The 72089-nt window shown below is 38.6% G+C and overlaps 2 long non-coding RNA genes and 1 other non-coding gene across 5 annotated transcripts; 2 read left to right on the forward strand and 1 right to left on the reverse strand.

The window, feature by feature from the left end:
- Positions 1-7470: 7470 nt before the first annotated feature.
- Positions 7471-7577, forward strand: LOC143678474 (U6 spliceosomal RNA). Its single transcript, XR_013173281.1, has one exon. It is a non-coding gene; the product is annotated as a U6 spliceosomal RNA (small nuclear RNA).
- A 1065-nt stretch (positions 7578-8642) lies between these two features.
- LOC143676572 (uncharacterized) lies at positions 8643-52381 on the reverse strand. Of its 3 annotated transcripts, XR_013172189.1 has the most exons (5): positions 52285-52381; positions 46709-46753; positions 41749-41798; positions 34184-34535; positions 8643-8814 (listed from the first exon to the last, which is right to left on the reverse strand). It is a non-coding gene; the product is annotated as an uncharacterized LOC143676572 (long non-coding RNA). The 3 variants fall into 3 exon arrangements; XR_013172190.1 differs by lacking the exon at positions 34184-34535; XR_013172191.1 differs by lacking the exons at positions 8643-8814; positions 34184-34535; positions 41749-41798 and adding an exon at positions 46155-46438.
- On the forward strand, positions 28408-40204 carry LOC143676573 (uncharacterized). Its single transcript, XR_013172192.1, has 3 exons — positions 28408-28556; positions 29768-29813; positions 39887-40204. It is a non-coding gene; the product is annotated as an uncharacterized LOC143676573 (long non-coding RNA).
- Positions 52382-72089: the final 19708 nt, after the last annotated feature.

Here is a 72089-nt window from a genome sequence, read left to right on the forward strand (position 1 = left end):
TGTTTGTTTGTTTTACTTTACCTTTCCCTTTCAGTTTGTAGAGGATAAACAGATGTCTTTGGTACATATGTATGATATTAGCATTTATAAAACAGGCCTTGTAAATAAACTCTTTGAAACATCTTTGACAAACAGCAATGCTTTGCTCTGATTCTTGAGTCTAAATCGTAGAATAAGATGATTTGCAACTTATCCCAGTTTAAAGCCACTGTAATTTTGTTGGTTCTTCCTTTCAAAAATTCTGTAAAGCTCATATTCATATTCAGAATTGAATAGCAAAGCTTGTTAAGATCCTTACATGTATATGGCCATGAAGGTTGAGCTAAATAACCTATTTAAGTCACAGCCATATTTATTGCACCACTGAAAGCCTGGCATTTGTAAATATTTCTTATTTTTATGGGGTGATTATAGGGTGCTATTCCTTACACAAAATTCTCTTACAAGATTTTTCTATTCATTGGCTGGTACGTAAGCTATTTGGCATCCTTATTTTTTTTCAAAATTCAAAAGATCAAAAATAAAATTAAAAAGGAACACAAAGACATTTCCAGACTAGTAATATTCTTGAAATAAAAATTGCTGTGCTATTTTAATACCAAAGTTGACTAAGTTCTCTTAAAACCAGTGGAATCTTTAATTTCTCTGAATTGAAAAAGTAAACTCACCAAACACATTAACTCAAGGAACGCAAGTTAAAAATCAGTTAAAACATAAAATACATAAGTATGTATTATATTATATATTTTTGCAATATATTGCAAAATGCAGCTGGGGATTACAACCTTATTTCAAACACTGCTTCTATGAGTAAGGTCTTGAAACTGAAAGAGGAACCCTCAATAACCAGCACTAACAATATCTCTGACAATATAAGATGCTCTGTGATATTGGCCAAACCCTAATGAGGCCAAACTTTAGCAATATTACTGGACATTTCTTTCTTTAAACATCTTTTTTCCTTAAATTAATATCAATACATTTTCTCTTTATACTTCACAATTCTTTATTAATTTTTCATTTATTCAAAGCATATTTATTGGTTATGTGCTATATGCTAGACATGTTTAAGACTCAGCATGGAGAGAAAGTGTCCAATTCAGATTTGATGTGAGATCAACGAGGGCTGACTAGAACTAGCCTACAGATAGGAAGCAAATGCCTAAGGAAACTAAAATCAAACATATTAAGGTTAATATCTGAGTGCATTTACACTAAACATTTTCTTGTTTGTCTTCCCCTCACCTTCAGTTTCCCTCACTGTCTTCTTTGGAGAAATGATGTTTCTCAAGTCCTTATATACTTAATATGACTTCTCAATGGTCAAATACAAGAACTAAATGGAAAATGCCAATAGTGAATCAAATTAGTATGCCAGTCAGGATTCAGAAGGAAACAGATGGCACACACAAATGGGGCAATAGAATGCTTAATGAAGGAACTATTTATGAAGGGGTAGGCAGGCTTCAAAGAAACCAAAAGGGAAGGTGAAACTAATGGCAGGAAACAACTCCCACAGAGTGGATGTCTGAGGGACAAAGGAGAGAGTGGTTCCTGGCTTCAGGAGGGACCTGGAGCTCAGCTGGAGGAAAGACACCGACCAGAAGCTGTGGTCTTTGAGAAAGGAAAACAGCCATTGCCATGGCTGGTCCCAAAGCTAGGCAGGGAAGGAGGTGAGCAAATAAATACCACTCCTGTCCTCTGCTGTCTGGGCAGTGCCTGTGACTGTCCAAAGGCAGCCCCAGGAGCCAGACAACTGGCTATTGTAGTCCATGGACTTGTCCCCCAAGGCCTGGAGCAAGGCATGATTAGGAATCAATAATAATGGCAGTAGCACAAAAATGGTGAGATCCCCCCACTTTGGCCGTAAGAGAAAATTGTACTCAATGTATTTTCTTGAAAGTTGAAAATTAGGCTGGTTTACAGTAAGCCAAATAGGTGGATCCATCTACTAAAGCATTGATTAAACTGGTACAAACTCAACAACAGTCCTGTTGATCTGGTTAAAAACACTCACAAAACTGTGTGAACTTACCAAAAGTTTATGGATACATTTCAAGTTTAGAAGTTTACCTTAAGAAGATAGCTATTCTACGTAACATACCTTTTCTCTATGAATTTTCTCTGACTGCAGACTAGTCATATCACTGAAGTTTCTTTACAGAATTCAGTAGCTGGTCCCACTGTAGGAATAGAGATTAAAACTATTTAAGAACTAAGCTCCAATTTACATGAACTCAATTGTGGCTTAAAGCAATTATATAAAAGTACCGAAATCTAAGACTTTTCATGGCTCACATCAGGAAACTATTCCAAACCAGTTTTCTTTAACAAGAAATTCCTTCAGTGTATTTTGGAAACAATTCCATAAATGTCAGGATGTTTTATGCTAATTCGTCATATACAATGCATTAATTTTATAGGGATTTAAATCACTAGGTTTTATTATTCTTTTTTGCATCCTCTGCTTCTTTGAGAAGAAACATGACTCCTTGATGTATCTTTATACAGCACTTTAATTGGTGAATCATATAGGATTTTTAACAATGGGTCAGGTTCCCTTGGAACTGATTTTGCTGATAACTTTTGCATAGGTGCCACAACTCAGACCCCATCTGAGTCCGTATATATTGGTTAGATTAATAGTGTTGTCTTGTTAGAGGAATTATTTTAAATGGCCTTTTAAGATCCTTTCTAGGGATCACATTCTCTTACTGAGTTATATCTTTGCATTTTTAAATGCTTAAGTAACACACACATGCACACATGCAAATCTCATTGAATCCTTACTAAAATCCTATGATAGGGCAAGTATATTCCTTGTCTTGTAAAATGAGGAAACTAAGCCTTAGAAAGTTTACATTACTTACTAGAGACCAAGCCAGGATTCAAGGCTAGATCTTCTAAATCTAAAACTATCCACCATCAAATGTGGAGTTGTAGCCTGTCGAAACGGATAAACTTTCTCCACGTGAATTCCAGTGGAGATAAGCCTGCCATATCTTGAAGTTTCTTGTAAGTTTTGGATTTTGGATCAAAAGATTAGTTTCATATAATTTATTGCAGCAAATTAAAGGAAACTAAGAAGTGTTGAGTTTAGTTTTGCCAGCTATTGTATCTTACAGATTAGTAAAGATTGACTTAAGTGAATTACAAAAGCCAATATCTTCTAACACTATTTATACTAAAATGATTTGCTGTTTGATTAATAATTGCAGCAAGTGAAAATTCAACCACTATTTAGATTTTATTGTAGATCCTTTGAATACTATATCATTTTCCTTTTTACAAAATGTGCATCCTGTTTTCACATAGAAATATATTGTGAAAAATTTCCTTTGATAATGAATATTCCAATGATTTGTATTTTATAATCAAATTTGTCATTTAAAAAATGTGCTGAAGGTCAAGATGGTGACATAAGATGCTCTAGGGTGCTGGATCACCACAGAGTCTTTGAACAACTAGCAAAAACTGACAAGATCACATTCCCCCAAAACCCCAGAAAACTGCTGAAGGGTTGCAGTAACGTGGTGAGTGCCAAATCAAGAAAAACAGTAGGCAAAGCTCTTGGTATCTTTGCCGGCCCTTTCTCCCCTCCTCCCCTGGGTGGGATGAGGCCAGCCTGTGCTCCCATTGTGGTCGCAGGCCCTTTTCCATAGGGACAGAGTAACCACCATGCACATACTATGGGGCTTTATGATAGTGCCAGGCTACCAGATGGCAGCCTAACAGATTGAACCAGGACGCTCCTCTCAAGCTCACCCTCCCAGAACTTGCCCTGCAGATTGAAGTGGCTTGCAGAGATCTAAATCAGAGTAAGGTGCAATTAAGTTAAAATGGCCTGGGGCAAAGGGCTATCTGCTAAAATGTACGCCATACAATAGAGCACCCAGGAGGGGGAGAAAGACTATTTCATAGGGAATAAAGGGGGGCATTTGTATTCCTGAAACACGAGAATTTCTAAGACCATAAGCTAGCCACAAGCCCAGGATAAAACTCAGACCTACGAACAATGCAGAGGACACTGAAGTTCACATTCTCCTTATCTTAAATTCTTGACAGAAGAACTAAACTCTGAAGAGAGTGCCATCCATGTCAGAACCAATTTGCAGACTGTGGAAGGTGATTTTTGCTTTGGGCAGTTTCTTTCTGTTAGTTCTTGCTGTTCAAGGAATTCTCTGTCATATCACTAGCTGAATATAAGCTTAAAGAACAGACAACTCAAGAACTAAATGCCAGACTTAGCACATTAAAGTCCTAAAATGTACAGTGTGCAGCAGAAGATTACAAGACTAAAAAAGAAACAGGAAATCGGAGAAATATGAATGCTCATTAATTGTTAGTAGGAATGTAAAACAGTGAAGCTGATGTAGAAAACAGTTTGGTGGTTCCCCAGAAAATTCTGTTGAATTACCACATTATCTTCAAGGCATATATACCCAAAGGGATTAAGGGACTTGAAAAGCTATCTGCACATAGATGTTCACAGTGACAACATTCTCGATTACCAGTAGATGCAAGTAACACGAGTGTCCATCTATAGATAACTTAATAAGGAAAATGTGGTATACACATGCAATGGAATAATATTCAACTGTAAAAAGAAATGAAGTTTTAATATTTGTGACAACGTGGGTGACTCTTGAAGACTCTTGAGTGAAATAAGCCATATATTTTAAGGACAAATCCTGTATGATCTCACAGATATGGAATAATTAGAAAAAGAAAATTCATTGAATCAGAAACTAGAATATAGGTTACCAGGGCTGGGGTGAGGGTAGGGAATGGGGAGTTATTAATTAATTGTTACAGAGTTTCTGTTTGGGATGACGGAAAAATTTGCTAATGTATAGTGGTGATGGGAGCACAACATTGTGAATGTAATTAACACCATTGAATTATATAGTTGAATGTTGTGAAAAGGAGAAATTTTAGGTTATAAATATGTTACTAGAATAAAAGTTTTAAAGAAACACATAGGACTCTACAACACAGTGAATCCTAATATAAACTATGGATTATGGTTAGTGGTATAATTATAATAATATTTCATCAATTGTAACAAATGTACCACTAACACAAAATGTTTTAATTGGGAAAATTGTTTGTGTGAGGAAGTGGTATATGGGAACTCTGTATTTTCTGCATGACTTTTCTGTAAACCTACAATTTCTCTAATAAAAAATTTCCAAATTAAAAAAATAGTAATTCTTTAACTTCCTTAGCCAATTTCTTTTATGAGTTCTTTCAGCTGTTTTCTTTTCCTTTTTTTTTTTCTTTTCCAAATCTGTTACTATTGTCTATGCAGTTTAGATAACTTACTTAGGCTATCAGCCTGCAAAGAGAATTACTGGTAAAAGACTTTGTACATTTTCCAACTTTTGAAAAACTACTGTCAAACTTTTCCTGGATATTCTATAACGGTTTATACTCTGAACACTAGTGCTTGAGGTAACTGATTCACAATCCCTCTGCTAATATTTTCAATACATTAAATAATTGCCAATTTGATTGTTGAAATGGCATCTTATTTTTATTGGTATGGTTTTGAGTAACTTTGACTGTGAACGTTTTTCCTGTGCTTACATTTTCCCTGGTTTTGTATGTATTTATTGCTCATGTTTGTTTGGGAGACATACATGTATTCACCATGTACTGTGTGGGTAGATTTGCTTTTATGTTTAGAAAGGTCTTGCCCATTCCAATACTGTATAAATATTTATCCACATTTTCTCCTAGTTCTTCTATGACTTTTTGAGGTATATATAATTTTTAATTTATATGAAATACATTTTGGTGTACAACATTAATATATTTCTCATCTTTCTTTCCTTCTTTTTAAATGTTTTCTAGATTGCAATACCACCATAATTTATTTTTCTAAATTCCCTATGGATTTAAAAGGACATGTTTACCATGTATAACAGACTTATATATAAATGATCTTGTTTATTGGGTAACTAACTATTCTTTATCATTAATCTCTTTGTTAATTCTGGTTCTACCTCTACTTCACTTAAAGGATGATTATCTGATAATCATTTTATCATCTAATGGTAAAAAAAAGTCATTTCATATAATTTTTCTTCTTAAAATATTTTCTTGGTGATTTTGGGATATTTATTTTTTCTGATAGAACTCAAAACCACTTTGTTGAATTTCAAGAAGGCAACTCTGGGATATTAATTGAATGATCATAAAAGTTAAAAATTAATTTCATAAAAAATGTTTTTGCATGAGAAAGAACAAAGGAATATCAATATTACAGAGTGTTGAAAATAGATGGTAATCCATATTTTAAAACTTTAACTTATGTGTGAGATTAGAGCAAACAATGTTTATTTGGTACAAAATTTACATTTTGACTACTGCATCTCCTAATATAACTTATATGGACAATTTAATTGAGTACTATAAGGACATGGATCCTTGAGTAGGGCAAAAGATTTTGTAGGTTTGTCCAGAGTGATGCCCCAATAAATCCCAGAGTGATTTGAAGAGTGAATGAAAAAGTATTTGCAAAGCACCCTTGGGGGAATGGTGAGAAAGGGGGAAAGTTCAACCTCCCCATCAGGAGAAGGCCTGATATTCTTGTAAACAGTGAGGACAACAAAATCAGTAGGCCGGACCCTCAATCTTGGGGTTTGTTCATATGAAACTTATTCCCGCAAAGGATAAGCTAAGCCTACTTAAAATTAGGCCTAAGAGTCACTCTGAGAACCTCTTTCTTTGCTCAGATGTAGTCTATCTCTCAGCCAACATGGTAAGCAAACTCACTGCCCTCCCCCTCTCTACATGCAGCATGATTCCCAGGGGTGTAAACTTCCCTGGCAACATGGGACAGAAATCCTAGAATGAGCTGGGACTCAGCATCAAGGGATTGAGAAAGTCTTCTTGACTGAAAGGGGGAAGAGAGAAATGAGATAAAATAAAGTGTCATTGGCTGAGAGATTCAAATAGAGTCGAGAGGTTATCCTGGAGGTTATTTTTGCGCATTATATAGATATTCCCTTTTTAGTTTAAAGTGTTTTAGAGAGGCTAAAGGGAAGTGTCTGGAACTGTGGAGCTGTGTTCCATTAGCTATGTTTCTTTAGGAAGATTGTGTAATGATACAGCTTTTGCAAATTGACTGTGTGATTGTGAAAACCTTGCTCTAATGCTCCTTTTGTCAATGGTATGGACATGAGATGAGCAAAAAACATGGATTAAAAAGAAATAAATAATAGGGGGAACAAATGTTACAATATATTGGTTAAAGGAAAATACTAGTGATCAATGAGAGGGTGGGGTAAGGGGTATGGCATGTAGTATGCATGAGTTGTTTCTTTTTTTTATTTCTTTTTCTGGAGTGATGTAAATGTTCTGAGAAATAATCATTACGATGGATATACAACTATGTGATGATACAGTGAGCCACTGATTGCACGCCAAGTATGGACTGTTCATATGTTAAGAATGTTCATGTTTGTGCTTACGTCGGTGACACATAAACTAAAATTGGAACGATACAGAGAGAATTCGCATGGCCCCCGTGCAAGGATGACATGCAAATTCATGAAACGTTCCATATTTTAAAAAAAAGTTCATGTTTGTATATTGATTGGTTTTATTAATGAAAATTTTTTAAAAAAATAATTTGTGCAAAAAATATTTAGTTTAAATTTTACGATGTTCAGTTTTTGATGTTAATAGAAATAGAATGGGGTATTTTTCTTATTATATTTTCAAAATGGGTTTTGTTGGCATACAGGAAAACCTCTTATTTGCATGTGCGTAACAGGGCACCTTACCTAACTCACTAGCAATATAACTCAGAGACCTTGGAGAAGCTCGACAACTCTTCTGGCAAAACAGGTTAATTAGCCAAACAATTAAGGGATAGTTCTTAACTTAAATCAGTAGTCCTCAAATTCCAGTGGGCTTCAGGCCCTCTTGGAAAATTTGTTAAACATTCCAAAACCCAGGCCCTATCTACTCCGGTGAGCCTGGATCTGTTGTTTCTATTAAGTTTCCAGGTGATTGTGACCCGCACTTATTTTTAGATAAAGTTTTATATGATTAGCAAAAGTGGAAAAACCCCATGATTTTTCAAAAATAGAAAGTACTTGTAAAATGAAATACACATGAAGTGATCTCTCTTGATGCTAAGGGATACTGTCATCCGAGTTGTGTGCCCAGAGACTCCTCTTTATTTTTAAAAGAGATTAACATGTGTTAGAAAAAAGTTTCAAACACAATCTTAAGACCTTCTCCTTGATTTAATTGCGAGGCTTAAAACAAAATGGAAAGAGGATAACTGTATTCCTATATTTGTCAATAAAATTTAACCATGTAGCTGTATTTTCTGAAATTATATTTAGCTGTGTTATCTGACCCACACTTTGGTTAACAAGCAATCAAACAATTAACTTAAATATGCCAGAAATGAAATAAGGAACATAGTGAATATTTGCCAAATGTTAGGTTAAGCAGGAATCCTGTATACATGAAAGGAATAAAAGAAATCAAGGGAAAACTGTCAATTGATTTGTTTACAAAATGCTTCAAGTAGTGTTTACAAAAAGAAATAAAGTAAATTAACCAAGCAGGCAAGAAAATAAGAAGATGTTTGCAAAATATAAAACAGACAAGATGTTGGTATCTTTTAATGGAATGCACTCATACAAATAATCTTAGAAGTACCAAATAGATGGAGAATTAAGCAAGTCATAATGCCGACAGTGATTTTTCTATGGATCATGGGTGATTTTTTATTTGGAGGCGGTGTCACTTCTATATTTTCCAGCTTACTTGCCACAGCATGTATTGTGTCTATATTCAGAAAAAAAAAAAAAAAAAAGGAACGTCGTTAGTAAACATTATTTTTAAATGTGACTAGAAATCTGAACAAGTTTGCAATAGAGACCTACAGAAGCAAGCTTTATCAGGCAAGGTACTCAGACAGGGATAGAACTCATTCATCATTCGTCTAACTGGAGAAATATGAATCACATTAAATCCTTCAAGTATGGCTTTACACATCCATTCATTAAATTTTGTTGTACATGAAAAATAAAGCAAATGCACAGAAAGGAGATGACATCTAAATGATAACTCTTTTTCTCTTTCTCTTCTTCCCCCACCCCCCACACACTACAGTACCTTTGCAGTGTATCATTTAGTTCGTTAAAGGGATTTAACAGACATGAAAAGCCTAACATTGAAAGAGAACAAAACACACACATGGGTCTCATTTATGTTCCTTAAAATTCCTGAGAAGTTGGTTAGGCTATAATCAATAAAACCCCACTGCGCTGATGAGGATACAGGCTCAGCAACTTGAACTTTTAATGCAATGTTTCTCAAACTGGCTTAGAATTTCGAATCACCTCCTAAGGGTGCTTTCACAAACAGGAACCCACAGAGGATCAATTAATTTAGCATCTCTTGGGATGGGAACCAGGTAATTGGGATGTCTTAAAGGAGCCTCAGATGATGTGAACAGGCAGCCAGGATCAGCAGGAGAGGAGCCACATTTTCAACCACGATTTTCTGACTTAAATTCCTAGGCTAATTTTACTGCACCTGCTCTCAAGGGATTTATCATTTAAACATGCAGGTCTTAGAACTTACAGTTTCCCGGACCATGCACCTCCCCCTGAAAAAAAAATTATAGTGTTTCATCGGTGCCTGAGATTTGGTACCTTTCTTTTAAGCTATCTTACCATTTCTCTAGTGGGTAAAGAGTTAGGATCATATGTTTTCTTGTTATTACAAAATCCTGAAGAAATGATTTCTTTATTTATAAGGCTGGTAAAGGAAGGAATATATTATCTATACTTTATGCATCATATTAAAAAAAGTTCTTGGAATTTTCATTGTAGTCTTTCCATCCAGATTTGGGTAATCAACAATTTTGCCAAAGTTAGCAGTTAAAAGGGATGAAGTTGAACTATTTGCCAAAGTTGATTTAAATATATTGCTTTAATATACTTGATGTCTTTCATATTCAGTTTGATGACGGTTATTATTTCAAAGCAAAAATATCTGATGTGATTGTTTGCCCTCTTGCCTTAGTATTAAATATTTAAAATTTTTTACAGATATCAGATATTAATTTTTAATAATCATATTAATAATGAGTAAATGACCTAAACATGTTTAATAATTAATAAACTAAATTATACATTCAGGAAAGTTTCTTCTTTATATAGTTATTGGGCAAGTAATAGTCACATTATTTAAACATATGTCTTGCCTAGCTAAATTCACGAAGTCCCTTTTTAACTCATTTGGAATCTTCTGTGGAAGAGTAGATGTTGGCTAATGGAATTTCATTTCCGTAAATGATCTGCAGTGCCAATTAATTTGTTTCAAATGGTAGAGACCGTAGAATTTATCAGAGATGCTTGAGAGCTTGTTAGCCAAATATGAAAGATGCAACCAATATCTTATTTATGGTGTGAAAAATGTTTGGTATGGACTCGCAAGTACCACACAGAGTTTTATATAAGAAAATACAAAAACTGAACTGAAAAATCTATGTAAAAATAATTGAACAAAAGAGTAACCTCAGTTCAAAAAGTTTACCAATATTAAATTGATATATTTCTAAATAGATTTTAAATTTTATTTTAGTTTTAATGTTAAAAAAGATAATATATCAAAATTTCACAATGAATCGCCATAATATAGAGAAAGGATTACTATAAGGGGGAGATAATTTTACCTAATGGGAAATACCTGAATTCTGAGATTAGTAAGAACTGAATTTGAATCTTGGGTTGCATGTTCAGAAGCTGAGTGAACCTTCAACAAGTTTCATAATAGCATTTGCCTCTAATTCCTTTGTTGCTAAATGGGGACAAAAATACATATCTTGCTTAATTGTTGAGTATTACAACAAAAGATGGAAAGTGCTGAACAACTTACAAGGTGCTCAAAACATGTTTTCTTTTTCTTTGTGTAACAAAATCTTGTAGAACTTAGCCTGAATCTGATTATAGTCATGTATCACCTTGTTTTATAGGTGACTTATTTTCCTTTTTTTCTAAACATGTTGAGAACAGAAATCATATATTAATATTTTTTAGCCTATGACACCAGAAGATGATAAATCGACCATATTGAATGAATAAAGAAACAATATTGAATGAATAAGAGATGAAAATAGTTAGGTATTCATTAAAAGAATTCTTTTTGAGTGCTGTTATTAAGGACAATGCAGAGAAAATTTTTTAACTAAAAAGCTGAGCTTATAAGGGAACTATAATATTAATTCTGACTTCAAAAGGAGAGACTTTTTTGCACCTCTACAGTCTTAGATGTGTAGCCCCAAATGGGGAATCACTCTGACTCAATTAACCAAGAGTAGACTGTAGGAGTCATGTGGTTCGGATGTGGCTGTCAGAGACGCACTCTGTACTGTTGGGATAGATTGCAATGCTGCCCCCTATCTCCCTGTCCTCCCACCATACCCATGCCTTTGCCATGTAATTTGCAGTGCTTCTCCTTATGGGCTGGATTATGCACCACCCTTTTTCACTGGAGTCATCCATGCAATTTGCTTTGACCAATGTTAATAGACAGAATGCAAGCAGAGGTTCAAAATATACTTGCATGCAGGCTGCTTTTCTTGAATCTCTGACATTACTACAAAAATATGCCAGTCCTAGCTAGCTGGAGGAGAAGAGACAGAGATCAGAGTTGTTCCAGTTGTTCCAACTGACAGCCAACCACACCCAGACATGTGGACAAGCCAAGATCAGCAGAGCCACCTAGTAGTTAACCCTTAGAGTTCCCCAGACATACAAGAACAAATGAATTGCTCTACGCCATTAATCTTTTGTGACTGTTATATAGCATTGTTGGGGCAATAGGTAACTGTTACAGCTAGTCTGTAAAAAAGTGGGTTGTTGAGCTGGGCAAGCATTCCAGAGTGACCCATTATATGTTTGCTGTTTTCATAAAGTCATATAGAACAAGTAGAATAATGCCAGATTTTAATTTATAGCTGTTTCAATTAAGGCAAAGAAGGGTAACACTTGGGATGAACACTGATCAGAAATGCAAAGTAAATTATCTATACCTGTGAAGTGAGTAAGCTTATCCCCAGTGCCTAAAGAATCTCCTACTAGTAAGCTGAGCTTTTGTGTGAAAGCTAAATAAATATTTTCAAAGGATTAAGTAACATACAGTTAAGCTCATGGACATGAAATTCATGCACAGATACTGATGCCAAAGGCATTTTTCTTTCACACAGCTTTTATAGCTTTAGGTGTCCTTTGCTAAAAGTAGCAACATATCAATTCATTAATGTTCATATTCTCTCATTATTTCAAATCCCTTCAGCCCTCACAAACTCCAAGTCCTGACCACTTGCCTGAGCTCCAGACAAAAATACTTAATTACCAGTTAGACATTTCCAGCTGAAGGTCCTTCAGGCACCTCTAGCTCAACGTATCCAAAGATAAAACCACTATTTTTCACTGAAAAGTGACATTTGGACTTCCTGTCTGTACGAAGGGCTCCACCAACCATCAAGTTAAGGACTTAAGAGTAATCGTTTACCCTTTCTTTTCCCCCAATTCCCCTCCCCCAAGCCTTGCAATGGCAAACCCCACATTCCCAAAGTGCAGTCATCGCTCTTCGTTAGGCCTGCAGGAGCTATGCTTTCTTTTTATTTTTATTCTTCTTTTTTTAAGTAATCCATAGCTACTACTAAAAAAAAAAAAAAAAAAAGTGATTTATTTTACACAGTAACCTGTTTGGAAATTTAGCATAGGAACCGAATGGGCAGGCAAGAACTCTGCCTGCTGAGCCATCATGGCCCGTCCTTTTTTTTTTTGAGGCTCTATTTTTGAATAATCATGTCAAAGCCATTTCTTGCTTTAATTTTCCTGTGATATCCATGAAGAGTTTTGAGAGAAGCCTTGCAGCAAATCCCAAGAAAGAAGGATTTTCCATCTTCTCCAATAGCTGATCGATGCCTTCAGAAATCAAAATGTTCAATATAAGGGTTAAGGGAAAGAAAAGCAGTTTAAAAGTTAAAATAAACAAACAGTTATCTGCTTGAGTCTCCTGGAGAAATTGCTAATGCCTAAATGGTCCATGCTTTTCAGTGGCCCGGTGCCTGAACTTAAACAAAACTTCAATAAAAGTCATACTGAAAAAATAAATGGGATGGAATCTTAGGAGCTCAGCAATTATGTTAGAAATGTTTATCTAAGGAGGAAAGCCTAAACATCAATTTTAAAATTCTTTTTTATTATAAAATACAAAAGGACTGAAAGTTTATCTCTAGGTTGCCCTGGGAAAATGAAATGCATGTGTGTTGAATTTACACTGATTTTTCCCAAATAATTAATCTGCCATGTGGCTTATTCAACTATTCCTGGTGTGAACTCCTGAGCACACCATTTCCACAGCCTTGAAGAATCCAGGCAGCTGGCTTAGGCCCAATATTCCTTCTTTGAAACAGGTGCATCTCTGCACATATGAAAGACTTGAACCGCCAGCACAAGTGATTAAGGAAGACTCCATGAAATGATAGCAACATGGCTTGCACCCCCTTTCCACTGAAGAGTTACTAAAGAACACACGTCCTGTCCTTTCCTGGGAGTTATCCAGATCACAGATAGCAAAGCAAGTTCCACGGAGGCTGCTCCAACAAGACTAAATTACCCAAACACAGAATGGGTTGACTTGGAAAGCCAGAAAAAATGCCACAATGATATTTAATCAGAGCCTGGACATTACTTGGTCTTTTATAGAGGGGAGTTCTGCCATGGGTAGGAGTTTGGATCCATTTCTTTCAATATTTCTTTTTCACAAACCTCAGTTTTTTTCCAGAATATTGTTCTAATGGAACTAACAAACTGAGTTTGACTGATTCCATTTAAGTTTATTGTGAACATCAAACAATTAAGCATGAACACCTGATCTGTTACAATTGGTGTGGATGTGTGTGTATAGTTGGGGGGGGGGCTTACTTAATGGTGTATTTTAATGCCTATAATTGCAATGTATAAGGGAATTCAATCTTGGTCTGCACACCAAACAAGAAGATGAAGTTAGCACATGCCTACTTCTGCTGCTCCATCATAAACCACATAGGATTAAGAATTGAAATAGACAAACCATTGAAGAATCATATAAACTGTAAAAGAAACTTGTTCTCCAATAATAAGGGATTTGCAGCATCAGGTATTTGTGCAGCAGATACTACAAAAAGTAAACTCTAGATTCTACATGTAAAGTAGAATATGCACTCATAAAAACAGATATGGATCATTTTCTTAATGTGATAATAGTCCTTATCAATAAGAAAGATAAATCTCAGAGCATGGGATCAGAACAATGTGGGAGCACACAGAAGGCTTCAGCAAGTTTAATTGACACAGGGCATCCTAGATGAGATCTGAATAAAGACATATCCAGCAAGGGCTCAAACAATTGACTGGTGAGATAATTAGAAATCAGCATCAGAATACCACTATTAAATATCTATAAATTGCTGAACACAATTGCGCCTAACTAAAAATGGCCTCACAAATTTATTAGGATGAAGTATTAACAATGAGCATTAAATATGGAAAGGTCCCAGCACTATGCTTGGCATATGTGAATACTCAGTTAGTAGTAAATATTAAATACATTCTCCAAAGTGGGAATTTAGTGACTTTCAACACATCCCTTGATGTGATAACTCTGGATATATATATATATATATATATATATATATATATATATATATACCTCCCAACACCCATAATATATAATCTTCAGCAATTTGCAAACTCTGTGTCTTACTCTTTTGATCTGTAAAATTAAAAAAATATTGAAACCTACCTCATCGGGTGGTTGTAAAAGTTAAATAACAAAACATATGTAAAGTATTTAGTACAAGTATAGGTACAAGTTGTTCAATACCATTAATTAATTCCTCCTCTCATGTGGGCTATACAATAGAACATCCAATAGCACCCAGAGGGGCAGAGTAAACCAAAAGAATCTGTATTTGTTAGCTTCTGCTGTGTAACAAGTTAAGTGCAAATTTAGTGACTAAAATCGGCATTATTTCTTATCTGACAGCTTCTGTGAGCCTGAGATCTGGGCACAGTTAGCTGGGCCCCCTGGTTTAGCCCCTTTCAAGATGTCTGGGAATGGCTGTGATCTCAAGGCCTGAGTGGGGAAAGACCTACCTCCAGTACCCACTCACATGATCACTGGCAGAATGCAGTTCCTTGCACATTTTTGGACTGAAGGCCTCACTTCTTTCTATTAGTCAAAAGCTGTCCTCAGTTCCTTGCCACAAAAGCCTCTCCATTGGGCAGCTCACAAGAGAGTTGCAGTCTTTTATTTTTGAATCTGGGAAGTGACATCCCATCATTTATGCTATTCTGTATTCACTTGTGAGGCGGAGATTGCAGAGAGACGTGAATACCAACATTTGTGGATTACTGGGAACCATCTTAAAAGCTGCTGCTCCCTCAGAGGGTTGACGAAACACTCTACCTATGGACTGAAGACTTGGTCTTCACTTAAGACCTACCACAACCGAGCTGTTTGATTAAGCAAGTCACTTTACAGAGCTATAGGTTTGTGCTCCAGGGTGTGGGCTCTGGAGTAGACCAGATCAGATTTCACACTGTGTGGCCTTGGAAAATTACTTAATTGACCTGACCCACAGCAGTTTTCCTATCTGTAAAAATATGAATAATAATAATGCATTTTTGTGAGAATTAAGTGAACTGATAGCACATAATTCACATAGAAGACTTCCAGGGGATAATGGTTATAATAATACTTAGGTTACATGGTTGTTCAAAGGATTAAATGAAATAATGGATGAACGTCCTTAGCATGGGGACTGGCTAGGAAACATCCACTACACAGTGTCTATTATCAGCATTATTTTCATCCCTGTCACTAGGGATGTAGGGAGCATTAACAGATTTGAGGAGGTTCAGCACAAAGACCCAAGGGGTTCCCAGTGTTCACGGCAGTCTGTCAGTCTCAAACGGCTACCTGCCACCAGTGTTTCCGTGCCACCTGGCGCACGTTCTAATGAAGGAGCAGGGAAGCAGGAGAAAGTCAGACACACATATGCAGCTTCACGCAGTGGATAAAAGAGAGGAGTCTAGGATTCTTCAAGAAGATTGGAAAGATCTCTGACCACAGGCATGCACACAACACCAGCCAGGGAGCTTTGTCAGACTCAGGGTTCTTCAAGGAGTGGCGGCTCTTAGGGCTAACTCCTGTAGAGGTCCCAATGGAAAATACTGTTTTGAACAGTCTGGATGGAAAGGAAACTGGTATTTTGAGAGAGGAAAAATAAACTTGCTCTGTCATTTAAACCCAAATAACAGAATGAATACTAGAATCTGGGGCCCTGTTAAAGTTGTTTCAAAGCTTCAGAAAGAAGCACAATAAACGTAGAATAAGAATTTATGTCACAGAGTCATCCGCACACGCAAGAGACTGATAGGTAAATGAGGTATATTGTGATTATTATACTATAGGTCATAGACAGTCCAAATGTAAGGAATTTCCTGAATTAGTGAACTAATCCTCTTATTTTAAGTGAAGCAACACTGAACATTTATTTGCTGTTTACAGCCAAAACAAAGGTTTGTAAATGAAAGGTCCTGAAATGATAGTAAAAGTTCCAACTTGCATTGAATTCCAGGGGGAAACATATGTTTTATGGTTTCTTTTAAGTAACACTAACTCCTCTTACTCTCATCTACCCCAATTTCAACCTAACCAATGAACTTACCAGCAATCTATAGTTTTAGTGACCTGACATTGTACATGACAAAGACACACGTGCGCTGAATGACAGTGAACCATAAGAAACCTTCTAAATGTATCCTGTTAAATAATCAGACTTGGATGAAGTACAAAATTTCCTTAAAGGGAAATCTTTTGGGGGAAAAAGAATACACACTCACCACAAAAAGATATATGACATAGATTCTGAAAGAACACAGAAACGCATGTATATTTTAAACTTGAGATTAAAGCTCATTGGGTTTATCGCTGTAACAGAGTAAACAATGAGAGTCTGCAATTACATTTTAGAATAATAACAGACAATGACACCCTTTGACTGTCTGAGTACCCAAAATTCAGAAATTTAGGTTTTAACAGTTGAGTGGAAAATGTTATCAGGTAATGAGAATAGGAGTTTCCAAAGAAGAATTATCTCTCAAAATGCATAACCAATCATCCTTAGCATTTTTAAAGGATCATGATGATTCCTGTACAGAGAGCAGGGATGATCTGCATGAACACATTGAGAGGATCCCTGTGAAATGTTTCACTAATGGAGAGTACACCTGGCCCCTGTATGTCCACCTGCATGATGTCATTCGCTTAGCAATGCTCCTGAGAAAACACCTGGCCCTAGAGCCCCATCTAGGATCTTGGAAGTAGCCATAGCTGGATGGGGCCATCAGTTCAATGGCAGGGTTGGGGGAGTACAGACCAGTTAGGAGTTTGACCTCAAGAAGGAAATCAGAAGGACATGGATTGTAATTTCAGTCTGTGCCTTTAAGTAGCTGGGGAACCTTGAAGCTTAACAAACTTTAATATACCTTATCTCCTTCATTCTTAAAAAGGGATGACAGAGTGGTGTGATGGTGGCTTGGTGGCAGAATCCTCGCCTGCCATGCCAGAGACCAGGGTTCTATTCCTAGAGCCTGCCCATGCCAAAAAAAAAAAAAAAGGAAGAGGGGATGACAGGACCTAGAAGGTCTCTTTTATGAGGATTAAAGGAGATAACAGGAAGCCCTCAACATAGTTTGCAGGACACTTGAAGACCACTATGAAGAATATCTACTATTATCATTACCCTTGCATTTTAGATCTGGAACTATTTTCTATAATTTGAAACCACTCCCTTATCTGCAGGCTTCTAACAATACCCAAAGATATTTTTAAAAAAGAAACATCGAAGAGATTAACTTCATAATTAGATGAATATATTAAGTATCACTTTAAGTAAAGCAGAGCAGTTAAGGTCTTGGGCTGAAGATGGAGATGTCCAGGTGTAAGGGCCAGTTATGAAAAATAGTTGCCATACTGCAAAATACCAGAACTTGAACAGTCCTTCAAAAGGGGAATTCAATAAGTTACAAGTTTACAGTTCTAAGCCTATAAAAATGTCCAAACAAAGGCATCCAGGGACAGATACTTTAATTCAAAGAAAGTCAATGGCTCAGGAACACCTCTTTCAACTGGGAAGGCACATGGCTGGAATCTGCTAGTCCCTTGCTCCTGGGCTCCATTGCTTTCAACCATTGTTCCTGTGGGGGTTCCTCTCTTGGCTTCCCTTGGTTCTGTCCAGGTTTTTTCTTGCTTAACATCTCATGTGATACTTTCTGGGCTCCAAGCACCTCCTAACATCCATGTCTCTATTCTCTAAGTAAAAGCATCTGTGTCAGATCTGCTCTGAAGTTTCTGTCTGCTCTGTCATTTCTGTTGTTTCTGGTTCTCTCCATAATGTTTCCTCTTTTAAAGGATTCCTGTAAACTAATCAATGCCCAACTGGAATGTGTGGAGTCACACCTCCTTCTAATCAAAGGTCAAACCCACAATTAAGTATGTCACATTGAGGAAATAATCTAATCAAGTTTCCAACCTTTAGTACTGAATCAGGATTAAAAGAAATGGCTGCCCCCATAAGAAGATTGGATCAGGATTAAAACATGGCTTTTCTGAGGTACATAATATTTTCAAATTGGCACAACAGTTATATGGCCTTTAACAGTTTTTTAACTTCTCTAAGTCTCCTTTCTTTTATCTATGAAATGGGTTCCCTCCTTATGGGATAGCTGGGTGGAATAAATTACTATAAAGTGCTTGGCACAGTGACTGGTATATAGCAAGTCCTCAATACATGTGAGTTGTGAATAAAATTCATGAAAAGTAATTGCATAGAAAAAGAAATAAAACATGCCTAATTTTTTAAATAATAGTCACAATTTTTAGTGGTTGTCATAACAAATACATAAAGCAATGGAATTTTTTTTTAAAACCAGAAGTAAAAACAATATCCTATTGTATTACCTGAAGCCAAAAGGAAATAAAATTATAGAAAAGAGAAAGAATGGGCATAGTTATACAAAAGACTCTGGTGAAATATAGAGAAGGATTCTTAGATGAAAAAATATAATTTATATTTATTTTATTCCCAAATGCCCATGTTTACTATGCATGATGTGGGCTTAGTTGGAATCATTCCTTCAAAAAACAGTCATTCATTTATTAAGTATTCTTTTGGCATTGTCTAGTGATGAGTAGGACTGAGATGTTCTCTGTTTATATGAAGAATGATGCCTAATAGATGTGATAGGCAGTGAAAAAAAAGGAATCTGCAAATTCTTTTATATGGAGAATCATGGTGAGTGCTACGAGGAAGTAAAGGGTTCCTTGAGTGCCCTTAGCAATAAAATCTAATTCAGACAAGGGGATTAAGGAATCCTTCCATGAGAAACTAATACTTTAGCTGGGACCTGAAAGGTGACCAGAAGTCAGCTATGCAAAGAACTGGAAAATGAACATTCAAGGCAGAAGAAGCAACTGTCAGCATGAATTCCCTGATGTGGGAAGGATGGGAGGGGGAACCATCCAGGTGGCAGGAAGAGGCCAGCAGGGATGCAGCACTGTGAACATCAGGAAGAGCAGCCAGAGGTTGCTGTAAAGTAGAGAAGATGTTGACCATGTTGAGCATCTCAGGCTCATTGATCCTGAGTAAGGGATGTGTTTCAAGCTGGGGGAAGATGTAAACAGTTTTGCAGTTTAAGTAATTCTGGCTTTTACGTGGAGAATGGCTTGCAGGGGAATTGGTGTAGATTTAGGGAGATTAGTACAAAGGCTTCTACAGTGTTCATTTAAGAGACAATGGAAATTTGGGAGCTGGTGGTAGATGTGGAACTAAATTATTGGATCAAGAAATATTTGGAGCAGAACCATAGGAGTTGGTAATTGATGACCTCTAGGGCAAGAGAGTAGGGGAGTGGGAGAGAGAAAGATGTCAAAGAAAGTCCTAGAGTGAGTGGTTCCATAGATGATGATGCTCTTTGCTGAGATGCAGAACATGAAGGAAGTACAGGTATAGATTATATTTTTATAGAAAAGCCTGATAATGCTCGCTGTGGCTGTGTAAAATCAAAAGCTGTTTTAGTTTGCTAATGCTGCTGGAATGCAATATACCAGAAATGGAATGGCTTTTATAAAGGGATTTATTACCTTATAAATTTACAGTTCTAAGGCCTTAAAAATGTCCAAACTAAGGCATTCAGGAAAAGATACCTTGACTTTGAAGAAAGGCCAAATGGCGTCCAGGATTTCTCTGTTAGCCGGGAAGGCATATAGCTGGCATCTGAGGTCCTTCAACCCCCAGTTCATTGCTTTGTGCTTCTGATTCCAGTGACTTCCTCTCCAAGCATCTGTGGCCCCTCACTTAGCTTCTACAGGGCAAAAGTCTGAGTTCTGGCTTGCTTGACATTTCATGAGAAGGCACATGGCAATGTCTGCTGGACTCCTCTCCTGGCTTCTGGTTTTAAACAGCTCTCACAGATCCTATGAGTCCTTCCAGCATTTTCCTCTGCATCTCCAAACCTCAGAGCCATATGAAGTCAGGACACAGATGCTTGAAGAGAAGAAATCTCTGGCCCTGAGAGAAGCTAAGCTAAGAGATGAAACTCAATTTTGCCCCAGAGCAGCTAAATGACAGCCAATAGATGCTTAGAGAGGAAGCCACTGGAATCAGAAGCTAGAAGCAATGGAACCAGAAATGAGGAGCAACAGACACCAGCCATGTGCCTTCCCAGTTGACAAAGAAATCCTGAATGCCATTCGGACTTTCTTCAGAGTTAAGGCATTTTTATCTGGATGCCTTAGTTTGGACATTTTTAAAGCTTTAGAACTCTAAACTTGTAACTTAACAAATAAAAGCCAATTCATTTATTGTATATTGCATTCTAGCTACTTTAGTAAACTAAAACAGATTTTGGTGGGTCTTAATCCTGTACTGAAGTTCTTTAAGAGGGCTCACAGAGAGAGAGAGAGAGAGAGAGAGAGAGAGAGAGAGAGCTCAAAAAGAAAACACCCCAAAAAGACAGCTCAGAAAGAAAATGCCCCAGAAGAAACCAGAAAGAGCCGCAGGAGCTGAGAGAACCATTTTGAAACCAACCCAGGAAAGAAGGGACAGTAGATGTCACCATGTTCCTTCCCATGTGATAGAGGAACCCCAGAAGCCATCAGCTTTCCTTCAGTAAAGGTATCCTCTTGCTGATGCCTTGTTTAAACAGTTTTATAACCTTAGAACTGTACATTTTTAACCTAATAAATCCCCTTTGAAAAAGCCAAACCATTTCGAGTATATTGCATTCTAACAGCCTTAGCAAACTGAAATATTCTCCTTGAGCTGGGCAGTTTATACTGATGAACCTTTGGGAAACTGGAGCAAAAAATAATCTCTGCAATAAAAATACTTCTGAGTGCAAAGAAGGGGGGAATTAATGGAAGAATGTGTAAACACAGAGGAATAAATTATATTATAACATCATAAGATTGTACTATATTTTTAATCTGATACACATAACAGATGGACAATTTATTTATGCAACTCAACTCATAATTATATGAACAGTCTAAATCAGAAGAGAAAAATAAATAATTTATTCTTTAGAACCCCAAAATTGATACAAGTTAAAATTGTTTTTATTTTTTCCAGTAAAAATTTGCATTTAATATAATATATAAATGTGCTAAGAAAAAATGCTTTGTGTTTTTTTAAGTTGTGCCTTTCAAACGTTTTGTATCGCCCGCTCTGGTTTATAGTCGTATCTCCACTTTCATTTTCTCAAATATGGGAATTAAGCCATATTTTTATTTTTAGTATATATGCAGCATATGCCATCTGAAGTCCTTTATGTTGTTGCTAAGTTTCTCACTGGTAAATACTTCCCATTTCTTGTTTGTTATTTTGAAACATTTTTAACAAGCATTATAGTAGTCATTGTAAATAAACTGTCTCTGAAATATCTATACGACTTTCTTTGGTACAATATCCTCATGTTACAGACAAGAAAATTAAGCCCTAAGTAGTTGAGTTGGTTAAGACTACACAGTTAAACATAAACAGTTTTCTCATTCCACATTTGAACTCATTCCACAACACGTGAATTTTTAAACTCCTTTCCTGAACACTTTCCCCTCTTTTACAAAATGCTCAGATTACATATAAAAATGTAGCTGGTTTATCATATTAAGATATAATAGCAATATTTTTTACCCATAGTTCTTTTGCCCAGGTACACGATTAGCTGTCCTGATCAAACTGAATGAAAATTATCCATGATAGGGTGAAGATAATCACACTGGTTATTTGCAAACCCTTCTCATTTCCATTCTAAGTTTTGAGTCATGCCAAATAAATTTGGATATGAATACATTTATTACTTCAGTTTGCAATTATTTGAAATTATAAAAGCAGATATTGAAATAAAAGACCTCTTGGGTGACTTTGATACAGTGTATTAATTTTAATTACGCCATTCCTGATCATAATGTGGTTTTATCATTTGCTTCTGAAATTTCTTACACAGAAATCTTTTTGTCCAAGAATTTCTATAAAGCATATAACCAGAATACTTAGGAACTTTGAAAGGAGGGTGAGATTAGCTTTCTTCTTTTCATAGACTATTTTAATGCAGTTAATGTATCAGAACTCAAATTATACGGCAGGGTTATGTGTTTGTTTTTTAGTTTGAGCTTCAGGTACACTGGTTTCTATGTAAAATCTTTAAAGCCTTAAAACATTAAGCATGACCAAATTATTGAAAAGATATCCTACATTCCTTATAAAGTCCTGCACTAGGGCCATTTCTTTCCATGTTTAAATTTAAACTATTTTTATTTATTTTTAATTACTCTTTTAACACTTCCAGTGATACTTTAAAAATATTTCTTAAGTTTTGTGTTCACCTTTTATATTAAATCAATCAGAAATCAAATTCCTATTCACAGAAAATATGTGTATGAAGGCTTTTAAAATCTTTCAGATTTTTTAATAGTTATTATTTAGATTCATTGTTTTTACTGCACAAGGACAAATATGAAAACAATTGTACAAAAATCTCTCTTTCCTATTTTGTGACATTTCAAATTCAAAGTGGTTAAGAACATTATTAGATGAGGCCTTTGGTATAATTTTTGACAGATGGAGATGAATAAGGGGAAGCCAGCTTTGGAACTCTTCCACTAACCAGTCGTAAAAGAAATGTCATCCCCTTATTCTTCATTTTAATTCCATTCTTTAAAAGTTAGCACTAGCTTGGATTAGATGGTTAAATTCCCCAGTTAATTCTTATTCTGGTTCTTATTACTTCAATCTGTGTTCTTTAATCATCTAACTTGTGCAGGAAATTCTTTTTTTAGTGTTGCTGTTATGACTTTATGAGAAAAGAATATGTGAATGCAAAGAAGAAATATTAGTTTCTTAATGAAGTCCGCAGATTCCCCTACTATAAAAAAATGGTGGGAGGATTAATAAGCATTTTGGGAATTAGCAAAATGTTTTCTGTCTGGCTGGTATGTTGGGGAGTAATGACAGCCAGTGTTCTCGTCCAAACATTTATTGATTAGTGATGGATCCTCAGTCTAAAAGGTAAAGCCAAATCCATATACTTCTTCCTCTTCAGAGGATGAATAAAGAATGATGTTTAATAAGTTACCTAGGGTAGATTGCAAATAGTTTTTATATCCTCTTCCTTTTCATCCATTCCCTACTTGCCTCATTCTATGATGATTTGTAGAAACACATAAATATATAAATTATGGTGTAAAATTCGCATAAAATGCATTTTCTCTTTGACACATTTTCCTTTTGAAGTCCGAATTTCCCAAATCCTGTGTTGTAGAGATGGATATAGAATAGGGGTAAACAGATAAGAGGTGGGGGTAGAGTTGGGGGCTGCCAATCACTGCTTCATTCACATAGATTATAGTTTTACCAATTAGTGTTCCTTACATTAATTTGTTTAAACAAATTATTCCAATCCTTAAAGTAAAACACACACACACACACATACAATTTGGAAGCTACTGGTGTATAGGGATAAAGACAGTGGTCAAAGTACTTAGAACCAGATTCAAGTTTCAGCTCTAGTGCTGATTAGATCTGTGACCTTGGGTACATCACTCGACTCTCCTAACTCTTCAGTGCATTCACCCACAAAGCAAGGATGCTAATGCAATTATCTCTCAGCTCCCTCTAGTTCTAGCACTATGCAATCATATGGGAAGTTCAAGAGTTTGACCTTTCAATGTACTCATTTTATCAGAGTGCTATTACCTGAAAGTATCTTGATTAAGGTGCTTCTCCAATCTAGAATTAAGTGTCCTCATTTGTAGAACTGTTTTCTACATTTAATAATTTAAAAAATCCTTCTCAGCTCCAAAATTCTAGGATGCTATGGTCTTTCCACATATTATTGGTTGGGGATTAAATCATGTCCCTGCAAAAGGTATGTCCCAAACCTTGGTCCTGTGGATGTGAGTCCATTTGTAATTAAGACTTTTGGAGATGTTACTAGTTAAGGTGCAGCCAAACTGAATGAGGATGGGCCTTAGTCCAATATGGCTGAAGTCCTCATAAGCTAAATAAATTGGACCCAAGAGGAGAAGCCATGGGGAGCAGCCAGATGTCAGAAGCTAATGGAACCTGGAAGAGAAAGTAGAAGATACAACCACGTGCATTACCATATGAGAGAAAATAGCCAAGGACCAAGGATTGCCAGGAGCCAGCCCCAAAATGCCACAGTCTTTGGAGAGAAAGATGGTCTTGCTGACACCTTTAATTTGTACTTTTCCTAGTCTCAAACTATAAGCCAATAAATGTCTGTTGTTTAAACCAACCCATTTTATGATATGTGTTTTAGCGGTGAGGAAACTAAAACACTACTATAGGTCTGCAAGGTTGAAAATTTTTAAAAATAGTGTATTCACAGATATTATATTTCCTGGCTTACTACTGCAGATTTTACCTAAACTTTCTCTCACTCGTGCTCTCTCTTGTCCTTCTAGAAGTTTCTTGAATTCATAATTTAAAAACATATGGTGCGGGACCTAAAGAGGCTGTAAGGGAAAGACAAAGGAAGTTTTTCTGGAAGTGGGTGATCGGAGAAAGTCATGGGAGCCTTTGAGGAGTGTGGGAGCACTAGAGAGAGGAACAACAAAGAAACCATTCCGGGAAAGTGTTTAGTTGTTTTGAAAGTTTTTCACTGACTGAGTGGTGTTCTTTACACTGAGAAACACTTCCATGGTTAGACTACAAGGATCAGAGCTTTAAAAATGTTCCAGAAGATAATATTCACTAATATTTAATGAGATAAATATTAGACCAGAGTCTGACATGTAAAACCTCCTGGGATTTCCAGAGCTCACAACAGTATTCCTTCTGCTGCTCTGTGAACTGCTTCCACCAACCCATGGAGATGGTTGAGCTAGTGGGAACTTGCTCTGTGTCTTTCAGGAACTAAAGTTTTTACTCTTGGTCTCAGCTTCCCTGTCTCCCATCTCTCCTGCTCTTGCTTTCTTCCACACCCTCCTCCCCCATTCTCCTTCTCTGCTACTCTCTGCATCTCTAATTCACTCCTCCAAATAGCCAAGCAGATTTCACAGGGGCCATCTGTTTACTACTTTCTCATAGCTCTTATTTTGGTTTGCTAATACTGCCAGAGTGCAATGTATCAGAAATGGATTGGCTTTCATAAAGGGGATTTATTAAAGTGCAAGTTACAATTCCAAGGCCATGAAAATGCTCAAATTAAGGATACCTTCTTGGAGAAAAGGTAGCATCTGTGTTCTTCTACATATGGGAAAACACATGGCAATAGCTGCTGGCCCTAATCTCCTGGGTTGGTTTTGAAATTACTCTCTTAGCTACTATAGGTCCTTCTGACTTCTGCCAGGGGACTTTCCTACTGCATCTCCAAATGTCCATCTCTAGTCATCTGCTCTCTGAATCAGCTCTGAGCTCTTCCTCTCTCTATGAACCCCTTTAAGGACTTCGATAAACTAATTAAGGCCTTCTCTGGGACAGTCCACAGTGGCTCAGTGGCAGAATTCTTGCCTGCCATGTCAGAGATCAAGGTTCGATTCCCAAAGCCTGTCCCTGCAAAAAAAAAAAAAAAAAAAAAAGACCCTCTCTGAATGAGTGGCGTTACAACTCCAGAGAAGTAATCTAATCAGAAGGTCCCATCCAATACCTCCACAGAAACAAGCTAACCAAAAGATCCTGCCCACAATAAGCCTGTACCCACAAGACTGGATGGATCAGGATTGAAAGAACACGTATTTTCTGGGGACCATAGCAGTTGCCAACTAGCCCATTCCACCCTCTGGACCCCAAAAATACATGGTCTTTCCATATACAAAATACATTCATTCCATCACAATATCACAAAAACCTTAATCCATTTCAGTACAATATATACACAATGCAAATTCAGAAACATTACCAAAGCTCATGAAAGTCAGTTACTGGCATGGTCTATTCTAAGACAAAATTCTCTTCTGTCTGGGGACCTGTGAAACTTAAAAGTTATCCACTGCCAGTATACAAAGGAAGGACTAGAACTGTCATAGGGTAAACATTCCCATTTATATTGGGTGAGATTGGAAGGATAACAGCGTTAAAGGTCCCAAAGAGTTCCTAAAACCTGTAGGCAAACTCTATTAGATTTTAAAGTCTGAGAGTCATTTATCTTTGGGCCTTGAGAGAGCGGTAGTCCCAACATTTCCAAAGGCTTACACAGTGGTCCTGTTCTCTCCAAATACTGGGATGAGTGTGCAACATTGGAGAAATTGAGGAGATCACCTTTTTCTCAGTTCCACCCTCTTCAAGTATCAGGGCAGCACCCAGACTTTCTGTCACTTCTGGGCACATGCTTACCCCCTTCAAGACAATGGGTTGGTCACCAGGCTCCCCCTAGTCCTCAGGGAATGTGTCCCACCCTCTCTGAGGCCTGAGGAGGCAATACTCTTCCCAAACAATGTAGTAGAAGGCCAACCCCCTGCTTCTTGGGCAAATGCACCCATCCCACATGCATAAATGGATCCATTCTCCTGGCCCAAGATTTCTTGGCTCCAGACTTTAGATTTCATCATTCTGCCTCTGAAGTCATTTTCCTTTAATCTGTCCCTTTTATATCCCTTTTAGTCCAGATCAGCAGTGGTTCCATTTATACAAATCTCATTTAAAAATTATTGGTTTAGCATGCAGAATACAGAGATCAAGGCCATCAGACAATAAGACCTTACACAGATCCTTTCTGGAAAACTCAATCTCCAATCCTGGCTTTTTCTGAAATGGCTGACTGCTTCAATGTTTGGTTTAATCCAAACATCGGCAATATTTTCTGGGGTCTAATTTTCCAAATTATTACATTTCTGATTTCTTTGTACCCAAGAGTTCAGGTCTGAGAGTATCCCTTTCTTGTTGCATTTACCTGGCAAGAAGAAGACAGACTACATTTAATTTGAAAATTTCCTTAGCCAGTTATCTAAGCTCATCACCTTCAAATTCTGTCTTCCGTTCAACACCAAGGCTCAATTTTGCCAAATTCTCTGCCACTTGAAAGCAAAGATTGCCTTTCTTCCAGTTTTCTATTTCCAGCTAAGCCCTCATGAGAAGAATCATTAGTGTCTATATTTCTCTTTAAACCAATTCAGGCCTTTTCTATCAAGCATATCACAATTCTTCAAGAACCTTCTCCTTATCCATTTATAAAGCTGCTCCAGCATTTTTGGTATTTGCAAATCACAGCACCTTGCTTTTCTGGTACCAAAATCTATTTTGGTTTGCTAATGATGCCAGAATGCAATATGCCAGAAATGGATTGGCTTCATAAAAGGGATTTATTAAGGTACAAGTTACAATTCTAAGGCCATGGAAATGTCCAAATTAAGGAAGGCACCAAAAAGAAGACATTCTCTTGGAGGAAAGGTACCATCTGGTTTCCTCTCCACCTGGTAAGGCATATGGTGACATATACTGGCCCTCCTGGGTTGGCTTAAAAATAGCTTTCTCAGCTTCTGTGGGTCTTTCTGACATCTGGGGCATTTTCTTTCTGCATCTCCAAATGTCTGTGTCTGTGTCTGCTCTCTGTATCAGCTTCAACTTTTTTCTCTTCGAGTTCCTTTAAGGACTCCAGTAAACCAATTAAGATGAAGCTTGAATGGGTGGGGCCACAACTCCATGGAAATAATCTAATCAAAAATCTTGCTCACAGTTGGGTGGATCACAGTTCCACAGAAGCAACCTAATCAAAAGATGCCATGCATAACGAGCCTGAGCCCACAGGACTATAGGATTGAAAGAGCATGACTATTCTGGGGGTACATAACAGTTTCAAACCAGCACTCATCCTGAATTTATATATCTTCAGTTCCAGATATCAGCAAAGATGAACCAGTTCTTTCAGTTCTAATTCAAAACTTGTGGAAGAGTGACTTTGACCAGCCCAGCTGTGGTCAGGAGTTCATACTTGGCCTAAGCAGTAAGTACATAGAAGTGCCTTCTCAACTATGAAGCTCCAAACAAATATAGTAAGCAATTAATATTCCTAAATTCTGAAAGTCCACAATTTTTAAATTCTATAATCCCATGATCTTTCTTCAGACAGACTGAGAATGTCCTGTGCTTGCACAATCATCCAATTTGCCACATCATTAAGAATTATACATAGGTCATTATCCCAGGAACAAACAAATGCACACACTGCAATAGGAAACATCTGGGCACCAAACCATGCATTCCATCATTGCTGCAGCCCAACTCTGCACGTATAGATTACAAGATATTTTTTACCGTGGGCTTCTATTTCTGAAAGTCAGAATTCTTTAGTAGCCACGATATTCACCACTGCCCATCCTTCCCCTCAGGTGTCCTGGCATCCTTTAGTTTATTTGTTGCAACATTTCAATAAAACAGAGATAATGTGTGAACAGCCTATGAATGTTAACTAATAATCCCTCCCAAAGATAGCAGACACCTGTTTTCACTGGCGCAGAAGTAAATACGGTATATTATCTAAAAACAATGGGGTTGTCACTTTATTTTCACAAGAAACTTTCAGCAGACCTTGTCTTATTTAGTTAGTGATTTCTGTTGACACATGCTTGAAAACAAAACAACAAAAATGGATGTTCAAGTGTGGCCCAGCACTCCTTCCCTCACCCCTGGAGGAGATGATTAACCCTTTCCCTCCCAGCCAAGATCAATTCCTCCAGTGGCATTAACAACTGATTTCCACTAAATTGATCTGATCAGCTCTGCACTGATCTGACCTGGTCACAAAGGCAAGCTGGAACCCCCCTGAATCGACTCTGCCACTGTCTGCTGTTTTCCAGTTGTCTAGACACAGTCATAAATAGCTGGATGACTGCCCACTGTAAATTTTTAATGAGAGATTTTGAAATTAGAAAAGGAGGGAAGCAATTGCAATTTATGACCTGGAATTACTCAAAGTGCAGGAACCCACCTGAAAAGCCAGGGCTGGCTGCCCATCTGCTCCTTGCATTGGCTGCTCTTGGTAATATGGATCCAGAGTCTCAGGCCCATTTTTACTCCCCTCCCCTCTTCTCATAACAATCCCATGATATCTCCTCCCAATTCTCAGCTTATAGAAAGAGAATTTTTTAATTATCCAGAAAATATTGCATTAAACCAAATGAAAATGAGATTTGGTTTTCCTTTTGTCCTGGTTAGGTTGTTCTCAAGGAGAGTGCACCAAAGACTCTTTTGGAAATGTGAGGTAGGTGTAGCCCTTGTCCCAAAAGACTAGCCATGGATTGTAAAAAACTTAGGGGATGCACAGGTATCTGGAAGCCTATCCATTTACCTGTAGATGCCAAGTTAATATCCCTTTAAGATTACCTGGGCCCCGGTTCCTTTCTCTGTCACAGACTCCACCTTGAATGGTGGAGAAACATCTCCATGAAAACACCTAATTAAAAGTCACCCAGCAATACTGAACCAGTGTTAAAGAACGTGGCTTTTCTGGGGTACCTACAGTTTCAAACCAGCACACGAGATGTGATAGGTTCAGCTGTCAACTTGGCCAGGTGATGGTGCCCAGTTGTTCTGTTGCTGTGGACTCAAATCATCATTATGTGTACTTCATCTATGGCCAATGACATCCATGTTTGTCTAAGGGGAATGCCTTCTGCAATGATTAACGTTTTAATTTAATCAGAAGATGTTTTAAAGGACCTGGTCAGCCTCTCCTGGGGAATTCTTCAAAGATCTTCATTGCAGTTGCTGACTCACAGTCTCCCCTGAGGAGTTTGGACTCATGTTGCATGAGACTTTTATAGAGACTCATATTTATAGATATCTCCTGTTAATTCTGTTTCCCTAGGGAACCCTGACTGCTGTACCAGGTGTACCACTGAGCTTCTTCTAGAGGCAATAAAAATTATATGACTCAACATACTTACCTTTCTGTCTTGGTTCCAAAAACGTTAGAACCAAATGTTATTGCCAACAGCAATAACCATTTTTTTCTGATCCATGGTAGTTTAAATTTTTTATTTGATTATCTTAACTAATTTAAGCCACTTCAAAAGTTTTTCAACATAGATGAGACATAAATGATAAAAACAGAAAAAGTTAGCAAGCTAGCACAATGATTGCCCTCAGCAACAAGATAAATGACAGTGCTTAGTAGAAAATGAAGATGCTTATGTAAGTTCCAAAATTGACTCAATATAGATAACAATATTCTCCTCTCAATACAAGGATGATACCAGATGTTTCAGCATCAATAGGATATTCTCTTATTCTTCCAGCTAACATGTTCTGAGAATGTAACCAGGTGCCAAAGACTCTACTAGATGGACATGGTGGATTTATAAATCAAGCAAGTTAAAGGCCCTGCACTCAAGGAGATGGACTATTTATGACTTGAGAGGCAGGCAAATAAATAGCCTTATAATCATAAGGCAATGTGGAAAATGCTATGCTGGAAGTAAACACAAGATGCAACTTCTATAAGTGATAATTTTTCAGTAGCTTAATAGATATGCAATCCTAATCTCCAACTCTCAATGACTCAATCAATCCTTCATTTTGTCATGTAGTCAATCCTCTTAAAATATTTGCCATTTAACTTCCTTGATCAGGAAGTATAGTTTCAACCTTACAATCCATAAGAGGAAATACAAGTGGCAAAAAAAAAAAAAGACTAAAAGGTTCAACTTCACTAACATGAAAGAACGTCAAATAGAAACAAGGACCATTTTTGTTACTGATTTTACAAAAAATAAAGAAGCACATTGAACATTGGTGAAATGTTTAATGAGGAGAAAAAAGCCATCATATGCTGTTAATAGGAGACAAATTGTAAATATGTCTCCGAAGCCTTAATCATGTGAATAACTTCAGATTCGACATTTTTACATCTATAAATGTACTTTAAAAAATAATCACTTATATATGATATATATGTATGCATAAATATACGCACATATATGAACAGTTTGAATAGCAGTGAAAATTATCTAACAAACTATGCCACATGAAATGCTATAGCCATTGAAAAGGTACTGTAGAAGTGTGTTCATTATCATAGAAAACTTTCATGAAATTACTGAGGAAATAAAACAAATTATTTGTACAAATTGTGTTGTGTGTGTGTGCATATAGGTGGGTAAGTAGGTACATTAATAGATAGAATTTAATTAAGAAATAAGCCTGCAGGTTAGTGTGATGCCCCAATAAATCCCAGAGAGATTTGGGCAGTGAATAAAGAAGTATTTGCAAAGTTCCCTAGGGTGAAAGGGGAAAAACAGCATAATATTCAACTTCCCCATTTGGAGAATTCCTGATATTCTTGCAAGCAGTGGGGACAACAAAATCAATAGGCCAAGCCCTCAATCTTGGGGTTCACCCCTGTGGAATTTATTTCTTCAAAGGATAGGCTAAGCCTACTTAAAATTAGGCCTAAGAGTTACACTTAGAGAACCTGTTTTATTGCTCAGATGTGGTCTCTCTAAGCTAACTCAGCAGGTGAACTCACTGCCCCCGCCCCCATGTAGGACATGACTCCCAGTGGTATAACTCTCCCTGGCAAAGTGGGACAGAAATCCCAGGATGAGCCAGGAGCTGGCATCAAAAGATTGAGAAAAGCTTCTCCACCAAAAAGGGGAGAGAGAAATGAGAAAAAATAAAACACCATTGGCTGAGGAGATATCAAGAAGAGTTGAGAGGTTATCCTGGGAGTTATTCTTATATATTGTATAGATACCTCCTTTTTAGTGTACTGGAGTGTCTAAAGGGAAGTACCCGAAACTGTAGAGCTGTGTTTCAGTGGTCTTGTTTCTTAAAAATGATTGTATAATGATATAGCTTTTGCAATGTGACTGTGTGATTGTGAAAACCCTATGTCTGATGCTCCTTCTATCTAGGTTTGGACAAATGAGTAAAAAATATGGATAAAAAATAAACAAATAATAGGGGTTAAAAGGTTAAAAAAAAAGCTGAGTAGATTGAAATATTAGCAGTCAATGAGAGGGAGGGATAAGGTATATGGTATGTGTGATTTTTTTTTCTTTCTTTTTCTAGAGTGATGCAAATGTTAAAAAAAAATCATGGTGATGAATACACAACTATGTGATGATATTGCAAGCCATTGATTGTACACCATGTACGGAATGTTTGTATTTTAAGAATGTTTGTATGTTTGTATGTTAAGTTTCATCAATAAAAAATATTATTAAAAAATAGAAAGAAAAAGAAATATGCCTACAAAAGGCAGGAGGAATATACACGAAACACTGTCTCTAAGATAAGGTGTTTCATAAAACGTAGTTCAGGCCCATAAGCATTACAGTCAGTTAAAGATTTTGTTAAAATGCGGATTATATGCTCCAAATCCAGACTCACTGAAATCAGAACACTGTAGATTGGAACGAGAACCATATTTTTAAAAATTCCTCAAGTGTTTATTATGCTGTAGAAAACTGTACTCTTTAATTAAAAAGTGATACTATTAATGCCAATTTTCAGGTAAAAATTGCTTCCCAATGCAGGCACTAACCCAGAGGAGATCCTTATGGCCGAAGGGGAACGATTAGAATAATATCATGGTGACGTTGGATTTTAACCCACAGAATGAAATATGAATATCTGCAAGTTCATGTTGATAGAGTTAAAGAATTGAGTAAATTCTTCCTTACAAAAAAAAAAGAACCCAAATAATAAATGTAGATGAAAATAGAATATCACCATTAGGCAAATACCAGAGTAATTGCTAGAGATAAGAGGCAACATTGAATACTAAAACTTGTGGATAAAATTTTGAGGTCAAAAGGGCTATGTGCATACTCACACCTTATCTCCTCCAAGATAATTACAAAGGGAAAGTCCATGACTTTATGAAGATGCCTGGCAGACATCGCTCTAACCAAGTAATCAAGATTAACATCACCAGGAACAAGACAAGTCGACATCATCAACTCCTTGATGTGATGCACAGAACATCATTTCAATACTTTTCTTGCCAAAAATGTATAGCCTTGTTGTAACATGAGGACATATCAGACAGACTCAAATTAGAAGATATTCTAAAATAAATTATCGGTTCTCTGAAATAGTGTCAAGGTCATGAAAGGCAAGGAAGGAGACTATGGACACCAGAGAAGAAAAGATCCATTAGGAGAAAACTGATGACATGCAAATGAGTTGCAGTTTTGTTACAGTATTGTCCCAAAGGTTAAATTCCTGGTTTTGATCATTGTACTATGGTTACATAAGATGCTAATGTTAGTGGAACCTGGGTGATGGCACATAGGAAACTCTGTTCTATTTTTTTTTCAACTTTGCTGAAACCTAAAATTCAGTTAAAATAAAAAATTGTTCTTCTTCAAGCACTCCCTTAATTCCACATTCTTTGATTCTCGGTAACATATTTATAAATCACAGACAGAGACATTCATAAGGCCATCAAAAACTGACTCTCCTTTTCATGCCAGATTCCTAGAAGAATTCCCTCTAAACTGGTTGTTGACACTAAATTAAGAAATGTGGTCCTATAAATGTTTAGCCACTGAAACAAGAGTAATTATAGGTGTTGGACTAAAAGAAAGTAGGAAGACCTCATTTCATTTTTCCCCTCATCTACACCTGGCTCAGAAACTCAAACTCTGTTTGAATCAGATAACTGGACAGCCATATCTTCACTTGGGTGCTGCTTTCTGAGGCTATAGGAGCTTTTCTTGGTTTGGGCAGGTGCCTCTTTGGTTTGCCGCTATCTGCCTGAAACACAGTGAGACTTTGGCACAGAGGGCTCCAAAGACCATGCAGCTACTTGGCTCCTTCACAGCCCCAGAGCTGTGGCTGTACTTGCAGTGGTGGCATGTCTAGCACATCAGAGTTTCAGGTCTAGGGGCCAGCCGTGATGGGAAGGTGCCTTCATAACGTTATAAGCAGCTGATGCTCTGCAGAGGACTTTAGCAGCCAATAACACTGAAGGGGTCTGAAACAGGAGAAAGGAAACTTGTCAAAGCCACAAACTTGTTTGTGAGAAAATCTGGGACTTCTAGGAGTACTTTCAGAAGTTTTTGGAAAGTTTTGGAAAGTGTTAATAGTTTCAAATGGCACATATGAGAGATAGCCACTGAGATGTAATTTATTTCCGTGTGCCTTGCATATGACAAAGTCCCTATAAATATTGGTTATTACTTTTCTTGTTTGCATCCTCTGGCTGGGTGACAACACTGAACAGAAGTGTTCTAGATTAATAAGCACTTCTGTCCAGGTGTTGCTGGCATTGAAGGCAGAGGCTGGGCCAAACAATAATAAGGAGACCGAATCAGGTATTGGTGCTGGATCTGCATTAACTTGGACCCTTCATTGATCTTCTCTGCACCTCCTACCTCTTCAGTAAAACATGGTGATGAGCGTAAATCACCAAGACTCCTTTTAGCTCTACAGTGCTTTCATTTTTCTAATTCTTTAATATTAGAGGCTCTTGGCCCTGTGCTAAATAGCAATAGAACATGGAAAGAAAGTGGATTACTTAGGCCTATGGTCCACAAAATGTGGTCCCCAGACTGTGGTATCAACCTCGGCATCACCTCCAGGGAACTTGTAAGAAATGCATATTCTCGGGCCTCAGCCTAGACCTGCTGAACCAGGAAAGCCCTATGATTCTGAAGTTTGAGAACCACTGCTTCAGTCTCTCCCTTCAGTTTTCAGGAAAGTAAGCTGAGATCCTAAAATAGAGATTTAACTTTCCTCAACATCTATAAAACATTACTCTTGGGGCAAGACCTGAATCCAGGTCCACTTACCACCCCTAAAAGCAACAATACTATGAAACAGTGCTATGTTGAACACAGATACCACATCTGATAAGCTTCATGAGAATAATATTGGGATTCCTCTATTCAGATCAGTAAACTAAGGGTTTATGGAGGTTCAGCAATTCTCCGTTAGCCGGATCTGATAGTTGTGGAGCTGGATTTGAACTTTAGTCACAGAGTCTGGAGCTCTTATATCAAACCATTTTGTAATTAAGGCTCCAAATCACCCACATTGGGGTTTGCTTTTGTTTTTTGCTTTTTTGTTTTACTGTAGCTGTGATTTTTATAGTGGCTGAACACATTCCTAGAGAAACACTTAACCAGAGGACAAGAATGGCCCATCTTTGGGCATGAATGTTTCTTCACAATGGAAAGGAAACTATTTTTTTTCTATTTAAATAGACATTATATATTAGCAAGTAAAATTTGCGTAATATTTAAAATCAAAATGCAACACCTCCAGTAATTTCTAGTATGAGGGTGGCTGCTTCAAGTCTCCAATCTCCTCTGCAGAGGAAATGGCAGTCCTACACAGAAAAAGTTTGAAAACTATCTCCAGTAATACCAACATGTTATCTGTAGAATCAAGAAAAGGATGCTTGGTGAGGCCTAGAATATATTTAATAAGCTCCTGCTCTTTCAAATTAAAATTGCTGGCAGAGCATACCACAATGCTTGACATATAGAGTAGGGTCTGAATAAATATCTGTTGCCTTTTTTCATAGAAAGCTCTCACTTCTTAGTTTACCTATGATGATCTTACCCTCCAGTTACTAACCAGCCACACAAAGTGTGGTCTGGAGACTAGCAACATCAACTTCATGGGAACTTATTATAAATGCAGAATCTCAGGGCCCATCACCTTCCTACAAAATCAAAACCTGCTTTCTAACAAATCCCTGATGGTTCATACGTGCATTAAAATTTAGGAAGCATTGCTCATCTCATCCATCTACTCCCAGAGTTAATACTCTGGTCTAGCACAGTAGTTCTCAAAGTGTGGCGCCTGGCGAGGAACATCTATGATCACCTGGGACCTAGTTAGAGATGCAGAGTCATGGACCTTACCCAAGACCTACTGAAGCTCTAGTACCGGGGCCAGAGGGCCGTGTTTCAACAAGACCTCCAGGTGATTTTCACATATTGGTTTATAAAAAAATCACTTAAAGAAGAGATTTTTAAATTCTTAATGTTCAATGTTGCCCCATACCAATTGAAGAATAATTCCCTAAAGCAGTGGTTCTCAGCACTGGGTATGTATAAGAATCATGTTCAAAGCTGGGAAAACATACCAGTACCTGAGCCCCACACCTCTAAGAGTCCAATTCAATTATCAGGGGTGATGTCCAGGGAGGACAGTTTTTAAAATCTCCCCAATACTAATTTGTTGTTACCTGTGGGTACACCGCTTTCAAAATCTCAAGCTATCCAACCCTCTGACCACTTCTTCCTAATTTTCCAGCTTGCTCCTTCTAATATCCTCAACTCCAGAAATTCTTTGGCCTCACTGGGACCTTGACTCCATGGTTACCTCTCACTATTTTCTGTTAAGTAGCCCCATCCTCACTTTCCTCCCTGCCGTTAGGTTCCATAGACCATTATCATAAATACTCCATGTGGTCATCAATTCCATGGCCCCTCTCTCCTTCTTCAGCCCCTGTTTATTCCAGCCTCTCTCACATTCTACAACTAAATTAGAATAACCAAATTTCACTGGAAGGAAACACCAGCTGTGCTGACTGGGACTTAGTCTCACTTAGTTTTTATGATAGCAAATCTCAAGTGGGCACTCAGCACTGCCAGGAAACCCTGCCACACTCTGCAGTGGCTTCATACACCTGCCTCTGGGCTCCCCTATAGCCAGTTAACACTTTTTCGCCACCCTCAAACCTCAACTACTCTTCTCCACTCTGTATTTGCAGCTAATGACCTGGCTTCTCATTTCACTGAGAAAACAGAAGCGAACAAAAGAGAATGTTCTTTCCTACTCACTACCTACCTTCCAGATGGACTGTATCTTTACCATTACGCTCTAACCTTTCTTCCTAATATGCAGGATGGATCATTTGGGCTCCAGTCTAAGACCAACACTTCCACTCGTTCTCTGGATCCCTTCCTATCCTGCTATTTGCTCTTGTAGTTGTCTCTCTTCTCTGCTGCATCATCAATTTTTCCTCCCCTACTGGACAGTAACAATCAGCATACCATCATGCTCCAATATTTTCATTTAAAAATCCTCTTTGATTCCACATCCCTCTATATCCCACAACATCTCATCTCTATGAAACAAAACTTGGAAGGATTTTCTCCCATTCTCTCTCAAAATTAGGCACAATGAGCTTTGTCCCAACACCTTCCCTGCCTTCTACTCCACTGAAACTGTTTGTTAAGGTAACTGATGTCCCTTATGTTGGCAAATCCCATTGTCAATTTTTAGCCTTCATCTTTCTTGACTTTTGAACAACATTTGATAAAGCTGACCATTCTCTCCTTAAAACATTTTCTTCTCTTAGCTTCTGGGAAGCCATACCCCTCTTATTTTGTTTGTACTTGACTGCCTTCTTCTAACTTTTATTCTTGTCTTCCAAACTCTAAATTTTGAGAGGCCCCAGGCTTCAGGACTCTTCTTGTATCTTTTCTGGCTGTACTTACCCTGTATGTATTTCATCTCACATTGTTGTGTTAAATATCATGAAAATTTTGATGATTCTCACATCTGTTTCTATCGCCCTGGCCTCTTTTCTGAACTCCAGACCCCATCTCTAACCACCTTGCTTCCTCTCTTGTCTACCCCCGCCACCATATTCTGTTCTCCACAAGCAACCTGAGTGATCCTATTAGAACATAAGTCAGATCATGCCATGTCTCATCTCATGTGTGTGCAGATACTTCCCATCACCCCTGAAATAGCAAAGTCCCCATGATGGTCTGCAGAGCCCTCTGTAATTTTGGCCCTGCCCATCTTTCCTCCTTACTCACTCTTTTCCAGATACACTGGCCTCCTCAGACCTTTGCAGCTGTTAGTCTGTCTGAAGTACTCTTTCTGGAGTACTCTTCTTTCATGGATCCTTATTGCTTACACTCTCTTATAATTCAGGTCTCCAGTTTCATCTCAAATCTCACTTCCTCAAAAAAGTTTTCCTTGTCCACCAGAGGTGTACTTGTATGAGTTCAGGGGAGGCCATTGCATTTCTTCCCATCTCTGCATTCAGTGATGTTACATTGATAGCCTGAAATTTGCTATAATGTGAGTGTTTATACCATGGAAATTGGCAAACATTACAAATCAGGGTTCTTTGGTTTTCCAGAGAACACACCATCCTATCTAAAGTAGCACACTTTAGATTCCTTGTTTTTATTTTTCTTCTTATCATATATCCTATTTAACACTCTGTTAAAATACACATACATGTTTATTGTTTCTTTCTCCAATTGAAATATAAGTTCCGTGAAGGCAGGTACTTTATCTGTTTTGTTCCCTATTATATATCTAATTCTTGGAACATTGCACTGGCACAATAAGTACTCAATATTTTAGTTGACTGAACAAATGAATGAACAAATTTTGAATGGAATCCCTGTATTTGAAAAGCCCCATTTGCAAATTATTTTGTTATACTGTCAACACTTTTTATTTATTCATTTCTTTTTTCTCTCCATCTCCCCATTTTCCTCAGTTTGAGGAAACTGTTATACCCCCGCAACAGGTGTATACAAATAGAATTTGAACATTTATTCAAATATTTATTCTGTTTAAAATAGAATTTTCTTCTCTTCCAAAGATTCTAACTTCTTTGCATGTTACCGCTTAATGAGAATTCTCAAGGTCATCCCCCTTATCTCTCCAACCTAAAGCTATGCTCTATTCAAAGTGTAATAGCAGCACATCATTTAGGGTTCTGACCTCTCCCCATTGGGAACTGAGTTCCACATATTGAGTCCAGTTACAATCTTTGTAGCCTAATTCTTTCCATCTATATTTGGATATAACTTAACAACCACACAGTTTATGTCTCATGAAACAAAGAAAAATGACGTATAAAGAGATAGGAGCAAGGTAGGATAGAAAAGGTGGAAAATTGTCCATGAACTTGAAAATACGTGCCTGCTCAGGCGTTACAATGGTGGCTCAACAGCAAGAATTCTCGCCTGCCAAGCTGGAGACCCAGGTTCAATTCTCGGAGCCTGCCCATGCCAAAAAAGTAAATATATGTGTGTGTGTGTGTGTGTGTATGTGTGTGTGTGTGTGTGTGCCTGCTCAAATAATTTCCTTTGGGTTGAGTTCTATCATTAAGCCAGATGTGTTCCCTTGGTTTTTGGCATATGTTCCCTTTCTTAAGCTTTTGGTATCATCTATCCCTCTCTCTGGAAAAAGTCCTTCTGTATATAGAATCTGTGTTTTAAAGACTATTGACCTAAAACCGGCTGCTTCTGGGCTTTTTCTGTTAACGGACTTAAAGTGAGCAGGGAGGGATTGTGAGGACACCCAAGGGCTCTCCTTGATCTTTTCTTCTTATTGCAGGGTCGTGGAGACAACCGATAGGGAGGAGGACCAAGATAAACTAAGGTACTTAGCAAAGCATCTTTGGAGCCCCTTGGATCATGTCAACAGAGCCCATAAGTGCTGAGCTTTTCTGAACCGGGCAGCTATCTGCTAAAGGACCCCACAGCCATAGGTATTTGATTTTGGGAGGCGGAAATGCAGAAAAAAGACACAAAGAAATGAATTATTGTATCCTCTCTTCCCACTTTGTTCCAAACTGGTGACATGTAAGAAATCAATCTGTGGCATTTGGTGTCATTATGTAAATGTAAAGAAAAGAATTTTATTAATCTTATTAAAAATAATTCGACAGGAAATACGGGGGATTAGTTTCCTCAAAAGTGAGCCTTGAGGCAACTAATAAATTGCACTGTCAGTCCTTTCTCCAGCCCGTAATCCCTCATATGTCAGGATTGGTCTCACTAACTGAACAGGTGTTTCAATAATAGGCTCTGGAATTTGTTTAAAAATATATTCCTTAGATGTCCTTTTTAGGGGCTTAAAACTAAAGCCAACACTAAAAGAACATCCAACTGAAAAGCTGCTGAGCCAGGGGAGACTGTCTCTAGGCATAGGTGCACAGGTGACAGCGGGGACTTCATCACGGCAGCACTGTGGGACAGCCTCAGACTGAACACTAGGAAGTTTTCCTTGGGTTTAATATTGTAAAAATACCCTTAAACTAGATAGAATAGGGATTTTCGTTCACTGTGTGTGCCTGTGCACATGTGTCTACATGTGTGTGCATATATGGTTGTGTCTTTCTCTGTGTATCATGTGTCTGTAATTATGTGTAATAGATGCATGTGTGTGCCTTTGTGTCTTCTTGTGTATCTGTGTATCTGTGTGTCTCTGTATGCATCTGTGGGGTGTGTGTGTGTGTCTGGGTTCTGTGTGTGATGTTTGACTGTATTAGTGCATTTTCTAGGAACAATTTTTGCTTTTAAGAGACCAAATGAGGTTACCTTGGCAATTCTGGCACTATGATGTGAGAAAGAAAGAAAAGGGGCTTCTAGAGGGGAAAAGCTTCCAGGATATGGGGCTTTGGGAAAACGGAAAGGGGCTGTGCCCCAAATGGCATCTTCCCCTTTATAATTTTGCTCATAATTAGTCCTGACAGAGTATTTTAAGCTCTATAAATGGAATGATTGGCTTTCCTACCTAAGACAAGAAATACCAAATGAAATAAAAATATTCTAATCAATGACTGCATAACTTCAGGACATTTCACTCAAAAGTGTTTACTTTTCATTGATTGGCACTTTATGAAAGGAATTCTCCCTGAGCATCCTACCCTAAGCAGTTCCCCTCCTCCCTTTCCCCCATCCTGCCTCATTTTCTACTTTTCATTATTATCACCTGATCTTTGGCTGTTTGATTGAATGCCATGAATCTCTGCCCACCAGAAGGTGAGTGCCACTGGGCAGTCTGGGGTTGGAGGGTTCTGCTGGCAGCTCCTGGGACACTTAAAAGCCACCCCAACTCCTCTCCCCAGACCAATTCCCAGGTTCCTGAGCAAGGCCCAGATTCCTGGGGTCTGAAGAGCAGGCATAACTGTAGAAAAGTTGGTCCTGGCTGCTCCTGCATCCTCTGACCTTGCCTCTTACCAAAACTTGATGGCAGTTAGACAGGGAGTTCAAGGCATTTGGCAGGGTAGGAGCAAGAGGAAGACAGCGCATAAGGGAAATCCCAGGAACTGCTGGTCTTTTATGAACTAGAGAAAGTCAATTGGAATGACAGAGGCACAGAACTACCCATTCTATGGTGGACTCTGGGGTTCGACTCTAGAACTGGACATAATGTTTATGGGCTATATAATTTGGATAAGGCACTTAACTTACCTACTCCTCACATTTCTGATCTTCAGAATGACATAAAAATCTGTTAAAAGCTGAAACAAACAACAATAAGTAAAGTCCTCATTTGTTTGTTCTCAAATTAAAAGAAATAATGTATATCGGGTGATTAGCACAGGATGTGCCACCCATAAGCACTCGCCAAATGTGTAGTTATTGTTGTTGCCACTCTTGAAATATCTATTCTTAATCCTGCAACTCTCATCATAGCCAGTAGGCTGCTTAGACCTTGAGAAATAAATTGTCGGCTTTTTAATTGGATTTATGAACTATACTGAGTCTCTATTGTGTATGAAGAACAGAGCTAAATGTTGTGGAAAATTTGAACATGAAGAAAACATTGCCTGACATCTATTTATGATCTTTCAGCTTATGTGAGACATGCAAAAAGACAAATCAAACCAACACAAGGCAGCATTTGGTAAATATTATAGAAGAGAGATAAACAAAGGGCTGTGGGTCCTATGGAAGACAGATCACTTTCAGCTGGGGGTTCATTTATTCCTCAAAGCCAAGTCAGGTGGGAAGAGGGGAGCAACAGAAGAAAAGAAGTGCATAGAAAAGACTTTTCAAAGAGCTCACTGATCTGTCACATGGGAACATAGAGGAAAAGGTGAGAACAACACCCCTATTTTGAGACTGGCAATCTAGACAGTGAATAAGAAAACATAAGGCAGGAAAGTCTTTTCTGTGAAAAAAAAAAAAAGAGATGCTTGCTCATCCCTGTGGGCAACGGACCAAATGCTTCTGAGCACACTCTCAAGTGGATTTTTACCTTGGCTGAGTTCTCCCACGTAAGACCTTACAAGGTCTCTTACCCACCTCAGAATCAATGTTCACTGGCCATTTGGGCACTTTTTTAAAAATCTGGATAATATAGCCTATGGGAATAGCCATTGATGAGTATATTTCCTCACTGTGGAAACTAACCATGTTCTATGAATGAAAACGGAAACTCTCCCACATGTCTTCCTAGCCCAACTGGAAGCCATCAATCACCTCACCAAACCTGAGGTAACGAGTGGGATATTTTAGAGCCAATCGAATAATGCTTGCCATAGATTGCCCCTGCTATTTGGTATCAGGTCTTTCTGTGGTTATGATGTATTGGGGGGAAATTCCCAGTTGGTGGCCTTGTACTTCCACTTCCCACTGTGTTGTATGCTATTGTTGGTATTTTGGCCCATGATGGAAAACATATTGTTGAAATGGCAGATGGCTCCTGAGTAAGATGCTAAAACAATTTTTCCTCCAAAGGCTGTGCTCCATTGTTCACGTAGATTAATTAGTTTTTATCGGTACAAAAGGAGGCATTGCGGAAGAGAGAAAAGAAGCCACATTGATCTTCTGCACAGTTGCTAAAAAGACAAGCATTTGGGCCTTGGCCAAGGCAAAGGACTGGGGCCTTGACAGTACTAGCATCAAAGGATGTCAGCCTTTAGAGGTGAGGCCTAAGCCCCACATTTTACGGATGCATAAATGGGATGGTTTCGTAAAATAATGAGCCCAGTTTTGCTCAAGACTTGAAACCAGGCTTCTTGTTCTTTTTGTGAATGTTTGTAGCCAAAGAAAATGAGAAACTGTCAGAGAAGAGAACAGAAAGCTATGGAGAATAGAAAAGAGGATGTGAACCAATTACATTGGAAGATGTGTGCTTAAATGTCATCATTGCTGAGTGCTGAGCCTGTGTGTGGCTCAGAGAAGATGGTGGTCTTGGACCACTGGTTGCCTGAGGATACCATCCACATGTGCTGGATCAGGGACTCCAACCAAGAACCATCAATATGTCAGAGTAAGTTTGTCTTTCTATGGGGCAGGGAATGTTGGTTAGGAAAACTGGCAGAACAATCTAACTGGTCAGTTTTTCTATCACTTTTCAAATCAATCTGTGTTTTTCCTAAGTTCACTTTTCTGTCTATACAGGGTGGCTGAAGTCCCCCACCACCCCCTCACCCCCCAACCCCATTTATTCCCTGCATTTACACTGTGGAGATGGCAAATTGGATCTTCTTGTGTATCTATTAAGAAACATCCATCCCTGAGTGGAATGAATCTGACAGAATTCAAAGTCAGCATTCTCTGCCCTTCTCTCTTAGGAGATTGGTGCAGGAGCACACACTTTTCTGTGCAAGCAGGGTTTACCTCTTATCCTTATTTTCCCAGCTCCCTCATATTCCTTCTCTGCCCTTCCTAACCTGTTTGAATAGGTCTCCAGCATAAGCTTCTAGGACCTCACCTTCCCCTCTGATGAAAGGGTTGTTATGAAATCATGGAAGATATGGAACAAAGGAGGCCAAGAAGTCCAAATGTAAGCTTGACCTGCATTGCAATTTTTCCCAGAACTTCCCCCACTAACCTTCAAATGATCATAGGTACATAAAAGCTGATTGCAAAGGTATTGTTGACCCTCTTTCTTGCACACACAAGCAGCTTAATAGAACACAGCTGCTAAGTGTAAGTAACTGTAAAGACCAAAGAGATCTAACAATTCAAGTATCTGGGGGGGTTGGCTATAAACATAGTCTATTGTTTTATTGGTATTGAAGAAGACAGCAGTTGCTTTTTTTCAGATTAATGTCTTCTAATCCCCAGTCTATTTCAGCGTAATGCACTGGAGATTTTCAGGGATAAATAATTTCTAAAGACATTAACCTCCCTTAACATCTCTTCCTGTGATAAAAATGTAACAGCCTTTATCTTGTCAATGATAGCCTTTTGTTTAAGGTAGAGCTGAGTAATTTGTTGAACGTGGATTTTAGTTCTGTTTAACGGAAAAACCAGACTAGAGGCTTTCTTCAATATCAGGAAAACAATGAAACTTTTTTTTTTCTCAGTGAAAGCAAATCTCCTATTTATATCCATGACTATTCTGGTGAGTCTACTTGATTGCATTCAGTGTCAATAAAAGAAACAAAGGGCAAGTTTTCAGAATTGATGTACCTTCCTGATTAAGGATTAAATCAACCCATTTCTCTATTCAGGGTGTAAGAGTTTTACATCCCTACCTTTTCTTTTCCATGTTTCTTTTAAATTAGAATTCACTGTTATTTTCAAACTTTCTCATACCACCTACCAAGATTATATATACCCTTCAGATATAAACTCTCCTTAAGGGTATTAAGAAAGGACAAAAATTAGTTACCACTTCCTCCATCAGGAAGTGAGTTACATTTGCCTGTCCTTGAATCTGGCCTTCGACCAATAGAAGTGGGTACTTTCTGCCTCCTGGAAATAGCCTTAGCCAGACCCATGAGCTTATCAATTACCCTTTCTTTCCTCCATGATACCATAGGTAACAGTTTCACTAACTATTTTGCCAATGATAACTTGGATCCCCTTTCTCCAACTTGTGTTTATAATTTCCTCACTGTCCTTCAAACTTTTACCAACAAGTTTATTTGAGGTCCTTCCAGCTTCTACCTGCTACCCAGTCCCAAAGCCTAAAATGAAAGCTAAATGTTTTAATTTTTGTCCAGGCAGCATCATACTTCCAGCACAAATTTTGTTTTGATTATTTATTGCTATAGAACAAACCATTTGTCTTGGTTTGGAATTGTTATGCACCCCAGAAAAGCCATGTTCTTTTAATCCAATCCTGTACGGCAGGCCTATCGTAAGGTGGGAACTTTTGATTAGATTATTTTCACAGAGTTGTGACTCTGCCCATTCTAGGTGGGTCTTAATTTGCTTACTGAAGTCCTTTAAGAGGGAGACATTTTGGAGATAGCACAGATGCTTGGAGCGCCAACACAGAGAGCAGACGCTTAAAGACAGGGAGGTGCTAAGGAAGGGCCCACAGGAGCCAAGAGAGCCATTTTGAATCCAACACAGAAGAGAAGGACCATAAGACATCACCATGTGCCTTCTCATATGACAGAGAAACCCCAGATGCAATCAGCCTTTCTTGAGTGAAGTTATACTCTTGTTGGTGCCTTAATTTGGACATTTTCATGGCCTTAGAACTATGTGTTTATAACTCAGTAAGTCCCCTTTGTAAAAGCCAATCTGCTTCTGGTAGATTGTATTCCATCAGCTTTAGCAAACCAAAACAACACTTCAAAATTTGGGAGTTCAAAAAAGAAACCTTTTGACTACCTCTCACAAATATGTGGATTTATAGGAAACCTGATGGCTGGATGTGCTGCTTGCACTGCATGTGATCTTCCATTATGGTCCCTCCCATAGCTGGCAGATGATGTGTGTTGTCAGAGGGCCACTCAGCTGGGACAGTCGTAGAAGTTTTAGGCCAAGTACATATTAGAGAGAACACTCCCCGTAGGTCTACTCTTACTTCTGTTATCAATTGCAAATTTAAGGGCTACCAGAATCACTCTCAGATTCAATAATTTACTAGAAGGAATTACAGAACTTACTGAAAGCAACTACACTCATAGTTACGGTTTATTACAGGGAAAAGATACAGGTTAAAAATCAGACAAGGGAAGAGACATATAGGGAAGAATCCAAAAGGGGTCCAAATGCTTCTAGTTGTCCTTTTCAATGAAGTTATGGATGGCATGATGTCCTCCCAATCATTAAGTGTGACAATATGCACAGAGTACTGTCAACCAGGGAAGTTCACTCAAGCCTTTGGCGTCCAGAATTTTTATTGGGGTTCAATCACATACTGCCTGATTGGCTGACTTTTGGTCTCCAGCCCTTTCTTGTGGTCAGCCTAAAATTAGTCTCAGGTTACTTCTAGAGGCAGAATCAATACTCTGTGACCCAAAGCCCCCCCTCCTAAATCACATAATTAGATTGATGGGTAGCAAAAGCCCCCAGGAAATCAAAGACACTCATCAAGCATGACATTCTGAGAAGATAGAAATGACCTCCCAGTAGTTGAAGGCAAAGGCTAGAACCCTCTTTGGATAAGGTTAATTCCTCACCAAGCACATGGTCAGCTATATGTGCCCTCACTGCATGGCTTGGCGCCTACACATACCTTCTCCGTATGGTTTGGCTGTCTCAAATCCTGGCAGCTGGGTTCCTAGGGAGAGTATCCCAAGAGTTAGTGTTCTGAGAGGGAGAAAGTGGAAGATCCCAACCCTCCTACAGGCTGGACCCAGAATTGGCATGGCATCTCTTCTGTCACATTCTATTGGTTAAAACTTGAGCAATTACATGTCCAGGGGCAGGAAAATAAACTTTATGAATAAAGAGTTTGTGACATTCTTTAAATCACCTCAACCTGCAAATGTTATTTTTCTTATTAGTGTTCTTTCTCTAGGTTTGCTTTGCTCTCCATGCATATTCTGTTTCTACATTAGCAATCCAGATACTTTTCCCCCATGTTCTTTTATCATTTATAAGTCCTATATCATCTGGAAGCAGCAACAGTCACCGATTTTCTCAATATAAGAATATAATAGAAAGTATGTAGAGTATAAATGAAACAAAACTGGCCAGGACAATTGTTGCAGTTAGTTGATGAATACATAGGAGTTGTATATGCAAGTAAAGGTTTCCTCTTAGTTAATATCTAGCATATACCCAAACCATGTCATGAAACATATATATATATATATATATATATACACATTATATATATACATATTTAAAACTCCTCTACTCTTCCATTTATTGTCTTAGAACAAAATATTAATTGGTTTTTGAAGTGATTAAATAATTTCAGTCCAAAGTGAGACACAGATATGAACATAGTCTTATAAGCACTATCAGAAAATCCTTAGCAAATCATAATTTTTGAAAACATACTAGCAATAAAGTTTTATTTACTTTATTTACTATGCTAGCAAAACTGTTGTTGGTATTATTTACCCACAATACTAATAACTGTTAATATTTTTATAGCACTTTTGAATTTTAAAAGTGATTTTATACAACTTCGGTATATATGAAGACCTTTGGTCTTCACAAGTAATACACACCTAAGACATTCCGTTATGGTTCCAATAAAATCAAGCTAAACTATTATTGCTTCTGTTCAAATAATGTCACACCTATGATATTTTTGCTTCTGTCTTACAGGTGAGAAAACTGAATCTCAGGGATGTTACATGACTTGCCCTGAGTTATTAAGCTATTAATATTCTTGCATATTTAGATGTAAGTGGTTTCAAGGCATCTTATTACATTTAAAGCACATTTTTAAAGCATCATTTTGTGTCTTTTACCAAGGTCCTCTACATATTAAAAAAGACAAAAGTAGTTCCAAACCTACAGGAGGTTACTGTCACTTGAAGGCAAATGCCACTTGGACTACATAAGTGTAAACGTGCACTACTGCCAAAAATCTATAGAAAAATGAACACTTCCTATGACTCAGTTTTCTTCCTTTTGAATAAGTTTTTAATCTTCTCAGTCCTCTAAAATTAACATCTGTTCATGACATAATGCCGTGGGTCAGCCTGGGTTCTGTCAAAATGAAGCCAGTATTACCAAATTCCAAATTACAGCATGTTTTACTAACCGGTGTTATAGACTAGACATTTCACTGAGGTAGAAAGGAATTCCCACTGCTCATGAGGAATAGCAGAGCCCGAGAGCAGGCTACCGGTTCTGGTTGGCTCTACCTTGCCATTGCCTCCAGGCACCCCAAAGACAAAGGCGCAGGATAAACTTGGAGGGAGATGAAGTTATGAAACCAGTCTTCTTGATGTTAATTTTCCCTTATTTGTCGGGACAAGCCAGTCGGTGCCATGACCTTTTACTGTATTGTAGCAAAGAATTCAAATTTAAAGTAATGCTTCTTGAAAACAGAAAACTAATATCCTGACATCAAGAGAGAGTGAGAATGTGCCTGGTTCAACTGCCAAGTAGATGAAGAGAGGAAATCACATTTCTGCCTTGTAGCCTTTTCTTTTTCTTTTTTTTAAAGCTGTTGGTTCATAAACGTCTCTAATTTTAACAAATGCTCTATACAGTTTAACTTGTCCTTCTTCTCTGGCTTTACTTAACAAAACAATGACAAAGTCACATGAAAATATGCTATTTTATTTCTTAAGTAACTCCCTCACCTTAATCACCATTCTGGGAAAAATAAGTAAGTGAAGTAGAAAGAAAATGGGAAAAGATACAAGACTGACAACAGGAAGCCAAAATGCAGGGCCTAGGCTAAGACCTTTTAAAACATGTTCATTCATGCATTTAAATGATGACAGTTGTACTTTTACTGAACACGTGTTTGTGTGGGTATGTGTAAGGGCTCCAGAATTACGGCCTAACATCTATACCCACTCTAATCTAGCATGGACCCAAATACTAGATTTGCTCATTCATTCAACAGTTATTGCATGACTTACTAGGAACTATTCTAAGCACAGGGCATGCTGCAGAGAACAACAGTGAAAAATTCCCTGCCTTTCTGCTATACATATCATAGTGTGGGAAACTGGACAATTAATAAGTAAACAGATATATATATCATAGAATTTCAGGTAGAAAAATAAACACTAAGAAGAAACATCAAGCTGAGCAAGGGTTTAGAAAGTGAGCAGGGTGGAATGATGCCTTAGATGTGATCAGGAAATTCTATCTGAGCAGGTGACACTTGAGCAAGAGAAGGAATCCTGGAGGTCTGTTTGCTGGACAAACCTGAAGAATTTCATGAATAGGTCAATGCTGCCGACACCCATAGCCAGCACCCCACCACCACCCCAGATGGATTTCTTAATCATCAGGATCTTGCTGAGTAGCTGCCTTGGGCGAAGGCACTCACAGGAGAGAATCTCACTGTGCAGAAACTCAGTGCACAGCAGCAGCTGGGCTGTGACTGTTGAGTCTCGTATAGGGCACTCACATGTCACAGAGTGTCCTCTAGCTCAACTAGAGGGGCTCATTTATGCCAGAAAGATGATGTGGAAGAAGTACTATAATATCCAGCCCTTAAAAATTTCTTTTCACATCCACAAGTAGTAAAAGAATGTAAAATTTGTGCAGAGGAAAGGCATCTTATTTCACATCATTTTGGTAACTTAACTCGGAAGCATCCAAGAATATTGTCAGAGTGCCATGGTGTAAAAGCATTTTGGCCTGTCCGGTAGCCCTGTCTGTCCTCCTTCTGTTAACAGCAATCCTCTTTCCTACAGGAAACCCTTTCAATATGGATCAGGGTTGCTGAACCCACTCCCTCGTCACGGCAGCAATTATTTGTCCCATTCAAAGTATACATCCGTCAAGTAAGTAATTGGGCTGGTGATACAAGCCAGAATCGTTAGACGTCTCAGCAGAATGTTTCTGTAGAAACCATTAGAAAAGCCTGTAGTTTGTTTGTTTGTTTTCCTGAGGATGCTAAGTGGAAAACAGATGAGTAGTTGAATGTGGCACTGCCAATAGCCACTCTTGATTGCTATTGGAGAGAAAGCATTAAAAAAGGAAGAAAGAGTCAGATCCCTGATAACATTTGTGAACCCCTAGACCCAGCAGTACCTGAAGGCATAGCCACCCTTAGATGAACATGCACCAATAAATTCCTAGTTTGACTTCGTCAAGTTGGAGTAGGGTATCTGTCATGAACCATTGAAAAAAGACCCACATGATGAGAACCAGAGTTCCTAAGGGAAAATGTGAGTAATGACAAGAAATATACCAAGGGCATTAGTTGCTCAAAAAGTCAACAAAAAGTGTCGTGCTGGAGAAGGGAGTACATGCTGAGAGGAAGAACAAAGAAAGCCACAGTGTTCCACAGTCACATGTCACCCAGCCCAGAAATGCCATGAATGGAAGAGAAGAAATGGTGAGTGGCATTCCAAATGCTCTGCTGGTGGCCCTACCCCAAAGAGTTGCTCTTGTTTCACTGTCCCAGTTAGATTGTGTCTTTCAGGTCACTGCGACCAAGACAACTAGGGATTACATGATACTAGCATTTTCAGAGAGGGCCAGCAGCAGGTCTTGGGGTATGACTTTCTTTCAATACACATTTAACCAGGGCATTTTTTTTTGTGAGGCCTGCGCTATTGTTCACTCCCTTTAAAGTTTGCCAAAATGCCTACCAGTATAGAAAACTATCCCCCCAACCCTCCCCACCCCACCCCCTGCTGTGGCCCCCCAGCGGAGTTATGAATGTGAAATCTGGGTATAGGGAGGTTGCTTTTGAGGAAGTGAGACAACACAAAGACAACATGAAACACTTTGCAGAATGCATAGGGAGGCAATGGGGTAATTTTGATTGATTCGGGCTGACTTGTGTCTATGTATTTCATGGAGTATTTTTAGCATTGGCTCGACGCACAAGTTGTTTAATTCCCTTCCTCTACCTGCAATATTTTCCATCCATCCAGCAACACCGATTCCCGAAACAGCAGCACCGGGTGATTTGTAAATTCCCCCATCCCCACCTCAGGCGTTCACTTTCTTTGAGGAGGAGATTGTACTTGTGATGGCTTGAAAGGATGTGTGTACCCTAGAAAAGCCATGTTTTAATCCTAATCCCATTTTGTAAGGCAGGAGTTTCTTCTAATCCTTATTCAGTATTGTATGTTTGAAACTGTAATTAGATCATCTCACTGGAGATGTAACTCAGTCAAGAGTGGTTGTTAAATTGGATCAGGTGGAGACATGTCTCCACCCATTTTGGTGGGTCTTGATTAGTTTATTGGAATCTATAAAAGAGGAAACATTTTGGAGAATGAAGGAGATTAAGAGAGAGCAGAGAATGGCATAGCCACAAAGAGCAGAGAGTCCACCAGCCAGTGACCTTTGGAGATGAAGAAGGAAAAAAAATGTTCTCTCCTGATGATGCCATGTTCGCCATGTACCCTTCCAGCCAAGACAGAAACCCTAACTGTGTTTACCATGTCCCTTTCCACTTGAGAGAGAAACTCTGAACTTCATCAGCCTTTTGAACGAAAGTATCTGTTCTAGTTTGCTAGCTGCCGGAATGCAACACACCAGAGATGGATTGACTTTTAATAAAAGGGGATGTATTTTGTTAGTTCTTCAGAGGAAAGGCAGCTAACTTTCCACTGAGGTTCTTTCTTACGTGGAAGGCACAGGATGGTCTCTGCTGGTCTTCTCTCCAGGCCCCTGGGTTCCAACAACTTTCCCCGGGGTGACTTCTTTCTGCATCTGCAAAGGTCTGGGCTGAGCTGTGAGTGCTGAGATGAGGTATGCTGAGCTGCTTAGGCTGTGCTACATTGTGCTCTCTCATTTAAGCACCAGCCAATTAAGTCAAATGTCACTCATTGCAGCAGACACACCTCCTAGCCGACTACAGATGTAATTAGCAACAGATGAGGTTCACGTACCATTGGCTTATGTCCGCAGCAACAAAACTAGGTATGCTCACCTGGCCAAGTTGACAACTGAATCTAACTAACACAGTATCTCTCCCTGGATGCCTTAGGTTAGACATTTCTATAGATTTGCTTTAATTGGGACATTTCTTGGCCTTAGAACCATAACTAGCAACTTATTAAATCCCCCTTTTTAAAGGCCATTCTGTTTCTGTTATATTGCATTCCAGCAGCTAGCAAACTAGAACAGTACTCTTCCTAAAACCACTTATATTGAAGACTTGGTCATCATAGAACACTAAACATTACAATGCACAAGCCTTACATGATGGCCTCCAAATCTGTTCAGGACTCAGAGCTACCACCTGCACTGATGCAGAAGTTCACCAGGAAGAGTTACAAAGCAAAGGGCAAAGAAGAAGGTGGGGAAGGGAATAGGGATGATGTAACAATCCAGTTGGGGTGAGACTGTGGGGATTCTAAAGGAAACGTCTGCAATGGAGAGTCTGAATCTGTGAAGTAAGTTAGACCACTGAAACAGGCTTCCTATAAAAGGGGTACCTGTAACCCATCCCCATCTGTCCTCCACTTGTCTCATTGGTCCCTCCCCTCCCTCCACGTGCTGTTTTTTTTTTTTTACAATGTATTATACACTCCACAGAAATTAGTTTGCTGGCTCCTGTTGCAAGCTCCTGGGGTGTCCTTGGGTATGTGGCTAGCCACCTCAGACAAGGAGGTGAGCTGCCTGTTCTCTGCACTCACTCTCTAAAGTATGAGAAAAGCAGAAGATATGAGTACCATCAAGCCCTCTCCCAAAAGGACACAGAGCCAAGCTTTTTGGAGTTTCCTAGAGGTACACACACAGTTAATTTAAGTACATTTGAATTAACAGTGTGTTGACTGAAGGGTGAATTTCTCTCTGCTTTGGATAAAAACTAATTTAAATGTGGTGGTACCAGACTGCGAGCACATTCCTACAATGAAGTAAACAAATGTTATTGCCTTCACTTAGAGAGTCTTGCCCAATTAGGCTGATTATAGTGATCACAGAGATGTATCCTGAATGCACAAGAAACTAGTGATGTTCAGATTTGTTATATAATATTTATAGACTTTGTGGTAAGGCTTCAGACAAATTAAAACATACAATCTTGTATTTCCACAGACAGGGGAATGTGATCCACATGTTTGTTAAAAGCATGAGACAGAGCCAACAATTTCCCTGACATTTATGTAGATAATGCTTTCTCTGAGAAATTGTAAACTCCTGCTGTAAACTGCTATTTTAAACAATAGAGAGGCAGCCAGTCTCTTGTTACCTGGTCTTTGCTTGGACTTTAGAAACTGTCTCCATCATTTTCTCTTACATGGATTGGCTTATGAAAGTATGCGATATATAAAAATAATCTAAGTTATATGTTTTTAGTCTGATTATTCTATCATATCCAAAGTAGTATTAATAAGCTGATTTACTTAGATATTGCCATAATTAAATATAGACTTTATCGCGTTTCCATGACTATTGAAGGATGTGTCAAAGTCATTAAAAGTGTTTTAAAAAAACAGCTATTCATTTTAATAATAGAATCTATTCATACCATTACTGGGTATGGAAATCGGGCAAAATAAAAGAAAATGGTTTTAGTGATGCATGTTGAAATTTTGGGTGAAAAATTTTACTGCCTTGGGTTCTAGATCTGTAGCTGATGGGGTTGTTCTAGATGATCACATAGGTCTTTCCAGCCCTAACCCCTGAGATCTTTGGTGCTGTGTGTTCTGGCACAGGAAGGCTTATGAGGCTGGGAAGACCCAGCCTATAAAGGCCAAGCTGTGAGGAAACACTGGCTCAGGATGACAATCACCGGAGTTATTTGAAATCCAGAATAAGGGAGCTGTAAATAGAAAGACAGATAACACTGGAGGAACTGTATATGAACAAAATGGAGAAATAGATATATCATTTGGAACAAAACATTTGTCTTTAAAATAAACTATTTTTGCTGCTTCTTTTGTATAATATCTGTCTTAGGGAAGACAATTCATTTAGTAAAAGAATTCCGTGGGCCTGTTTCGGTATAAAGGGTGAACCAGGCCGTGGAACAGGAAAAAGACAAGGGGGCCTCCGTCCCAACCCCATTCCCACCCATCAGTGCAAACTAAAAATGAGAGAGCATAACCAATACCAAGAGAGAAAGCTTCCCAGCCAACCTTACAAACCTGATTTCCATGTTGCTTCTTTCACTTTCTAGCTGGGTACACTTGGGCAAAGGTTTTAACCTTTTAACCTCCTTAGAGTGATGCCTATTTTTATTATAAATATTTTTGTATTTACAGTGACAATGCCTACCTCATGTTTCACCTTACTAGAAGAAAGAGGTTAAGAAGACTTGCAAGGGCTCAGGAGTGCTTTCACTCTGAGACTACTGTACACTTTTTTAATACTAATGAAGTTAGACATAGAAGAAAATGGTAGAATATAGGAAGACACCAATTTTAGTAGCATTTGGTCCAGTATCGGATTCCCTTTTGTTGATGGTAGCCTTCATTGCTTTGTTGTCTTGCATGCACAGCTAACCTGCCACTGATCCCCAGCTAATTGTATGGTTCTGATATGGGTACCATTATTCGTTATTTGTTCATTCATTTGAGAATTATCTACAAGTGCCAGGCACTGAGATTATAATTATGATGATTATGTATACTCACTGCTCTAAAAAAGTTAAAGTCTAGTACATTGGTCCTCAAACCTTTTTTAATGCACATGAATCACTAGAGAACTTGATAAAATGTACATTCTTGGAACCCTTCCTTAGATATTTTGATTAAGTAGCATGAGTGAAGGTAAAAAAAAAAAATGAAGTCTATATTTTTATCAAGCTTTCCAGATAACTCTGCTTCAGGTGATCTGAAGATCCTATGTTGAGAAACTCTGGCCAAGTGCATATTCTCTATTCTTCTTGGCTAAAGTCTACCAGCTTCCCTGGGGCCAGTGGCTTACAGTCTTTTTCAGGGTTTAACTTCTACACCATCTGCTTTGTCCTGCTTTGGTGCTCCTTAACACTACCACTTGACTGAAATCCCCATCCCTCACGTACCCTCAGACCAGCCCAGAGCATTCCACAAAATTGACACTAGGAGTAAATAGGATGTGAGTTCATCTCATAGAGATGAAATGCATCACAAACTGTTTGGAGGATATATGCAACTAAACTTGTGAGGCATCACAGAGTTGGGGGGGTGAAGACTGGGTAGCAACCTGATGAGTTTGCCAGTGATGGGCACCTCACTTAGACAAGGCAGATCATGTATTTCAGAGAAACACATTGACCTGAACAGACGTTGAGTAAAATAGAATCACATCTGCTTGCTTCCATTTCATATAGTCACTTTGGATGCAAAGATATAAAACTAGAGTTTAATTAGTATACACTAGCCCATAAGTGTATTAGTTTGTAAGTTGCTGGAATACGTTATACCAGAAATGGAATGGTTTTTAAAAAGGGAATTTAATAAGTTACAAGTTTACAGTTCTAATCCTATAAAAATGTCCAAACTAAGGCATCCAGGTAAAGGTACCTTAATTCCAGGAAGGCCAATAGGTCAGGAACACCTCTGTCAGCTGGGAAGGCACATGGCTGGAATCTGCTGGTCCCTTGCTCCTGAGCTCTTTTGCTTTCACCCACTGTTCCCGTTGCGGTTCCTCACTTTGCTTCTCCAGGGCTGGCTTTCATCTCTTGGCTTCCCTTGGCTCTCTCCAGGTTCTGGCTTGCTTAACATCTCATGGCGACATCTGCTGGGCTGTAAGCATCTATAGAAAGTGGTGTCTCTGTTCTCCAAGTGTTGGCATCTGTCTCAGCTCTACTCTGAAGTTTCTGTCAACACTTAGCTTTTTCCAAAATGTTTCCTTTTTTAAAGGACTCAGTAAACCAATCAAGATCCACCTGGAATGGGTGGAGTCACATCTCCCTCTAATCAAAAGTAAATACCAGGTGGTGCGATGGTGGCTCAGTGGCAGAATTCTCACCTTCCATGCCGGAGACCCAAGTTTGATTCCCAGAGCCCCCCAAAAAAGGAAAAGTTAATACCCACAATTGGGTAAATCACATCTCAATGAAGATAAGCTACTCAAAAGTTTCCACCCTACAATATTGCATCAGGATTAAAAGGAACAGCTGCCCCCACAAGATTGAATCAGGATTAAAATATGGCTTTTGTGGGTTTTAATACTTCCAAATCAGCACAATAAGGAAATACTTGCTCAATAACACTGAAAAAAATCTAGATTTTATCAATTCAATAGTAAACTGCCATGCCCAGTGCTTCTATGGTACATAATTAAGGTTAAAACAAAGCAAAACAAAGCAAAAACAACATCTAGTGAAGTGAGGACAAAGACAAGCTGATTGGGTTCATCAGATCAATGTCAGCTTTCAAACTGAAATAATCAATGAATCAACTGATCAATATATCCACAAATCTGTATTGAGCACCTTTGCACAAGGATGCATACATACATGCATCTAAGTAAATTATTCCATAGTTAGGAAAGCCCACAGCTGGAAAACAAATTGGAAAAAAACGTCTAATCTTTAGTATTTGGTTTGATTCATTTCTTTCCATAATGGTAAAATGCACAAGGGAGTAAAATTTATGGTCCTCATGCAATTGAAAAGCATAATCTTAAGTTAAGGAAATGATGGGATCAACCGCTGGTTTGTGAGATGTGGTTAGGATGTATATTTAAAGAGGACCTTATCAGGCCTTTATTCTATAAAATAGCTAGACAAATACATCTGAGGCATCTAGGGTAATGGCATCTTGAGAGATAATGGATATTCAATCTGGGAGATGGAAAGGAGATAAAACTTGGCGAGGATATGTCAAAAAAAAAAAATCAGACTGCCTGTTACACTGCTGGATAGACTAGTCCCTATAAATTTTCAAAAGAGTGTCCTGGGTTTTATTCAGGAGGCTATCGCAAATGAGATACTCACTGCTAAAGTTTTCCACAGCTTTTCAGAAATTTTAGAGCATGTTCATATGCCTCACGCTTGCAGTCAATCACCAGTAGTTTCTGGAAAAAAATTTTTAGAGCTCGTAGAGCAAATTCATAAATAAGGAGGAAAAATCTACTCTAAATTTTAATTCAAATCTGGGTCGATTTCTAATCCTGTCCAATATCAGATGTTTTCCAGATGTTGAAAGGAGATGTATGGGTAATTCTTATTAGCATCCTTATTTGTTCCCACAAAGATTGTAGTTCACTCATTTCATTTTCTGAGAGCACCAATTATCACCCACTGGACCCAGGGGTGATGTCATTAAATGACTTTTAAGATTTTCACAATCAATGCCACTGCCCTTTGGGCAACTTCCTATGTCATCGGAAAAGCAGTTTCTCATTAATATTTCCGCCAAAAGAAATTGGTGGTGGTGGTGGAGGGAAGGAAAATGGGAGCAAAGATGTTCTCATCTATAGTCAATGTGGTAGAGCAAGTACAAAAAATCTCCCCTCCTCCCTGTATTCACACCCTTTGTGTCATTGTGACTTTGCCCTGCCTCCCATCAGGGGATGGAGCTTACCTCCCCATCTCTTGCATCTGAGCGGCCCGAGTAACTTGGTTTGGAAAATAGAATGTGAAATTGTGAGATGACTTTGTGACTGTTTGGAGCCCAGGTCTCATGGGGCCCTAGAGGGTTTCCCTCTTCCTCTCTGTGGTGAGATTAAGCCATGGCTCATCAGCTGGAGGATGAGAGAACCTGTTAAAGAGATCCCAACTGTCCCACTGCCATTGCCCTAGCCGCCTGTCTGCACACACGTGAGAGAGCCCAGCCACAATCCACAGAGACCATCTGACCTGCACCTGACTGCAGACAAGTGAGTGTGTGCACACCATATGGGAAAACCCACCTCGCTGACTTGCAGACACGTGAGAGAGCCCAGCCACAATCCACAGAGACCATCTGACCTGCACCTGACTGCAGACAAGTGAGTGTGTGCACACCAAAACCCACCTCGCTGACTTGCAGAATCATGAGCTGTGATAAACACGTATTATTTTAAGACATGGAGTTTGGGGGATGATTTGTTAGGCAATAGTTCACTGATAAACTGATTACATATAAAAATTAGGAAGTGGGTAGAAATTAACAAAAATTATAATTTCTCTCCTCAAGAGGCAAAGCAGTCTCTACTGCATCTGCAGAGTACCCATCATATTTGGTGAGAGCCAGTGCTCATATCACCTTTGATTTGGATTGGAAAGTGCCCATGGTGAAAATGAAAATGGCATTGAGAAACTATAAGCTTAAAACCCCAAAGAAATATGGGTGGAGCTTATGCAGATGGGAGAAGATTTTGCATGTCTATTTATCAAAAGGACTTTCAAATCTCTACTATAGATTAAAGCCATGCATCTCATTAGGCTATACATTTCATTAGGCTATAGGCTTCATTAGACACTTGAATCAAGAATCTCATTACACACTCCAGACACACATCTCATTATGCCATGCATCTCATTAAGCGCCCAGTCAGGAACAGATGTAAAATAGACAATTTTCAGCAAGGCTTTGATTCCAGCCCACATGGCATTCTCATCAACAACTGAGCAAGGGTGGACCAACAATTGGGTGATTTTTGAATGACACTTGACAAAGAGGAACCAGTTCAATCATGCACTATAAAATAACAAAGGAGAAAAAATAGCTTGGTGTCAGATTCCACTTTGCCATCCATTCTAGGAATGTGCTCTTTCCATCAATCAGGAATCACCTATCAGCAAAAAGCCAGAGATGGGGTGGAAGAGGCCATGTGTCTGTAGCTTTGCAATCATCTGTCATGAGGCAGACACTTGACAAAGGGTAGCATCAATGTCACCTTTGGGTTTGACTTCAGCAATGGTATCTGTTCCGTGTCCCCAGATAGAGTCAGTTATTTGGCATCTTCTCGGATGGGTCCCCTGATGATATCCCTGGTTAAGCAGTACTTCTTTGGTCATAAATGATAAAATAATGATAATCTAAGAACAGAATGTATTGAGGAAACCAGAGGTGTGGCTGACTTCAAGCCCAACTCTATCCAAAGGCTGAAGGAAATTGCTTGAAACTGGCATCTCCTCTCTTTCAGTGCTGCTTTGCTCTATGTCGGCTTCATTTCTTAAGCCCATATTCCCCATGAGATGGGTGCAAGTGGTTCCTACATTCATCTCATCTGCACCACTATCAATTCTAACTAAAGATAATGTCTTTTAAGTTGAGACAGTCAAAATTGCAGGAGATGACTCTCATTGGTCAATTTGGGGCCAAGAAACATTCAGAAACCAATCTCTGTGTCAGGAAGAAGGGATAATCTGAGTGTCAGGCCTGGGTCATATGCCCCCCTGCTAAATACAGTCATGAGCTAAAGGGATGTTGGTACACCAAAATAGCTATGCCTGCCTCACCTATACCATCCTGGGGGCACTCAGAGTTCTGGTAGAGACTGTGCAATATGCAATATATGTGCATTCTGACAACATTGTGCCAGGAAAATGTTTGTCAGTGATATACAAGCCAGTGACATCTCTTAAACAATCCAGGGACTAGATAAATACCATAATGTTTCTTAGGCTCTTGTGATGTCACAAAATGTAAATTCTGCATAATTTAGGACAGAAGAGTATAAACCAGTTATAGATTATGATTTCTATGTGCTGTCAGATCTTTTCTGTCTTTGGAATGGCTAAAGTATTTCTTCTAACAACTGGCTGACACCTAAATGTCTTTAGAAGGGGTAAATTAAGGAACATAAAACATACAAAAATGAACAAACAAAAAACCAGAGATAAACGGAAAGATAAATGAATTTGATTTAAGTACACACTCAGGTTCAATGTTGGCCATGTGCCTTTTGTGAGTAAGTTTTGAGCAGGAGAAAAGAAAAGAGATGCCTCCAGAATACCAGACATGTGATAAACGTAGACGGACAATAAGAAGAAATGGAAAAAAGATTGGGACCTGGGGAGTAAGAAAGGTCAGACAGTACTGAAAGCAAAATTCCTCAACTTCATGATGTCCCAGGGCCACCCCCAGTAATACTCAGGAACTCTGAATAAATAAAAATATTCTTTACTATGAAAGAACAGGGATTTTGTTAGCTAGTATCATGAAGACTGACCAGAAGTAGTTATGAAAGAAGAGTTTCCACTACAGTGGACTTTTCTTGGTAGTATTACTCTGAAAAGACCATTTACCAGCAGTCTGGGCCTTGTGGTTCGTAGAGAAGTTCCCTGTCTTTGAAAATAGTACTATTTACACACTCCCACCACATTCCTTTGAGATGAGGTGCCCCGTCATCAATTGTCCAACACAGACAAAGCTGTTTCATTTTCTAGCTTGGCAGATTTTTTTTTTTTAAGATCGCTTTCCTGGAAGATGTCAGAAAGAGGGTTGAATTAAGTGTCACGGGTCAAATTCTAACTTTATGTTGTAATGGACTCCCTCTGGAAACGTGTTTCACCGAAGTGAAAGGAATGGACTACGCCTAATTTGCAGCTGATTTTTTCCTTTAAAAAAATTCCTGGAACAGGAGGAATTTAATATGTTCATGTTAATGGAAGCAGCAAATGGCTCACATACTTTTAAAAACTCTCTCATCAATTATTATTTATTAATAAATAATATAAGCAAAGACTACAAAAGCACAAATAATAGAATAAAAAATGATCCTTCTTTTGCTCCTGTTTGGTATAGCTTATCATTAAACGTTTTGTTTTTACTCTTTCAATTAAAATGCTTGTGTCCTCACTACACCATTCCTGAATGCAAAGATCAATCGGTAAGTATTTAGCTCCCCGCCTCTTTCATGTCCCTGGGAAACACACTTTCATTCTTTGGTCTACTGTCCACCTGCATGTGATTTAAAGAGAGAGTGTGTTCTTCAAAATAAAGGACATGTGTACCAAGTAGATGTTTTACTTCAATTAGGAATCAGAAGCAAATGGTCTTAGTCTTACAAGTTCTGCTTTGAAAACACAGACTGGATTTATAATTCTAGGGCCAAAGATAAAATTCAATTTGTTTGCCCATAAGATGTGCCCCCTAAACAGCCTGGAATACAAGGACAGTGGCTGTGGAAGTCCATGCCTCCCCACTGCCGCCAACTTTCTGACCAATATGGTAGATGGGCTTTGCAATGGTTGTTAATGACAGTAATGTGGAGAGATTGTCCAGAGCCTGCATTTTGGAATAATGCTTAGGAGATGATTAATTTTTCCCTACCATTTTGATATTCGTATGGCAAGACAAGAGAATAAAGGAAAAATGAAGCACTCCGAGCCAGTCAAATTAAGGCAATAGTGAGTGACAAAAGGACCTTGCCATCTGGTTCTTGGCCTCGTGCTTTTCAAAACAGATGATTAGAAGCCTGGAATCAAGTCACCTGGGGGTCCACATGGCTCAAAAAATTATGTGAGCCTTTAACGGGGAAACCTACACCATCAGAGCTTATAGGGAAGTGACCTAGGGAAGGTCACTGCTCTTTACAATAACCCCAGGGTGATACTTCCCTCTTTCCATTTTGTGGTGAGACTCTTGACACTTGAATTTCCTTTTATATACACCATATATAATATTTAGACATTCAAAGCTAAAAGGATTTACTCACTTGGCAAAGGTGGTAGCATATGTAGACTTAAAAGAAAAAAGCATTCTGACCTCTGGGTGCACAGTAGAACTTAAAATGCTATTGTTAGAATGTGGCCTGAGGAAAGCATGATTTAAATGTAAATCTTTTATCTCCAAAGCCATAAAAGACTATGCCTCGGAGATATGAGAAAATGCAAGCTCTAATGTCGAGCATATAAAAAAAAATTAGAACATTTAGTGCAGCACCAAATTCGCTTCTCTGCACTGCATTTTTCTCGTCAAATAGTTTGAGTATATAGTATTTTATTTATATTTCAATGGAGCTTCTCTTTAACCATTTAGTCTCCATCTCCCACTTCTAAAAATCCATGCAAGTCCATCCAGTTTCAAAATATCTGTGTCGAGAGGCTGGTGTTGTCTGGCACTTTCTCCTTCTCTTAACCTCCAACCTGGTGATGGTGCGTTTAGCCTCGGTGTTAATTTCCTCCCTGGCAGGCAGGCCTTCTGGAGGCTCTCCAGCCTGACTCCTGCTTTGCAGCTCTGCAAAGACGGCCACTAAGGATGCTATTATTGCCAAAAGCCCTATCTCCATTTTCACATTGCTTCACCTGCTCATGGCCTTCGAGCGGGAAGAAAGAAAATCCCGCAGTTATTTGGACCAAAACCTGGGCAGAACTGGGCATGTGACAGGTTTCGTATATGGGCCGCAGATTGGACACAGTGGGAAACTGACGGTCCTGCCCAGATTCCCTCTCCAATTTCCATATGGCTTGGTCGGTGCTGATCATACCTTTTTTTGAATCCAAATGCCTTTTCCCCTTTAGGATTATCCCGCCGTTCCCTCTTGTTTCCACCCCCTGCGAGCTCACCTACTCCTGGCACCGCTTTCCCAAGCTCCCACCCCCATGCCACATGCAAATCAGACAAAAATCTTCTCTCTGTGCCCCTCAAAGTGATGAATGTCATGGGCACGTCTGACAGGAGGGGGGGTGTTTGTTGCCCTTGGGGCCAAATGCTCTGGGTATTTCTTGAATCAGGGATCATGTCTTTTATAATAGATGCTTGATAAGTTTGTTCAGTGAATGAATGAATGAATGAATGCATTTCACATACTCCTGAGTTTTAGAGTTATTTCTTTAACCCTTGACCATAATCTGAATTACACATAAACTTTCAAAACATTTCCTCTGGGGTGGGCCACGGTGGCTCAGCAGGTAAGAATGCTTGCCTGCCAAGCTCGAGGACTCGGGTTTGATTCCCGGTGCCTGCCATGTAAAAAAAAAAAAAAAACATTTCCTCTGCTTCCTCTACCTGGATTCCCCTTGGACCCCACACTTCCTTCCAGTTCCTTCACATCCCAGATTAGAAGAGATGTCATGTCATAAACTTTTACCGCCCACTGTATGTTCCTTCTTAGCCCTAACGCAACTAATTAAATGATGATGTGTATAATTTAATGTTTATTGTTCTCCTGATTAGACTGTAAACTCATGAGAATAAAGGATCATATTTATCTTACTCATCACTGTATTTTGAACACCCAGACAATGCTTGGCCTATAAAAGGCATAATATTATATTGGTTAAATGAGAGATGAAGAATGAATCAGTCAATGATTTTCAAAATGGATGTTTGCATTTTGAAGAGATCTTTAGTTACTCTTAAGAAATCTCATTTGAATTTTCCTCAAAATCCTTCTTAGTTCTGAATGTCTTTCTCCATTCAGTGGTTTCCTACTTTCTACTTCTAACCCTTTACTGGGATGCTCTGCCATGACATTCACACACGTAGATTAGGACCATTTCAAGATATTTCTCATATATGTTCTTGTCCTCATATAAAACTTCCCCTTGCATTCTATCTTCATGAAAATAAAATAAAGCCCAGAATATTTTTCTTATCTCCAAGTCTATATAATAATATATATATATATAAAACAATCATGGATCACTTCAGACTTTAAGACTGCTCAAGTGAAGTGGCACTGACCTCACATTCTTCAGATCAGGAATCTCAGGGTCCCTAAAACACAGCAGAGTAGTCAGTGAGTACTCTGTACCTAGTCTAAGGACTCTTGGGTCCAGCATCACCATTTCCTTTTTTTAGTACTTTATTTCACATATTCCAGTAATCACAGTCTGTAACCATTCTACATTATTTACAATTAGAACTAAGAAACTTTTTCATTTCTGGAATGCTTTCTTTTGTGTCTTTTTTTCATTTCTTCTATCACTGTATCTAAATAATAGTCACCCTTAGACCATTAAGGAGGCCCTATAATTACACTGTGGTTCAAAGAGGAAATCCTCCAAAGGCAAACAGCTCAGCAAAAATATTTTCTAGCAATTATACTTAGCAGATAACATCTTTAATATATAAAGAGCTTATACGAATAAATACGAAAAGTCTTAAGATCATTTTTTTTAATAAGAAAAGTCTAAAAATATTTAAAGAAAGAAACAAAGACGGGAGGCTGGTAAACACAAAGAAAAATAGTCATTATCAACCTGAAAAATTAAAATAAAATGAGAGAATAGCGAAGTGGTTTTTTGTTGTTTTGTTTTGTTTTAACTATTGTAGTTAATGTTGGCGAAGTCTTTACGGTACTTTCTTCCTTTTTTGGTCAGGTAGCTACCACTTTTGGCAACTTGTATCAACAGCCATAAAAATGTCTATATCCAATGACCCAATCATCCTCCTTTTATAAATCTAACCTGAGGAGATAATCAGAAATGAAAATAAAGCTTCACAGATAAAAATCCTTCTCATTACGTGCGATTAGATTCTAGACTGGGAAGAAAATAATTTGTAAATGGACTATAGATTAGATAATGGTGCTATAGCAATATTAAATTTCCAAAAAAACATTTCTTCTTCTCAGAAATTATACACTGAAATGTTTAGGGGTAAAGGGGCAGCTAACTTTCAAATAGTTCAGGGAAAAAAATACGTGTATTTGTGTGTGTGCATAAGAGAAAGAGAACAGGATAGAGAAAGAGTGATAAAGCCAGTGGGACAAAATGTAAACAATCTGGCTGCAAGCTCTATGATAGTTGCTTGTAATATTCTTGGATATTTTTCTGTAAATGTAAAACTATGTCAAAATAAAAAATAACAAAGCACATTGTTTTCTCCTTTATTTATAAAACAGCACATGGAAACAACCTACATGTTCCAAATGGGAGAAAGGCTAATTAAATTATGATACATCTATATGATGAGAAATTAAGAGGCCAGTAAGGTTGCTCACAAAACTTTACTAAGGAAATGGAAAGATGCTTACACAACATAACCAAGAGAAAAGAGTTGAATGAAAATTGCAAATGCAGCATGATTTAGCTTTGCAAAACCAGTATAAATCATTGATTGTTGGTGGAATAATGGATGATTTTCACTTTTTTTGTTATTCTTTATTTCTCACAGATTTTGCAAGGTAAGCATGTGTTAATTTTAATATATGTGAAAAAGGTTTCATTTTCTAGTTTCTAGTTTCTATTATCATTATGTATTTAATTTGCAAGGAAAGAAGAAATCATTCACCTTTCCCCATGAAACCCTTCACTAGAATCCCAAGATCAGAGTTTGATGATGAATTAAAATCTCGTTTCAGGATGTTGTCAGTCTCCTTTTCAGAGGCTGACTCACATTGTTTAGTGACATTGTAAATTTAAAACATGGGAAGGGAGACTTCCATTGTTCTTTTTCTAATAGTTCAGAGTCACGTGCAGTAAGCTACTTCTGGATGATGCTGATGCCCCCGGATCCTTGGTGGAATGTAGGATAAGGAGCAGTGGCTTAGAGGCCAGGGAAACCTGAACTTGAAACTTGACTCCTAACTAACCACATGACCTTGAGGAAATTTCCAAAATCTCTCTGAGCTTTAATTTCCTCACCCATAAAATTGTAATGTTAGTTCTTACCTTGTTAGGTAGCTGTATCATTAAATGGGATAATACAGGGTTGTGCCTAGTGCACCCCCAATTGTAAAACATCAGCATTGCTGTTGACAGGATGCCCTGATTTTTCACATCCAGAGGAGCAGGCAGGAAATGTACTTTTCTTGCTCTTTAGCAGATGAGAAAGAAACTGATGCTCCAAGACCACCAAAAGCATCCCATCTTTTGACCCTTATGTCTTGATCATTCAAGGAAACAGAACACAAGTGTCATGGTCAGGTTCATGCGTCAACTTGGCCAGGTGGTTGTGCCTGTTTGCCTGGTCAGGCAAGTGCTGGCCTGTCTGTTGATATGAGGACATTTCATGCACTTAAATCATGATTATGTTAGCTGCATACACAGCTGATTGCATTTGTAATCAGCTAAGCAGAGTGTCTTCTGCAATGAGTGATGTTTAATCTAATCACTGGAAGCCTTTTAAGGAGGATTCAGAAGAGACAGTCTCTCCTGCTTCAGCAGGAGAGTCTTTCCTGTGGAGTTCATCCAGACCTTCCATTGGAGAATCAGCTTGTGATCTGCCCTACAGGCCTTGGACCCTTCCATTCCCACGGTTGCCCAGTCAGTCTCTCCTGAGAGCTCATTGAGGAACTCGATCAGTTACCAACTTGCGGCCTGCCCTACAAACCTTGGAATGTAGTTTCCCATGGTTGCATGAGACATTTTTATAAGTTTTATATCTACGGATATTTCCTGCTGATTCTGCTTCTCTAGAGAACCCTAGCTAATAGAAGGGGAAGTTAGAATGTCAGCGTATTAAGATCCTTGAGGTTTCAGTAAGTCATGTTCTTTCTTGAAATTCAAAACCATTCACCCACCTGTACAGGAAGAGTCCCCCCATGCATTTCTGAAAGGCCAGGCAAAAAGAAATTCTACAAAACCAGCAAAAGAATCTCTTTCTTTTCTCTATAATGTCACTTGTAGAGAAGAAGCTAGCTGAAAATCTCTTGTGAAGTTTTCAAGGCACAAGATTGTTTTCTTCAGAGAATTATACTTGATTCCACCAAATTTCCCTGCCAAGGCAGCACCACTCTGCTCCTGAATAAGCAAACACATGGTGGACAGAAGCCAGGGGTAAGTAAGCAGAGGAAGGCTTAAGGCTCCTTCCCTCCCCAGGGGCATTATGCAGTTAGGCCTGCAAGTGTTGCCCGCAAGATCCAGTCAAAGGGTCTGGAGAGTATGAGAATTTAGGGGTCAAAAATGTAAAAATTGCAAGTCCTATGTCTTGTCTTCATGTAACTCTACAAAAGAGTAAAATCAATTCATCATGCTTCTTACATAAGAAATACTGGAACTATTCAGCCTGCAAGAAGCACAAGGAATATTCAGGCTGTTAAGGGAAAAGGGGTGTGTCAGTTTGAATCTATTGTGTACCCCAGAAAAGCCATGTCCTTACTCCTCATTCAGTGTTGCTGTGTGGGATCTTTTTTATTGTTTTCATGGAGATGTGGCCTACCCAAATGTGGGTGATAACTTAATTAGATGGTTTCCATGGAGATGTGTCTCCACCATTTAAGGTGGGGTTATTAGTAGAGTGCTTTAAGAGGGAACCATTTTTGGAAAAAAGCTTTAGAGCCACCAGAACCAACAGAGCTCACACAGCCAAAGACCTTTGGAGATGTATAAAGAAAATGCCCCCAGAATAGCCGTTGAACAAACCTGGAGAGAAAGCTAACAGACATTGCCATGTTTGCCATGTGCCTTTCCAGCTGAGAGAGAACCCTGAAAGTCATCAACCTTCTTGAGTCAAAGTATTTTTTGCTGGATGCCTTAGTTTGGACACTTCTATAGCCTTGCCTTAATATGAGCATTTTTTATGGCCTTAGAATTGCAAACTTGCAACTTAATAAATTAACTTTTTACAAAGCCATTCTGTTTCTGGTATGTTGCATTCCAGCAGCTTTTGCAAACTAAAACAAGGGGGTCTTGACAAGGGTCCTTTTTTAATTCTTCATTATTGCACTTGCTGAAAAGAGAGCATCTTTCCTAAACTTTCCATTAAATCGCTCACCCTGGAACAGACCCACATAAAATGATCTTTGGAGATCAAATTGTGCAAGATAGAGGCAGAATAGTGAACTGCTTCAGTGTTCTGAGCAGTGATAAGGTGGGTCCTACCTGAACTCCCGGTCCAGGCTCCCAGGTCCTCCTGTATCCCCAGAAGCTCCATCTCCCCCCTAGCATCGAGGGTCCCCTCAAAAGTCCCCAATTCCTGTCCTCTTTCAGAGCTCAGCTGACAGTCTATAAATCCCTCATAAATATTAGCTAGCAATAAAGAGGGCTCTTGCTCCCCAAGGGCATTTGCATCTAAGAATAAATAAGCATTCATGTTATGAGCACAGGGAGCTCTAATGATGAAATAATCAGCACTCAGTTTGAGATCTAATATTAGTGCTCATTCATTCCACTAGCTTTATTCTAGGTGTGTTAGCAGGCTCCAGATTTTGAACTGCTTGCAGTCTAGTAAGAAAGAAGTACTAGTAAAAAGAAAATTAAGATGATCTATAATCCTTCCACTGTGGAAGTATGTGTAAGGTTGCAGAGAGGAAAGATACCTGAGACAGGGGGAGTCAAGAATGCCTAAGTTATCGAAGGGCACCAATGCAATTTCACATCTCCTTTGAGCAGTCTTACCATCGTCGGGTTGATATTGTGCGCATTTCATAGATGAGGATACTAAAGAACAGAGCAATTCATTTGGCTTCCTCAAGGTGTAACAGCCAGTAGTGGTGAAGCCATAAACTGTGCCTTCACCTACTCAGAGCTCAATTTCTTAGACTGACCATCGTGTTCAGCCCACACCTAACAAGTTTTAAGTGTGTATCTACTGCTAGGACTTGGTTCTCTTAGAAGCAGAATCTATCAAACTTGCTTTAAGTGACTCAGCAGCTTCAGGGCAAATCTAAATTGAATCACCATAATTTGAAAATGTGAACTAAGCCTTCTCCTTCCTTCCTTCAAGGAAAAAAAAAAATGGAAGTGAGAATGGGACCAGCTACTGCTTTAAGTCAGGATGCAGTCAGAACACTGGCTCATTTAACCTTCACCCCTGCCCCTACTGAGGGGCAAAACTGACCACTGATTTCCTGGAATATAAGTAATATAGAAACCATACTTATAAATATAAATAAAAAGAGAAATAATGCTTTTCATCATCCCCATCATAAAAAATGCTTTTTTTAAAAAAAATTAGGTGAAGAGAAATCTGATTTCACTAAAAGTCAAAAAGCTGGTATCACAAAAAAAGGGGTAAGATCTTGCAGATATCTTTGTTCTTAAAAGCCTGCAAGAGTCCATTCATTTATTCATAGAGTCAGAATCTAAAATAGAGGTTTCCAGGGGACGGGGCGGGGATAGGGAATGGAAAGTTAAGGCTTAAAATGTACAGGGGCCCTATCTGGAAGAATGGAAATGTTTTGGTAATGGATGGTGGTGATGGTGACACAGTGTTAGGATGCAATTAACAACTCTGAAAGATAAACCTGAATATGATTAAAAGGGGAAATGTTAGATTGTATATATGGTAACAGAATAAGCATTAAAAGATAAAATCCAACAAACTGCACTACAAAGTGAACTCTTAAGTTAAACCATGGGCTTTAATTAATAGTGCAATTATAAAAATGTTCCACACTAATGCAAAGCATTGGTGGCAAGGTGGTGTATGGGAATCCTATATTTTATGTAAACCCACATTTTCTCTAATAGAGAAGAAAAAGGGTCCATTCACTTATTCATTCAGCAGACATTTGAGGTCTGCTATGTAAAGGCACTGTCACAGGCCACTGGGGATACAAAGATTCAGGCGGCAAAGGTCTTGTCTTCAGAAACCTCAAACTCTGGAGTCAGAGCCTGTCAGGGAAAGGGCAGCTCAAGTTCGGTGTGGCTAAATTCTATCAGGGAACATTGTGGGCCGCCTAATCCAGACCTGGGAAACTGGAGCTAAGCAGGTGCCCAGGGCATGGAGGTTGCTGACATCGTAGTAAGTAGTCTGGTGCAGAGAGAGCAAGAAGTTTCAGGCAGAAGCAGCAGCTGCCGCAAACACACAGAAACTCACTGCCAGTAGGTCGGGGGCTGAGGGAGGGGACGGGATGGAAAGGTAGGAGAGGAAAATTGAGGGCAGCGACAAGAAATTTTGAAGACAGCTACAAATGTTGAACTTTTTCTTGCACGCAATGGGGAGCCACTGAAGAGTTCAGAGCAAGTATTTAGCATATCATATTTTCACTTTAGACAGATCATATTGCAGGATTTTGGAGGATAAACCCAAGAGGAGGAGTTTAGCCATGCTAGCATACAATGATACAGCAGACTATGGCGAGAAAAACTAATGCAGCCAATTTTCAGGAGAGAACATATAAGAGAACTGGCAAAACTTCATCAGATAGAAAAAGACCTCATTAATTTATACTCTGCTATTAAGAAAAGTGGTATGGGCGGGCCGCGGTGGCTCAGCGGGCAAAGTGCTTGCCTGCTATGCCGGAGGACCTCGGTTCGATTCCCGGCCCCAGCCCATGTAACAAAAATGGAGAAACAGAATACAATAAAACCAGAAAATGTTTAAAGATGTTTCCCTTTCTTCCTTCCTTCCTTCCTTCTCTCTGTCTTTCCTTTAAAAAAAAAAAAAAAAAAAAAAAGAAAAGTGGTATGATTAGAGCTACCTTGTCTAAAATTTATCTTTACTTTGTTTCAAAAATGAAAAATATTTCCAGTAAGATAATGCCCTGTAATCAAGATTGCTTTTTTCTTTTAAAAAAAGCATTTTCATGGGCTTTTTTGGAACCAGCAGAGCATCCATGTATTTATCAAAAATGTCCTCGGATGATGTCAAATGAGGATTATTTATTCATTAAGCCAGAGCTGGCAGTTCAGAGACCTTAAAATTATAAAACTGTATTTCTTAAAAAAAATGTAATGTTTCAGCAATTTAGACTGGCCTCTCTCCAATATCATGAGGATTTACGCTACCAGATTTAACTGACATGACGTTAGAAAGCAATTTTAGAATTGTGTAATCAAAATCCAAATGGATCTTAATAGCCCCAAAGAATTAATATGTCTGCTACAACATGAGCAATTTATTCCCTTCACACCAGCACATTCTGGTTCAGTGATTATTGAATTCTAGATTATTTGTAGGAAAAACATTATAGGAACAAAGTAGTCTTTTTGATTTGCCTTTTTTGTTTGATTTTGTTTATTTTCATTGGGTCTCTTCCACCGATAGTAAGCCATTCATTTCTCATATATTGAGCACAGCTATGTGCCAGACACTGTGCCATTCATGGGCAAAACCCTGGATGGGGAGCACTGGGCTCTTGCCTTCAAAGCATCACCATCTGGGGAGGGATATTAGGATGCAAACAAACTCCTATTAAATGAGGCAATAAATCCCATAATGGGAGGTTACTTCTGTGGTTATGGGAACCCAGAAGAGCAAGAACCCAATTATCCAGAGGGTGAATTTAGAGAAGGTTACAGCAAAGACAACTTTGAGCAGCCAGATGAAAACCTGTGGCAGAAAAAAAAGGCATTTTAGGCATAAGAAATGAAGACATGAAACAACGTTGGGGGTGCTAAAGGAAATGTAATTAGTTGAGACTGGACAGACAATGTTGTATATGGAAAAGATGCAGGGAAAATGATAAGAAGATGGGTGGGGTATCTCACGGGGGACTTCACATGCCAGGTGAAGTATCCCATAGACAGCTGTTGAAGCATCTATGTGTGGATGTCCATCAGATCACCAATTTCTCTGGACTTGGAACACGTTGACATCCTGATGAAATGATAGGGAGTGACAGGCTCTGGGGTTCCCGGAAGTGAATGCTGATGTCTGCTTTCACATACTTGCAGAATAATTAAACGTGCTCAGCATAGCTACTTTAATTTCCTATTCAGTCTCCTATGCATAGGCTCAGATCACTTATGAAAAGGCAATTGAAATTAAATACCAATCATTTTAATCAGGAGAAATGAGCAAATGTAATTTGAAACATGAGGAAGTGAGATTAGAAAGGACACCCAAAGATGTGCACGTGTGTGCACAGATGTATGTGTGCAGGGTCCACACGGGTGCATGTCTGTATGTGTGTGTCCACACAGGCATGTATGTGTGTTTATTTTATTTTGCTCCCCAACCATTCAAGCAGCAGTGGTGCGTTTTGAGACGTTCAGTGCTCAGGGTGGGATCATACCTGCAAGAATGAATGAGAATGGAGTTTCAAAAAACTTTATTTGCCTATTAATTCTGGAAGACACAGAACCAAGCATTTATGTCTAAAATTTAAGAAATGGGGAAGAATTCAGGATGATGGAAGAACTGTTTCCTGGCCATCCCTTGAAGGGATTTGAATCTTCTCTGGGAAGAGCAAGAGAAATAGAGGCTAAAGCAGAGAAGATAGCTAATGGTAGATTGTTGGGGTGGGAATCCTTTCCTTCAGCCAATGTACCAAGTCAGGTGATAAACGAAGCCTCAGATATGTCTCAGGGCATTGCAGAATAGAAATTTAACCAAGAAAAAGAAAGTTTTATTAGAAAAACCATGCCC

This window comes from Tamandua tetradactyla, chromosome 3 (assembly GCF_023851605.1).
Source record: "Tamandua tetradactyla isolate mTamTet1 chromosome 3, mTamTet1.pri, whole genome shotgun sequence".
Taxonomy (NCBI): Eukaryota; Metazoa; Chordata; class Mammalia; order Pilosa; family Myrmecophagidae; genus Tamandua; species Tamandua tetradactyla.